This window comes from Delphinapterus leucas, chromosome 5 (assembly GCF_059928025.1).
Source record: "Delphinapterus leucas isolate spDelLeu-1000000601 "Yukka" chromosome 5, BTC_Dleu_Yukka2, whole genome shotgun sequence".
NCBI classification, from domain to species: domain Eukaryota; kingdom Metazoa; phylum Chordata; class Mammalia; order Artiodactyla; family Monodontidae; genus Delphinapterus; species Delphinapterus leucas.
In genome coordinates this window covers 103439018-103511106 of record NC_143133.1, presented here as the reverse complement: position 1 = coordinate 103511106, position 72089 = coordinate 103439018, and the positions used below count along the sequence as shown (strand labels likewise).

Here is a 72089-nt window from a genome sequence, read left to right as displayed (position 1 = left end):
CATTTGGACTCCACTGTCAACCTCACCTGGCCCCATGACCTCTCAGCAATGATCCAAGGTTTGGAAGAATTGTAAGGAAGAAAAACAAGCTTCAGTGATTCCCAAGGTGTGAGGACTCCCTGCCTCAGAATCACCTGGTGTGCTTGTTAGAATGAAGATTCCTAGCTCCACCCCAGACCCACTCACTTGGAAGCTCTTGATGTGGGGCTCAGGAACCTGCTTTGTAAATAGCTCCTAAAGTGATTCTGAGGCATCGAATATAGGAAAAATATTCTCAGTAGAACTGGCCTGAAACAAAATTTTAAAAATTGAATGATCTTTATCCTCCTCTGTATCTCTTTCATATTTCTTTCCACATCATGTACTTAATCAATATCTCAAATTAAAATACATAAGTCATAAAAATAATTTTACTCAATCCAAACTTTAAAAGGCCAGAACTACATAAATTATCCTCATTTCAGCTTCTCTGTAGTTCTACTGTCATACTTTTTTCATTAGTGCTTCACCTAGAATTCATCTACCAAGTAATATATTTTATTTGTAACTGTGTTCCCTTAGTATGTGTTTTTAAAATTTCTTAATTGTCATTATATCAAATAAAATCTTATTTATCCAAATCATTTAAATAGAGGTCACTTTTTAAAAATGTGTGACATGAAAATTAGTAACTATAATAGAATCCTCTAAACATTCAGTACATTTCGGTTTGTTTTGTTCAACAGGGCAAAGCACTTGGACAAATGGTACTGGACTTTCAGATAAAATGTGTTCCAGATTTAAAGTCATTAGTAGATGGATAAAGAGTTTTGGCATTGGGAAACTTATTGTTTCTTAGTACAAATGAAAAATTGAATCCAAGGTAAAAGGATGTAGAAAATACGCATTATAAGTAAACACCCACTTGAGTGGATTGAATACCAGCATTAATAATGTGGTCACTGGAAAGTAGAAGAGAGTAGGTGATTTTTAACACAGAACTATAAACAATAAAGATTTAACATATGAGACAGACAAGAAGACTGATAGATATATTCTCTAGGCATTTGATAAAGGTGTTCTTTTATTCTGTAAAGCATACACTTTAAAACCTTAATAAACTGTGATTTGTTTAATAATATATTCACTTTTAGCATATCTCTCTCTGATACCCAAATCCAAGCTCTGCTAATCTTGTGATTTGTTTAAAGAGTATCTTCCTCTTCCTTGTTGTTTAAACATCTTATTACCTATTCTAAATAATCTTCATTCATAAGTGTACAGATTAAGTTCAGGTTCAAAGAAGCAGTCTATCAATTACTTATACAATTTTAACACATTCGTAGTATCCTTACACTGATTTTGAGAAAATAGAAAATATTTGAATATTTTATCCTTCTCAGTAGGAAAGAGTTTGAAAGTTAATAGTATAGTGACCTAATACTTTGAACTCAAATTAAGTTCAAGGTTGGCCATAAAATTATTTTTGCATTTTAGTCCAGGGGACAAACCACTTTTAACTTAACTATAAATATTTTCTGTTTTGTAGTAAATAGTTTGGTGATAATTTTGAAGCGATTTGACATAATAAAAATGTGTGTAAGAATTTTAATGAATTATCCTGATGATTCTGATTTTCCTTAGTGTCCATCATGACTAGGATTCCCTCATCAGCACCCCACCACACCTCTAATTTAATACTAGAGATTGACATCACTAAGGAAGAGCTTAGTGTTACTTGACAAATTGGGAGAAAAAAGATCAAGTTCCTGGGAACATGCTTGTAAAATTTACTGTAAACAAATGCTCTGAATAGGAATGGAACTCAGAACTCTCTCATTTTTCATTAAGATCTGTGCCATAAGCAAATGGCCTGCTGTCACTGTGTCAGCTTATTATACACCCATCAACTGGCATGAGTTCCCTTGTTGCATCAAATCTTGAGGCATCTATGCAGACTTTGCCAGCGGGCTGGGTTTGGCAGTTTTCTTCTTCAGAGTCTACAGCACAAACTAGAGTGAGTGGGTGAAGGCAATGCCGTCTTTTTGCTTCCACTTCCAGATGTTTCAAAATCTCCGTTTCTTATCTTCTTCCTGCTCTCCTGACTCAGGGGAATAGCAGTCCTTACTCATCACCAGCTCTAAGTCTCCTCCTACCTGGAGCTTTGGTCCCATCGAGTCCCACTTTCTCTGGGACTGACTTCCACCAGCTATACATTTTTCCTCTCCCCTGATTTCCCTTCCTTTTATGTACAGATATCCTCATGTGTTCCCCCTTAAAACAAACAGAAAGAAACAAACAACAAGAAACCTTCCATTTGATCCTTTTTTCCTTTTCTTCACTGCAGAATTTTTGGAAATAATCATCTCCGTTTTTTGCCTGGCCCTCCCCCTTGCCTAGCCCTACTGCCTCCACCCGCAGCTGTCTGGCCCCCTTCCCAGCACTAGGGCCTTCCTTATTGCCTCATCCAAGGGCCCCTTGACCCCCTTGCTAACTTGTCTGCCCTGGACACTTCTGAGCCTGCCCTCCTCCGCGCCTTTCTTCAGCCTCTCCTCCTGCTTCAGGCACCTTGGCGATGCCTCAGTGCCCCTTCCCTTTCTGCAGAGCTCTGTCCTGGCCGCCCCTCCCCCATGCCGAGTGCCTCCCCTGGCAGCTCCCCCTCCTCCAAAGACTTCACCTGCCACCCGCATGCTTCCGACTCCCATAGCTCTTTCTCTTGGCTAGACTCTTCTCCATAGATCTTGCTTCACAATTTATCTGCCTATGAACGTCCCCACTTGAAAAGCTGTAGACTCTGGAAACAACAGACCCCAAGCTGAACTCATTTTCTTCCTCCCACAAACCTATTCCTGCTTCTCCCTTCTTCCTCTCCGTGAAGGGTTTCACGCTTGTCTACTTGCTCCAGCAAGAAACTTCAGAGTCCCCCCGGGTCCCCGTATTCCTCTGAGCACTCTGGCCACCAGCACTACCTCATGGTCACCAAACCTTGTCAGTCTATCTCCACAAATACCTTTCAGCTTTTCCCCTGCCCCTCCATCTCCTTCCCCTTATTCTAGCTCTCTTCCCTGGACTGCTAATGGCCTTCTGATTCCAGCTTCTCTCCCTTCTCCCTCCAACCCAGACCTTCTCTTTCCCCTTTTTGAAAGCCTCTCACAGCTCCCTACTGCCTGCAGAATAAAGTCTGAGCTCCTGGCGTGGTCTAGGGGGCCTCCACAGCCCCCTCAAACCTCCGGGGTGGGGCTCTAGCCTCTGCTCTTAGAGAAGCATACACCTTATATTCTGGTTGAGCTGCATTATTGCTCTTGGTAAAACCTACCAAACACTTTTAAAACATCTTGCCTTTATTCATGTTTCCTTAGCCTGCCTGGCCGTTTGGCATTAACTTACCTCTACTGTGTGTGCCTAACAAACTCCTCACGGTACAACTTCGGTGTTATCCCAGCTCCCACTTTCCCTGCCCCAGTTAGAATGAATTGCTCCTTCATCCATTTCCCAGAACCTGTAGTACATGCTTCCGTTTCAGCACATCACACTGAATTATGTAAGTTTATTTAGGCCTGTCTCCTCCTGGCCAGGTTCTATGTTCCATTAGGGAAGAGACTGCACCTCATTCACTGTTGTATTTCTGAGCCCACATAGAACCTGAGATGAAATATTCAACAAATCCTTATGGAGGTAGGTTAGAGATTAGAATTCTCCCATCCCCATTCACAGAATTTCTTACTACTGTATGGATCTTTGCCGCCTCTTGCAAATTTACATGAGAGCTATGGCTAATCTGCAGATTGCTAAATGTGTTCCAGAATGAAAACTATTATGTAGCCATCATTTCTTGAATAAGAACTAGGTATTGTTCTTAAATTAATAATATATGCATGTTCATTCTTTAATCCTTACAACAACCTTGTGAGGTAGGCATCATATTTATCATCATACTCATTTTAAAGAGCAGGTAACTGAGACCAGAGCAGTTAAGTAAATTACCCAAGGTCACAGAGCTAAGTAAAAGAGTCAGGATTTGAACTCAGGCAACTTGGCTACAGAGTAGACATTCTTAACAACTGCCCCGTACCGTTTCTACTTGTAGTGTGCTGACTCAGCCTACCCCTTGGTTTTTACTTATTTGGGAGGAACAAATGTATGTGACTTCAGGAATATATTCAGATATTATGACTCAGCACATTTCATCTAATCTATTTGGGAATATTTTACTTATATAAATAATTTTTTGATATATAATCTGTAATTTTAAAATAGTTAAATAAAATGTAAATTATGCTACTATTTTATTATCATTATGACTTGCTTTATAAATTTGACATTTGGCTAGCGGGAAAATACTAAAATGTACTACTTTTATTTTTCTGAAAGAAGTGTGGAAGTTTAGAATCAAAGGGACTTTTAAGGTCACTCAAAAAGATGACCCTTTACCCAAGGCAATACAATCTTAAACACAGGAATAATTTTGAAATACTAGCCAATGGATTTAAGATTCTTAACTAATCCAAATATGAGTAATTTATAATTAAAATTTTAAATACAATGGTTAAGATAAAATTGTAAGTAGGAGTTTTTATTGAATGCCCACCATGAACTTGGAAGATTTATGACTACTGTTTTAATCAAGGATGATACATTTCTAGATAATATTGCTGAAATGAATTTTATTTATGTATTTATTTAATTTATTTATTTTTGGCTGTGTTGGGTCTTTGCTGCTGCACGCGGGCTTTCTCTAGTTGCGGTGAGCGGGGACTACTCTTTGTTGCAGTGCGTGGGTTTCTCACTGCAGTGGCTTCTCTCGTTGTGGAGCACAGGCTCTAGGCGCATGGGCTCAGTAGTTGTGGCTCACTGGCTCTAGAGCACAGGCTCAGTAGTTGTGGCACATGGGCTTTGTTGCTCTTCGGCATGTGGGATCTTCCCGGACCAGGGAACGAGATCACGTGTCCTCTGCATTGGCAGGCGGATTCTCAACCGCTGCGCCACCAAGGGAAGGCCCTGAAATGAGTTTTAAAAAGTCACATTTTTGGTCAAGTACATTTATTAAAATAGCTCCTTGGCAATACATCTTTTTTACAATATCAATAATCACTCTTTCTGTAGTTATTCTTCCTTAATTTGTAATTCTGAAAAAAGAATAAACCTCTGCTAGATATTCTACATTGGAGGCCTCACTTTATTTTTTTTTTAAAGGACAAAAATCAGAAATTGTTATTTGAAAAGCAAATGGTATAGCCATAAAAGACATATAAGAAAATCTGCTCCCTTTCAACAAAAGGAAACACAAATGCAGGAGGAACCATAGTCTGAGGAAACAGAGTTTAGATTTGTCATCTTATACTTGACTTGGTGGCGAGGTGTGCAGGACTGTCTAGAGCTATTGCTACATTGAATTCCAGAAAGTTCAGGAGAGTCATCATCGCCAGTCACCGCTTCTGTACATGAGCGGACCAGAGCATGAAAAGTTTAACCAATATACTTAGAATCACAAAGTAAGTTGTGACAATATTCTTGGTGATATAGGACTGAGTGTAGGAAATCTAATACTGATGCTGAGGGTGTCTAAGTCTGGCTAAACCTCTGGGCCCAGCGCCAGGGTCGCTCTCCAGTGGCTTCCCTGTTGCTGAGTCGGGCCTGGCACTGGAGGTTCTTGCCTGGCTGGTTTGGTTACTTACTGTTCTATGGGAGGCAAGTCCCTAGAGGATAAGGCCAGTGATCTAAGGGCCCTGAGCCCACTTTTGTGCTAGCTGCGAGCCTGCATTCCCAGGTTCCAGAACACACTTAGGACCCTGATTTTCTGGATGCCATCTGTCCTCCAGTGGGAATAGTGCCCTTAGAGGATACCACGAAAAAATATCAGAACCATCCCTTCAGGAATTAAATAAGAGAGGTAAAAGAATGAAGATGGGAAGAGAGAAAGTGTGAGACACGTGTTAAAATGTGAAATAATTATGACCAGAGGACGCATATCCTGGTTTATTCTTTTTGAAAGTTAAACCAGTTGAACATTAAAATTACAGTGATTTCTGATTTAAACTCCTATGTGGATGAAAACAATGTCAAAGATTTTTAATTCATCTTTAAGGAAAAAAGTTATTGAATTTATTTTCCATATTAATTCTGTGTGATCCAATTTACATTCTTTACAGGTGAAGTCTGGGTGTAAATAAAATGAAAGTAACTTTATGTAATCCAACATAAAGGCAAGTCGTTTTAGAGGGTAACCAGGGTAAAAATAAGTGAACTTAATTCAAGCACAAAGTTTTGTGCCTACCCTGGAGAGCACAGGCAGCCTGGTTCTTCATGAGAGAGCTGCCCACTTGGAGTTCTGCCAGTTAAGAAGTATGAGACAATTTAAAATCCAGTTTCCCTTTTTTATAACTGCTTGAGCTGTTTAGGTATGAATCAGCTTTAGCTGAACTACATTGGATTTTCTTTTAGCATGGGGTGGGTAAGAGTAAATGTAATTACAAAAATACCAGAATGGTACACTCACTTCCCTTCAAATTAACTTTAGAAATTAAAGACATTCATTTCAACAATCAGTGGTATATACTGCTACAAAATATTGATGAAACAGTGTGTTTACATTATTTAAAATTTCTGTACGATTGAACAGATGTTATCAAAAGAGTCATTGATTTCCAGCATGAACTGCTGCCAAACCCCTGCTCAGTCTCTTTTCTCCTCCTTGTGTAATTACTGCTTCACTGGAGTATGAGTGATTTCTTTCTTAATTTTTTTTTTAATTCAGTTGAGGCATTGCACTTTTTAAAGCAGTTATTGTGAACACTATTTAGATTTTCTAATTAGTAGACAGTGATCTATCTTCTTTTTCTGTTAATTACTCACTGTGAAAATTCACCAAGGACAACAGCTAAGACTCTCTGAAGGGCCTGAGTAATTTGATTTTCATAGGTCCAGGGAGCATTCACACTGTAGGGGTTTAGAGAGCATCTCATTCTAATCCAGCTCAGCACACTTCACAGATGAGGCCTCACGAGTCTCAGTGATCTCACAAACCATCAGATATGAGTAGCAAAAGCTAAGACTGATGTTACGAAAGTTCTGTATTCAGTTACCTGCCATTTGACCCTTAGGGTGTCTATGTATTTAGAAAGGATTTTTGAAATATAAATAATAACATGGCATTCATCACCGCTCCTGGTACTTAGCATTACTGGTAATCGCCAGTGTTATCCTGTTTGAAGCGTAACAGTACCTGATTTCTCTGTACAGTTCCTATATGAATACAGTGGTGTGGTAATTGTCTTTTGAATATGTAGCCAAAGGTTATTAATTGTCACATTTGCTTTTGTTAACAAACCTGGGTCCCCCAATATTCATATTTACTATTGCCTCATAATGGTAAATTAGAATCAAAAGGAAAAAAAGATGAATTTATAAGATAGTTGCTATCTGCTCCAAGTTATTAGGAAGTAACATTGCTTGCCATTTATTATTTGTATTTTAAAGTGAAATGTGCCCTACGTGTCATGGACATCTCAGATATTTTAGTCATTCTTTGGTATTATGTCCATTTCTAAAATGGACCTTTGGGGGTTTTTTGTATCCTGTGAGATGCACTTTCGAACAAATGGCGGGTTTTTATCTTTGTTTTTATGAATTATAGAGGACTTCCTTGGCAGCGAGCAGTGGAGAGAGCAGAGCTCCAAACACTTATGTGCCTACTTTCCGCTCACCCTTGTGGCTCTGTGCTGAGACATCGGAAGGGGTCTGTGAGGAAAAGCACGTCCTTTGTCTACTCTGCATTCTTGGATGACTATGCTGTCCAGGCAGAAAGGGAAAAGTAAGGCCTCTGCCTTACTCTGCTTCACTGGTGAATAATACAGATGATATTAGAGATGGGGTTTCACGGTATGAACCTTCATACAATGCTGCAATATGTGTGGTTCTGCTTAATCCTCAAAACTGCCCTCCTAAATATCACTGCCATTTTAGAGCGATGAAATTGAGGCCTGTGGGTGGCAAACGACTTGTCAGAGTTCACGCGGGTGGAAAGGGTGGCACAGGCCTTAGGCTCGGGGTTTCTGCCCCCTTCCCCACACATCGCAGCCTCCCCCACCTGTGATTACTTCATAGTAAGCTGTGTTCATCTACAGGGGCGTGATTCTCTACAACATCAACTGTCAATTACTTGTGCTTAGTGTTCTTAGTTTATGGTTTCCAAAACAACAACAAAACAACTAAATCCTGTCTGGGTGGAGCTGCTGCCTTTAATCTTTCTAAAGACTCTAGGCAGGATTGAGGCCCTCATAATAAGGTGCTAGCTAGCCAGGAAGGAAGCTGGGGAATCTTCCTCCCAGGAGGTAATGGAATTCTGCCAGAGAACACTCCAGGCAGCCCTGGGTTCTGAGGCTCCGTGAAAAGGTGTCTGCCCTTTTTCCTCTGCCTCCAGAGGGAAGTTCACAAAAGCTTTTATTCTCCCTGTCTCCTTAGAGTTAGCTAGTTAAGGCCTGTTTGTGTCCATGGGGCCAGAGCTAAGCGTATGTAAAGGAACTGAAAGTAGATGGGCAGCTGATTCAGAAGAATAACGTGTTAAGACCATCATTATTTATGTGTCCAATGATGTAATAATCTAAAAAATCTAAGAAAAACAACAAAATAATCCTGAAGGATGATAATTCAAAAACAGGAGGTTTAGAAAGCCAGATTTATCAGGTTTAGGAGAAAGAAGTTCTAAGAGGTAAGAAGTCTGGGACACTGCACTTAGGTTCTGCTCTGACTCTGTGTCCTTGGGCAAGATACCTAACACCTACCCCGCTCCTATTTCTGTTTCTAAGGAGGGCATAGGACTACTGGCCACTCCAGTGCTGGGGCCTGCCTGGTGAGGGTATACTATTAACCAGCAGCGTAACCAGATCTTTCTCTATGGCAATAAAATAACTGACGTTAAAAATTGGAATCTAGCAATTATACTCCAATAAAGATGTTAAAAAGGGCTTCCCTGGTGGCACAGTGGTTGAGAGACCACCTGCCGATGCAGGGGACACGGGTTCGTGCCCCGGTCCAGGAAGATCCCACATGCCGCGGAGCGGGTGGGCCCGTGAGCCATGGCCACTGAGCCTGTGTGTCCGGAGCCTGTGCTCCGCGATGGGAGAGGCCACAGCGGTGAGAGGCCCATGTACCGCAAAAAAAAAAAAAAAAAAAAAATCGGAATCCGTGGCACTAGAGAAGCAGGGAAATGAAGTCCAAATTAAAATGAAAAGCTGTGGAATCTAAGTTTAGGGTTGGGTTTTTCACTGAGTTTCCAGGACTGGGCACAGTGCCAGGCATATGGCAGGCACTCAGTAAATGAATGGATGACAGGTGGATGAAGTGATGGGAGGTCAGACCTTCCCCAGTGGTGGTGGACCTGGGAGCAAAGAACCTGTGGTTCAGTCCTGATCCACACTAACACGGTGACAGAGACTGAGCTATAACCTCAATTTCTTCCTGTGTAAAATGGAGAGGACACCTCATAGGGCTATGAGGACTAAGTGAGAAAATGCTTGTTAGTTCAGTGCCTAGCACATAGGAAGCACATGATACTGTGATCCTATTCTCCACTCCAAAGGCTTCTGAGGAAGAGGGTCTCCAGAGGTAAAAAGTCTTTGGGTAGGAAATCCCTTAGCCTACCTGGCTTCTGCAGGACTCCGCCACCCCTTGTCCCCGAAAACAGGAGCTCTATCTCCTGGGACCTTCAATGGGATCCATGGCAGGAAGGTGAAGCCTGAAAATTAGGTGGGCACTGTGAGCCCTGTTTCCAGTCTCCTCTGTGCAGAAACCCAGTGGAATCTTGGCCTTCACCACTGGGAGACAGGGACCTGGGCCTGAGCAGATGCTGTGGCTGTCTTGCGAGTTTCCGTGGGATGGCAGGAAGGGGTGGTCGAGGAGAGAGTCCACAGTGCATTGATGTCCACGTGTTGACCAGGACGGCCACGGCTCTTTCACAATCCCCCAGCCAGACCCAGCAACCCAGTTGAGTGCATTTAAGGCATTTGCACATCGAAACTTGTTGAATGTCGTACAACTGAGGAACTAGGGGTCTCTCTACCAAGCCAGGTTCTCCCCTCTATGAATAAATGACCCCTTCTGATTTAGGAAGGAGAAAGTTATGATGTTAGATTTCTCTTGGGCTTTTCCTTCTAATAGCAATTGTCTTCCCTTAGTTTGGCTCAAATTGATTCAGGCAGGAAAGTATTAGTGGGAATGTGAGCCTATTAGTGTACATACATATTTTTATGAAGAGTGACTCTAGGGAGCCATCAAAAAGTGTCCGCTCACAGACACACTTATATGCAACTCTGAGAACGTTGAGTAGTTGCAAGGGAAGTTTTCAACGATTGCTGAATAGGAGAGGGCAATCAGTTCAGCCAACAAGAGCTCTTCGGACGCTGCATTTTCCCAGTTGAAAAGCAGCCTAATCCTCACTAACCCCTCCCAGCTTAATAAATCTGAGGAGACTTCAGAAATGGACAAATGAAGACCTTCCACTGTCTCCTTCGGGCTCCTCAAAGCCGAATTTCCCGCAGGCAAGCAAAGAGCGCAGCTTTAGGACAGTTTCAATGAGAAAAATTAATTTATTTAACAGCATAACATTCAGGCAAAATATTCTTCAAGAAAGAAACTATGGGCACTCCCCACCACCATTCATTTCCCAAGACAGCAGAATGCCTACATCTTGAGCAAGGTACTCGGATGCATGCCTCATATTAATCTCATCTCCTTTTTTCTTTAAGTGACTCCCAAAAATTAACCCCACCGGGAAAGAAAGAAAAATGCAAATCAGCTTGGTGCTGCCTGCCTCTCACAAAACGCCGTGGGGATGCGGCCATTGAGGAGGGTCTATAGGTGATTTCTCCTTAATATTTTTTTTGCTCTAAAAGAGCTCTCTGTGGAGCCTTGAGGCAGTTCTCCATGCTTTTGTCTCCCGCAAATTCGCCGGGTGCAGACGGTCGTAGCGTTATAAGCCGGGTTAGTGACCACTAGGGACGGAAATCGCTAATTACCAAGTCCCCTTTGATCTCCCCGGGCCGTTTGGCTCTTGACCCTGGAGGCCCCGGTATCCGTGCTTTCCCAGAACTGGACCAGACCAGCGCGTGCAGCGCCTAAAAGTCGGACGTCTCTTGCTGGAAGGTGAAGCCTGAAACTTTCGTCTGCAGTCCGACGTAACTGCAGTTACGGTGTACAGCAAGGTCTGGATCAGACTTCTAAAAATATCTAGAGACTGCCCAGAGCTCCCGTCCAGCCGCAGAGCTGGTGTGCTGGCCGGACGCTAACAAGCACCTGTGTGCGGGGGAGTTTGATTAGTTTAAGCTACCCACTAATTGCACTTTTCTTTAAATTTTGGGGTAAGACTGGGGAAATGGATGTCTTAAAATTTCTTCATCCACTGCCTCTCCCGCCTTCCTCTTTCGATTCTTTTGTGGGAAATGGAGTTTTCTTCTCTTTGCCAGGACTATAATGTGATTCGAAATCGTTTGTGAAATGAACAAAAGTCACCAGCAAGCGGGACGACTGGCAGATAGGGGGCGGGAGCGAAGGCCGGGTCTCGGAGGATAATGGGGAGCCGGCCTCCTCCCCGTCTGGTCTCCATGGTCCCCTTCATCTTCCAGGTAAGATGAATGTCTCTTCATCCATCACCCGCCGGGAGGCCCCTCCCCCAGGCGAGCGGAGAATCTGCTCGCTGAGGAGACCTATTAGCCCCACACAGGGAGGCTTTGTGGAACAATTCGAGGCTCTCCATTGCGGGCTTTGTCCGAGGAATTCAAGCATTTACTTAATGCGTTAGCACGGAACTCTGCGCTGGGTCTGGACACCGCGTGCCAAGCCTGGCGCGGACTCCGAGACCGCTGCTCCCTAGCCTAAGTGCTCCCCAGTACCACCTCGCCGGTGAGCCTGGGGCCCGCTGCGGGGCAGGACCTCTTCCTTCCTTGGTCAACTCCGGGGGGCTGCGCTTTAAGAGAGCGGCAAAGTTTCGGTGGGTGAACCGAAGCTGGATCCACGTGACCCTGAAGCAGAAGAAATAAACTTGACATGAATTTGGCTTTCCAGGAGGACGTTGGGCGCTTCGCCGTTTTACGTGCTGAGCGTTGGGAGCCGTACGCTCAACGGTCACTGGTGCCTCTGAGCGCGGAGGCGCCGCGGGTTCCGATCATCCGCGGGGTCGCTTCCCACCCGCGCGGTCGCTTCCCACCCGCGCGCCAGCTGAAAGCTAGGGGCATTCCTGGCATTTAAAGGGAAGGAGGGTGCGCGGTGTGCGGGGCCACGCCTCTACGGAGTTTAGGAAGGAGTCTGCAGGCTTTCGAGGCGCGCACAGTTCCCAGAGTATATGCAAATATTTTAGTAAGCCGCGGTCTCCGAGAACCCTTTAGAGGGAGGTGGTTCTGCTCAGAAATCTCGCCCGAGGGCACTTTCCACCGAAAACGACCCAAAGTGCCCAGAACACGCCCCAGTCTAGACAGGGGCAAGATCTTTTGTGCGGTCACGCCTCGGCCACTACTCTCCAAAAACGGCCGCTTAAAGGCGGTAAGTGCTAAGGTATCCAGCTCAAGAGGAAGCCTGCATGTGGAAGGGGTCGCAGGGCGGAACTTAGAAGCCCAGAGACGACCCGCCCCTTCCAAAGAGCCTGCGACCCCGCGCTACACCGCAGAGAGCGGCGTTTGTCGCCGGCGCCCAATCAGCTCTCTTCCTGGGTCTGTGACGGCGTTCGGCCCCGCCCCCTCGAGGGCGATAAAAGGCCACAGAAAAGGCGCAGCTGAGTGCACCGCGCGCGGCCCTGCTTCCCGGCACCGCCTCCAGGTGCGCTTCCCGGCCTGGGGCTCGCGGGGCGGGTCCCGCTGATTCCGTGGCTAGCCGCCGGCAGCTCCTCATCCTCCTCAGTCGCCAGTGCGGTGCGGCCAAGCCGATCTCCTGGCTTCTCCCCCTCCCTTTTTTCTCTCACTGCCTCCTGCGCAGACGGCGTGCCCCGTGGCACTGGGCTGCTGGCCTGCGGGTGAGCAGCGGCGCAGCGCCCCTGTCCGGCCAGCTCACCTTGCCCGGCCCGGCCGTGCCCGAGTGGCGACGGTCCCCCCAAGACACACTTTTCCCTGCAGGATGAAGAACCCAATGCTGGAGGCGGTGTCACTAGTGCTGGAGAAGCTGCTCCTTATCTCCAACTTCAAGCTCTTCAGTTCAGGCGCCCCGGTCGAAGACAAGGCAAGGAACACTTTCTATGAGATCAACTCTTTTCTCCGCGGCGACGTGCTGGAGGTGCCTCGGACCCACCTGACACACTATGGCATCTACCTGGGCGACAACCGTGTCGCCCATATGATGCCCGACATCCTGTTGGCCCTGACTGACGACAAGGAGCTCACGCAGAAGGTGGTCTCCAACAAGCGTCTCATCCTGGGCGTCATTGGCAGGGTGGCCAGCATCCGCGTGGACACAGTGGAGGACTTCGCCTACGGAGCCGACATCCTGGTCAATCATCTGGATAGGTCCCTCAAGAAGAAGGCGCTGCTCAACGAAGAGGTGGCGCGAAGGGCGGAGAAACTGCTGGGCATGACTCCCTATAGCCTCCTGTGGAACAACTGCGAGCACTTCGTCACCTACTGCAGGTTCGGTACCGCGATCAGCCCCCAGGCCGACAAGGTACCACGTGTGACTCCCCGGTGGGCTCGGTGGGGACGCCCCCTCCCATCCCTAACCTTTCCTATCCCCTGCGAGCAGGGATTGAGTTCTAGACTTAGTAACGAACCCTCTGGTGTTCGTCAGGGAAGCCAAATAAATACATAAACGGCGATGTGCCTTGCAGGATATCTCGAAATGCACGGTGAAAGAGTGTGGCAATGCAGTACCGCTGCCAGCGATGCCAGAGAGCTGCCCAGTTATTGCTGCAGACGTCATCAGGGTGTCCATCCAGCGTAGTTGAAGTGACAATGGGCAGGTGACTGGGAGGGTCACAGAAAATCTGTCGCCGTGTGCTTGCAACTTTACCCAAGAATTGCAGTTGGAAGGAAGGTGTCTAGAGTTCATATTTAATCCGTAACACTGTATAGTACAAATTGTTGTGCCTTTAAAACAAGGAAGCATGCTGTTTTCCCCATCTATAAGCTGCAGAGGGTGAATTCCCTTTGCTTAAGATAAACTGCCAAATTTTCCGTTAAGAAGACCTCCCTGGTAGATCCCTTACTCCTGTGGCTGAGCTTCAGAGAAGTCTTTTCCTTGGTATTCTGCATTCCTTCTGTGTTGGCTTTAATTCCCATCTAGACTTCCCCATTGTTAAGCATCCTTTACACACTAGCCCCACAGGTGGGTTACATTGTTTCTGGGTTCCCCAGAGATCAAAACAATTGGCTTTCAAGAAGAGCCATTAAATGTTGGAAGGTAATTTTATGGGTACTATAAAAAGGGGGGAAAAACTGTTAGAATTTAAGATGATTAAATTAGCTACGAACGCAAAGGAAAAGCAATGGATTTTTATTGCCTTTTGAAACCTCTTAACTTGTAAAAATCAAATTTTAAGCAGAGGTATTGTTAGTGCGCACCCTTCACAATGAAAACCTGGGCAATCACATAATGAGCTTCAGATTATACTCTTCATGTTTAGATATTTGGGTACCAAAAGAATCTAAGTCCATATAACCAATTTTTTTATTGCTCCACATCTTAATTTTTTGACCCATATGTGAAAATCTTTCTCTCCTGTCGCAGATCATGAACGTATAGTGCTTGTATACATCTGTGTATAAAACTCCTTACAGATTGTTTATAAAGCCACAACAGTCTCGATCTAGGGATTATTTTCTAAGCAACCTAAAAAAACAGTTAGAGCACTCTGCAGTGATTCAAGAATCACAGCTTCCGTCCATGCCTGTTTAGAAATGAACTTTACCACATTTACAAACACTGGCTCCAAAACTGTTCAAAAGGAAACACGTCAGATTTACTTAGGACCCAAGCAAATCATTTCTCTAAGGAAAAACAGTATTTCCCTCCCATAATTAGGAGTTACCCTTTCATGGAACACATATAGCACTGTATTATATATTTCTCCAAAAAAACAAAAAACACAGTACAAGTGCTTTTTAAAGGTAGTAAAATGTTTAATCAGCATAAATAACTAGTTGGAGTAGTTTTTCCTCTTTGTCAACTGTAAGATTTTATGGACGTAGAGCAGTGCTTTAATTGCTGTTGCTGCATAGCGCCTCTTGTGAAACTTGAGTTTTTGTCTTCACTTTGAATGGTCTAACAAACAATTTGACCACAGAGTAGATTTCCCGGGGAAAAAAAAAATCTCCATCCCAAATTTTCCAATTTTTAAGGACTGTTTTTGAACATGCCCTGAGAGAAGTAGGTCATTAGTACTGAAGGAGGACTGGTTTCTATTTTTTGGAAACATAAGGAATGACAATTCTGGGACTGATGGTTGAGTTCTCCATATATATAACTATTATCAGTATAACATGAGAGTTGCAAAGTTGTCTCTCACTTAAATTTGTTTTTATAAAAGCTCTCAAGAGCACTTTCCCTCAGGAAAACACTACAACTAATGTGAAAGTGAACTGGAAGAGAATCTTTTTTTTTATTTGTAGTGATGCTCTTTACAAGTTTAGAAATCATAAAATTAAACTATTTTATATTACTGTTAACAGTTTCAGTATTTCATAAACTATAAAGCCCTTTAATTAGTAACTGTTACTATTCCTTATGCTTTTTTTTCTTTGCTGATATTGCTTTGCATTGCCAAAATGAATACACATACCCCTTTTAATTTCCGGGGATTCAGTGCTCAAAAGTTCCCCTGTAGGCTTCTTAACAACTAGAACCTAGAGGACATTTCCTACTGTGGAGCAACACCAGGGGTACTTCCTGGACTGATGGCCAAATGAACATGAACAGGACATTAGAAACATGATGCTCCTTGTGCAAGTCTTCTTTTGGGGGAAAGAGAGTCCACAATGATTCTATGTTGGCCTTAATTAAAAAGTATTGGAAAAAGATAAAAGAAGCATGACTGTATCAAGACAACATTCTTATTTACCTAAATGTATATCTCCCCATTATTTGCCAAGCAGCTTTTCTCATTGTCCTGAAAACGTCATTCAGTTTGATCCTCATCATTTTAAGATTGTATATTTGTTACTCAATGTCTTGTTAGTTTAGTAAAAAGAGACAAATCATATGTTTGACATACAAAAAGAATGACATCTGGATAACCAACAGGAAATTTCATATTTGTTGAGATACTGTATGAAAGTACAGACAGAGACAGGCTTGCAGTGAAGGTAGTGTGTTAAAATATATTGGACTTGTGCATTCATTCCATGAAGAATTTGGAAACCCAGTTTTCCAGTACTAAATACGTCACTGTAGGAGACCCTAAAAGCATATACAATGACACGTCTAGAAAAGGAGCTTAAAACCAGTATGAGTAGGAAACTCTTAGCAAAATGGAGCAATTAATTGCTGAATTCTGCCCCGACACTGATGAAGTAGAGATAATTGTCAACAGATCTAGCAGTGATAACAATCGTTGTAATACCTTATATTTATACAGCATGCAGACGAATACAAAGTACTCTTGCAAAAAAATCTCATCTGATCCTCACAACAACCTCAGTATTCCCATGGAGAAGAGGGTAGCCTGGGCATGTTAAATGATTAAAAGGTGATCCAGGACTCAGACATAGGCCATTACTTCTAAGAAAAATGAGTTTTCTAGGGAAAAAAAATTATACATCTTAGAAAAATGCATTCCTCGGGGGGTAAGGATCCTGTTTAATTTATCTTTATTTCTAGCAGTCAATTTTGTGTCACATAATTGATTATGAATTTAATATATTTTGGCGGGGAATAGGATATGACAACAAAATTAGACTTTCTATGCCTTTAGATTTTGAGACTTATCAGAATGTTATCATCAAAAGTATCACCAAATTTTAGAACGGTGAGTTGTAGGAATTGAATTCACCAATAATGATAGGCTAAATTCTATTTGCTTGAGATTAGAGATCGTTTGCTCATTTTACTTTAGAATATGTTATGTTATTGAGAGGCAGTTTAATGTTGTCTTTAACCTTTAATCCTGAATAACTTTTATGTGGTTACATTCTCTGTAGTTTTCTATAGATGTTGTGTATGTACAAAGGCAACTGCCAGTATTAACCTAGTTGCCTAAAGTATCATTTCAGCTACTATGGGATGTAGAATCAAGAAGCTGAACTACTAACATCTTAAATTCTTTCCAAGATCATGAGAAAAATTCTAATTCTTCTGGTAGATAGAAAATAGCTGGGAAAGTTGAGCTCTACTATTCAGTATATGTGATTCTTCCTAGGTTTAGCCACCTTTTCTAATATTCTTAAATTTTATTTTCCAGTTTTGTGAGAATGTGAAGATAATTATTCGTGATCAGAGAAGTGTTCTTGCTTCGGCAGTCTTGGGATTGGCATCTATAGTCTGTCTGGGTTTGGCATCATATACTACCCTTCCTGCAATTTTTATTCCATTCTGCTTATGGATGGCTGGCTAACTTCATACCCTTGTTTCAGTGTGTGTATTCTGTGTGTAGATATGTTTATATTTATAGAGCACAAATCAGTATAAGCATCGTTGAGAAAAATGTGACCTGTAATACTGCGTTCTGGATAAAAATGTGATTAAGAATCACACAAAGTGCTTACCGTGTAAGCCCAAGAGCAAAGCCTTTCTGAATCTTCCCAGGCAGTTCCATTTCAAAGCACTGTGAATCTTGGAAACATGACAGCTTGTGCTAGAATTCTCCATTACAAGAAAATCAGCCCCTAAGATGATGGCCGCAGGAGATTATTTGTGGGTTTTTTTTTTTTTTTTTTTTTCCCTCCTGTAATCATTGTTCTTCTCTGTTAAACCTGAATTAGAAGATTGGAAAATTTACTGAATGAGACCACTAACTTTATTGTAAATTTATATTGTTTCATTGAAAAATTATATTAAACTAAAAAAAATTTCCCTTATTCAAAACATGTTTGATGATTGGCCAAAAAATAAAAATCACAGTTTTTTCACATATTATATATAATTTCCAATAGGTCAAGAATAACTTCATTACTTGAAACAATATTGACAAAGGTAAGGTTTAATGCTAAAGTAACTGACCAGAACTATAGAAATCTGTGTTTTCCTGCAGAAATAGCTACTAATGCTATAGTTTGATTTGATTTGGCTTTACTTAGTAGGAAACCTGGCATTCATTTTTTTTTCCTTTTATTTTTCACTGTAGTTACTGTAAACCACTCTGAGAGGAAAATGAACATAGGATTGAAATAATTCGGGTACTTGGAGTGCGTATGTGCCAGTTAAATACACAGATATCCACATACACTCAGACTGATGAGAGACAAATTAAGTTAGTTCTTGATTGCTTTATTATCATACCAGTGTAGTTAGTATAGAGCATTGGTGGAAGTGAACGTAAAAGCATGTTCAATCCATTTTCTTATGCCCTTGCGTCTGTGGTGTAACTTGCATGTATGTCGTCATCGGATAGTTTAATTTTAAAGCACTTACTAATGCACTGTATAATTTGTAAAAGCCCTAGAGGTTTGTTTCAGTTGTTCCATTTCATTGCTAAGTCAGTATAGTTTACATCCTTAAAAGAATGATGCTTCAGCAATATATAAAACCCAAACAAGTAGGAGCAAAGGAAATAACTATTAGAGATCATTTTTAAGTGTCTTAGTACCACCAGGCATGTAAGTTGATTACACAGAGGCTGTTTTAATATCAGAGTTGAGATGTAGCAGTGTTAAAGCAAGCATGCAAGTACTTTTACAAAATTACCAAATTCTAAAAAGTAAGCTACAAGCTAGACTTGCATTTCAAGTATTAAAATTGCTTGATAAACTGTCAAGAATTACAAAATAATGAGTCACATAATGAGAGGTGTGAGGAGGGTGGGGTTAGTCACTCAAATCAAAACAAATTTAAGAGCAGATTTTAGTACATCACCACTAATTTACCTAAAACAAATTCAGTTGGAGTTTAATAATAATTAAACTAATTATTTAAATGTTTTGAATAATTGAAGCATGAAATGACAAACACCACAGAATAAAGTGTTCTATGGGCCTATTCCAACCACTTAAAGTTATCTTAAGTGTGTATACATAAAAACAACCACTATGAGAACTCCATTGTATTAGTGGTTTTTCACTTACTGTATATTACTCATGTAGCGATTGTTTAAATAAATTCATTTAAAAAATATGGTGTCCTCATAAATAATTAACATCTTCTGCAGACTTTGGTATTGCAGGTAGCAAAAACCACTGTGTGATGTTAAATCTCTGTTCAAAGATAATGATCCCTCCTTAAAAGCCAAGGGAAGTACTTAAGGTTGGAATTAACATATTTAGTCTTGACTCATATCCTTAAAGCAAGATTCAGTTCATCATTCGTGCGCTCATTATGTGCCAGACACTGACCTATTACAATTTCATGGTCTAGAATTATTATTATTTGTTAACTACCTGTATTAGAGTATACACAGTGCTATGAGGGGTAGAAGAAATAAAATCTTCCTGAAGGGTCAGAGAAATCTGTGTGAAGGAGGAAGTGCCAGCATCAGGCAGAGAAATAGTAAGAGGGGGGTCTCCTCCTACTGACGTGTTCCAGTACTTGTGGGAAGAGGGAACCAGAAGGAAGGTTTATATTCCCTAGAATTTGTTGAACTACTAGGAGAAAAGGAGAGTTTTCATTCTGTTGTGCTCAGTTTGATTAGTTGCTTACCAAGGTAGAAAGAGAAGCATATATCCTTGATTGTGGTTATGGAAGAAACCCTGAGCCATTAATGTCTCTAGTGAATTCCTCTGGGCTTCATTAGTTAAGATTCATCCTTATGGTCCTGCAAATTTCTATTCTAACTTGTGAAATGATAATCCAGTAGTGTCTGATACAGCTTTTGGTGGCTTATTTTGTTCTTTGCCATACCTCGCTAAAGGCTGAACAGGACTAGCCAGGGCTAAAATGAAATAATGCAAGTATCAGGTGCTCTGCAGGTGTTGGGGATGAAAAGATGAATGAGACATTGACCTTCTCCTCAAAGCTGATGGTCTCATATACACAGAAGGATGTATTAAGACTTTCTGCAATAGAGCTGATTGAAGGCACAGAAAAAGAAGTGGTTCGTTTTCACTGATAAGGTCAAAATTATAGGAACTGTATTGAGACTTGGAAAATCGGAGTATTTTCCAAAAGGACAGATTTGGGGCAGGACATTCTACATACTGGGGACAGCATGAGCAAATGCACGAGAACTGCCCCCACCGTGCCTGGCACAGAAGAGTGAGGTACTTTCTAATTCAGGGACTGAATGCCTGAAACGGCATGGGGCATTCAGGCAAGTGCAAGTGGTTCAGAGGCTAGAGCAGAGCAGGGCTGATGAGGAGAAATGCCGGGAGAGTGATCAGGTGGCGCAAGTCTTTTTTTTTGGTACGCGGGCCTCTCACTGTTGTGGCCTTTCGCGTTGCGGAGCACAGGCTCCGGAGGCGCAGGCCCAGCGGCCATGGCTCACAGGCCTAGCCGCTCCGCGGCATGTGGGACCTTCCCGGACCAGGGCACGAACCCGTGTCCCCTGCATCGGCAGGCGGACTCAACCACTGCGCCACCAGGGAAGCCCAAGGTGCAAGTCTTGTGTAGACCAAGTTTGGACTTTATGAACGGGCAATGGAGACTTGGGGTTCAGAGAGGTAACTTCCAAAAGCATGTCAGAAGATGGAGGCATGGGGCAAGACAACAAGGGGATCTTAGGAGACTAGCTATGGTCCTCAATCTCTCAAGTAATGGCCTGTAATTGCAAGGGCGGAGAGCAAACATGTCAAGGAAATGTCAGCTGACTTTAGCCAAATCCTTATATTTGACTCATGAGTAACTCCTGGTGGGGTGTCAGGGAGGAGTCACGCATCCTTCTTTCCTGCCAGAAAGTTGGTTCCTGAAAAATAAATGAATGTGGTGACCACGTGTAAATTGGATGTTCCAGATCTTTGTTCTGCTCTATGTTTCTTACCAAGAACAAGCAAATAAGTATAGATTTGTTTTTTAAAAAATATTTTTTTCAGAATATATATTTCATATTTTTCCATTTTATATTTCATACTATTACTTTCAAGTATCAAAAATGTTTTCTGGCAATATCAAAGTTATGCCAATGGCAAAAGTCTTTTGTTATAGATGAGAAGGCTATAAGAAATGATGACTGCTAATATTCTGTTTTATAGGATCTGTTTAGAGAGCTTTACCTAACTAGATCTGTCAGCTCAACTAGTTTTATATTTGGTATACATGCATGTTCAATAAAATCAATTTTATATACTGTCCCTTCTCATCTTTGAATTTGAAATACGTAAAAGTAGATAACAAAACACTTTTTTTGAACATGGTACCCTGAAAGTTTTTGCCTCTCAAAGCTTCCCTTACTGAACATAGTTTTATATATTTGAAATTAAAATTTTTTGTGGATCTGCCTTCGGGTTGATATAATCTATGTTATCTACATCTTGAAGCCTACCTTGATTATGTAGAAAAGGGTTCGGTGTAATATTAAATAACAAATCCCTTCTCCATTCCACAAAATCAAGCAACAACAACAATCAGAGCCATGGGCATGAACTCTATAACCAGATGTGTAATGCTACCGAGGCAGCCTGCAGCTTTACACTGGCCATGGGTGTGGTGCGGATGAGGCATCAACGGGAACAAGTCCCAGGCCAGTCTTGAAATGCATTCACAGCATTGCAAGGACCACAGAAGTTACTGGGCTGAACCCTTAAACCTCTAACCAGATTTTAGAGGTGGAAAATCAGGCACAGAGGTTGAGATACTTTGTGATTATGCAAATAATTAGAGCCAGATCCCAACCTTGACTCCAGCTTTCTTTCCACTGTACCACATCAGTTCCCTGAGGCCTCCCATAAACTGGACAAGCTTTCCTCCAATGAATGTATTAATTTCTTGCAGACCTTCTGTGTACTCCAAGCAGAGCCACACATGAATGAACTAGTTAGAATCTTAGTTCTGTAGCTGCTCAGTATAAGGAGAGAGAATGGCAAGTCAATAGATTTCAAAACGATAAGCTTGTAGAGGTGTCAGAAGAACAGAGAGTTGAGACCGGTCAGTAAAGGAGAGGGATGATGGCAGAGAAGGCTTCACTGACACCTTAACTGAGCTGTAAAGAAAACAAACATTTAACGTGAATGAGAACTCCTTTTCCAGGCCATTGCAGGCACCTGGAGCAGTAAATACAAAGGCACAGTCATGAGACCCCTCCTGCAGCTGAATTGCTGCTAGTCATTAAGAACAATCACCTGTGTTTATGTTGTTGCCTTGAGAAAAAGGTGCCCAGTAGGGTTACAAAGAACTCACTTCCTCTGCTCAGGCGATGCTGGAGACAGGAGGCAAGACCATGGGGGGCTTTACACTGTTAAAGTCCCGAGTACAGAGAAAATGTTTCCTAAACTTTCCAAGTGCCTCGGCTGAATCTAATAAGCGTGCAATTTTGTGAAACACATGATGAATGGGGGTGGAATCAGATTGTGAGGAAAAGAAACATTTTATGGACAGAGGTTTATTTAAGGTAGACGGAGAAGCGGGAAGTACAGGAATCTCCTCAAACAGGTGATGGTTCCCTTCTCCCCAGTCAGCTCACAGCTGCTCCCCTGTCCCAGCAGCGACCCTGGTGCCATCCTTTTCCTGACTCTAGATTCTGTCCCCGACATTTCTTCCCATTGAGCTTTTAACTGCTATTCCCATGGCTGCCTACCTGCTGCTACTAACACTCATGTGTCATTGCTTCTGATGCTTCATGACTTTCCTCAAATCCTTTACTGTTTCTTTCACTTCTGCTTCACTCTACCAGGTCTCTGTCTCTCACTGAAAACTGCCAAAGGATCTAATTAGGCTGACTAGTCATGGTGCAGTATTGGTGCTTCCAATGAACAAAGTTCTTGAGCCAGGCTGCCTCATGGGCCACTGGACACTCTCATATCCTTTAGGTCAGATACCTTCAGATCAGGTGACATCCTTGGGCCAATCAGTTGTTGCCAAGTTGCACAACCATGGGCTCCAAATCATGGTGGAGCTACTCTAAGGAGCTACTTGTAACTGATTTTCCTTTGCAGATGGTTATCAGCCAGGTTAGAGGGAGAGTAGTACCTGATCATCACCTTCGAGAGCTCAGTCTGCAACAACATAGAGGATGGATTGCATGAGGAAACGTAACTCAAAGGACATCCATTCTGTCACCAAGATGTAGGAGAGAAATGATGAAGACTGGATGATGTAAGTCAGTGGCAGTGGGGATGGAGAGGAGAGAAAGGAATGATTCGAGGAGTGTAAAAGGGGGAGGGTGTTTCATACGGTGTCCAACCAAGAACACAAACTTTGCTAAGTATTGTCTGGCAAGATGTGCATGTGTGTGTGTGTGTGTGTGTGTGTGTGTGTGATACCTTGGTTTCTCTCTTCCACTCAGCCTCCAATCTCTTGTGAGGGCCTTACATTGGCCAACAAAGCCAGAAAGCAGCTGACAGGAGAGCCTGGGAGACAGCCTGCTATGAAAGTCAAGAAACATATCTGAGGGCTAACAGGAACAATTGGGCACCCATCAATATAACTGGTCGTATTGTGCCATACTGGGTAATTTAGGGGAGTGGGCCTTGGAAGAAGTAGGAAGAGCCTGGTTTGGTATATACAAAGTTTGAGTAGCCTCGGGCCCCATGGGTGGAAATATAAACAACTGGAAATTGGAATCTCACGCTCAAGACAGAGGTATTGGGAATTATAACAGTGGTAAATGTAGCCCAGGCTATGAATTAGACCATTTTGGGGTGTCTATGAAGAATTAAAATAAAATGTAATGATAGGAGACTAGAGTCACAAACAAGTAAGAGGGAGGAAGAAAGATCAAGAACATTTCCAGAAGGAGACTGAGGAATAATGGTACAAAGTTTAGAGCAGACCAGAAGAGACTGTGAGGAAGCCACGGAGGGGTGAGCTTTAGAAGGAAGTGTATGAATAGCATCAAGAGAGAGAAGAGAGAGAAAGCCTAAAGACTGTTCACATTGGACTTGACAAACAAGGAGACAGAGTGACCTTGTTTGGTAAGCATCCCACTAACGCTAGAGGCAGGGTATTAGGAAGGTTAGGGGAGAAGGCGGATTGTAGGTCGGAATGTAAATGGGAAAGGAGCGTGGGCTTCTTTTTGTAGTAGTTTGGTGGGGAAAGGAAGGAAACAAAGCACAAAGACTCAGAGAACAGTATAATATCTGACATGTCTTTTTTCACTTCAGCCTTGCTTGGAATGAAACATACTATGAACTGCTTTACGCCTCATTTAAGAACATAAATCAGAAGTTAATTTTCATAATTCTTTTCTAAGAGACACCCTATTTGTAATATCATCAGAACAGTACTTTTCTTTCAGAACAGTGATTAGTATCAGAGGGTCAGTCAAATCAATGAACGTTCCCATTTCCACTGACTTCTTTGAAAAGACCACATATTCAGATAGAGATTCTAGCAGGGTCATCTAGAGATTATTATTCTAAGTGAAGTTAGACAGAGAAAGACAAATATTATATGATATCACTTATATGTGGAATCTTAAAAAAATGATACAAATGACCTTATTTACAAAACAGAAATAGACTCACACACAGAAAACAAACTTATGGTCACCAAAGGGGAAAGGTGGGAGAGGGATAAATTTTGAATTTGGGGTTAACAGATACACACTACTATATATAAAATAGAAAAACAACAAGGACCTACTGTATAGCATAGGGAACTATATTCAATATCTTGTAATAACCTATGATGGAAAAGAATCTGAAAAGAATATATATTTACATATATATGTATAACTGGATCACTTTGTTGTATACCTGAAACTTTGTAAATCAACTATATTTCAGTAAAAAAATGAAAATAAAAATAAAAGAAATTCTAGGAGAGTCAGGAGAATGGGGAAGGAGTAGAAATGACTGCACAGGACTCTAGTCTTGGGCTCTTAATTCCAATAACCTGTTGAGGGAAGTCCACTGCCATTTCCTCCCTTTCACAGAATGATGGAGCAGAGATCAAGACATAATACAAGACTCAGATTCAACTGCTTCTGGAAACTTTTTGAGCAGCATGACCTCATAAGTTCTTCAGATTCTCTACAATTAAATCTCCACAAATATTCATGAAAAAAATCATAATGGAAGATTAAACAAATCCAAATGGCTAACATGTCCAACAAAAATTGTACAAAATAATGATTTCTTATCCCTTTGTCTTATGTTGACCCCAATACATGAAGAATTTTGAGACCGTTTTATCTGGCACTTGACTGAGTCACCTATTCTTTGAAGAAGAATGTGTTAGCATTCTTGAGAAAGTCTCCTTGTTTATACTGAGTCAAACAATGAGCTGAACTTCTAAGATTTATCAGATAAACAGCTTTTGTTGGCTAAGCCTGGCTGGGCCTGCAGCTGCCTCCAAGGATCTGCTCAGGCTGAAGAACCTAAGCTCCACATTAGTCCAGACACCTGATCTGACCACGTGTCTCACTGCTGGGCGGAAACCAAAGAGGTAGCAATTGCTACCTACTTGAGGGACATCAAGATTGATTTCCTCTCCAGCCTCCCTTAACACCTGCTCCAAACTCCCACCTCTCCACACAAATCTTTCTCCACTTCACCTCTAGCAAGTCACAGACAAATGACTACCAGGGAATTCAACAACAGTAAATTCTTTTTGTTTTTTGTTTTGTTTTGGGTTTTTTGTTTGTTTGTTTTTTTAATTGAACTATAGTTGATTTACAATGTTGTGTTAATTTCTGCTGTATAGCAAAGTGATTCAGTTATACATATATATACATTCTTTTTTTAATATTCTTTTCCATTATGGTTTATTATAAGATATTGAATATAGTTCCCTGTGCTATACAGTAGGACCTTGTTGTTTATCCATCCTATATATAATAGCTTACATCTGCTAACCCCAACCTCCCACTCCATCCCTCCCCCAACCCCGTCCCCCTTGGCAACCACCAGTCTGTTCTCTACATCAATGATTCTGTTTCTGTTTCATAGATAGGTTCATTTGTGTCAAATTTTAGATTGCATATGTAAGTGATATCATATGGTATTTGTCTTTCTCTTTCTGATTTACTTCACTTAGTATGATAATCTCTAGTTGCATCCATGTTTCTGCAAATGGCATTATTTCAAACAATGGTAAATTCTTTTCATTTCATACCACACCTAATTTTTCCTGTATAAAAAATTAATAAACAGAAACCTCAATTAAATAGAGTTGGGAGACCAGAAGGGGGAGCTCTCATGCCCTGTGAAGATAGGTGACCCCAATAGGAAGAAAGACTCCTCTTCTTTCCGGTGAAGGACTCAGCCACTGAAAAGCCATGGACCCTTGGTTTACTACAGTTCTCCCAACTTCCGTTCCCCTCTATAAAAGAGTCCTTCTCCACTTTTGTAGGGGACTTTCACATGGCTCACCATGGTTGCAGACCTCAAATTGCAATTCTGTGCTGATCCCAAATAAACCCATCTTTGCTGGAGAAATATCCGGGAGTCTATTTGTTTCAGGTCAACACCTGGATGAGGATTGAAAGTGACAATAAAGTGACAAAAACGTTTGTGACAATTATTTTAAAAACTATAAAGGAATTGAAGACATAAGACAAGAAGAGAGAAAATCTGAAAATGAAGAGAAGAAAGGAAGTGGGTTTAGAGCACCACAGCAATCTGTTTGAGGGACAAGCTCCTCTGTAGGTGAACAGCTACACCTATGCTTCCCATTGCTGCCCCTGCAGGGACTGTTACATCTCCTTCTGTAGTTCAGTCAGATTTCTTTACTTTGCTAGTGCGCATTCTCATGACCGCTCTGGAACCAAGTGCTATCCCTTTGATCCCAAAGTTATCTTCCCACCTAGATAGCAAGTCAGACTAGAAAAAAACTAGAAAAGGTCCACTTTTATCTGCTCCCCCCGCCCTCACTGCCACCCCACCCTTGCTTGACTCTTTCCCTGGGCAGGCTCAAGGAACTTTTACTGACGCGCTCCTAAGTTGGCACATTAGAATGTGCTCCTAAGCACACATTTTTTGCCTGGTATGAGGCAGACATGGTGGGGTCCGGGAGGTCTCTCCCAGCAACCCAGAATCTGTGAAAAAAAATTAATAAACAGAAACCTAAATAAGCAGAGTTGGGAGACCAGAAGGGGGAGCTCTCATGCCCTGTGGTTACCAACCACATCTGGCAATTTTACCAACCACTCCACATTTGTACTTTCGGGGTTAGGATACTAAGTACTTCCTGAAGGCAGCCAAGTCATTCCCGCAACAAATGATTCAGATTCTGCTTCATTCCTTCCATGTGGCTCACATGTATTGAGTGTCCATGATATCCTAGGCACTGAACTTGGCAGAGGGGCTTCAGAGGTGGAAGATAAAAGTTTCTGCTCTGAAGGAGCAGGTATGTTGCAACCATAGTATTGGAACTATCTGAGTTGAAAGTGACTTTAGAAAATAAGACATTTTTGCATTTGTTATTTTATAAAGGGCTTTCACATACATTCACTCATTTAATAATTATTACCCTATAATGAAGAAACTGAGCCTATAAATATTGAGCCTATAAATACTTACATATAAATAAAATATTGAGTGGTTTTTAACCACCAAGGTGTTATTCTTGTTTAACTGTCAAGGAATCTGAGGCTAAGCAGGTTAAATGTTCAGGAGCCCATAGTCAGAAATGTAGTATCAGGACTCAAACTACGGTATTTTTACTCTAAATTCTCTATTATTTCACAGTGCCCTGTTTGTGTGCAATCAAGCAAATGAAGTCATCAATTTCTTTCCAAGATCATACTGCTACATCTAGCCGGTGGTCACTCGACATGAGGAGGGGTTTATTTACTTTCCTAGTCCTTACCTGTGCTTTCTGGCCACAGAGATTGAACTTTAGTTCAATATGATGTAATAGTTCTTAAGATTTTAAATCCTCACCCAAGGGAGTGAAACGGAAAGGTAGATTGGCCGCTGCCCCTGGAATCTGAAAGTTTAGCCGACACAGTTGATGTCTGGTTTTAGTTTTGTTAAGGTATCCATGCAAATTGCACCCAGTTACACCAGATGCTATTCAAGCTCAGCCGTCCTCTGATGGAGGTATGAGCGACACAAGGGAACACTCTATATTCCACAGTGATCTGTTTACAAAGCAACCTCCTTTTGTGAAGCAATGCCAAGATGGTATTAAGATGAAACAAAAGCCCATCACAATAATAATAGGTGTGTCTGTCTACCATCTGCTTTTTGGTACACACACAGATGCACAGCAGCTCCCTAAGCTGGGCATCTTGGTGTTTGGGACTTATCCTCTGGGTGTGTGAGGAGTCACTTCTGGGCAATGAAATTAACAATCCAAATCACAGCCCTGGAACTTAACTGGGTGAACACTGCAGAGCTGAGGCGCAGGGGAGGTGACAAGTGGACCATCCTGGCTCTCCACCAACAGGCAACCATGCAAATCCTCAAACAAAACTTGTAGGCCTATTGCAGGTGGTCGAATCACAAACAATAAGGGGCCTGGGTTACAGATCCAAGGATATTATTTACATGTGTGACATATGCAATATTTTTGATTCAGCAGAAATCCATCTTGGCCATTTTCTGAGAACAGACAGGATTGATTATCCTCCTATATATAGTTCTAAACATTTTTCCTCTAGTCTCTATACCACTTGTGAAACAAGCCCTGGAATCCCTGTTGACAGGGGCCACTGAGAAACCAAGACGGAGCTGACGGTGGGGTCTGAAGGGTAAGGCCCTACAGTGGAAATTAGCCTAGGAGATAGGACAGAAGGCAGAGGTGGGAGCAGGCGGGGCAAGGGGCTCAGGATGGCCCTGTCCAAAGGCCAGGGGGTTGGCCTAGTCTCTGACAAGGACAGGCCTCCCAGCTTCATGTGGACCCAGGAGTGCCTGTTAAGTGCCCGACAGAATTTTTGCAGCATTGTGAGGAAACAAAAATGAAGCTCACACCGGAGTGCCCCCTCCTGAGTGGGGGTGAACCACTGGATGCAGGCCCAGCAGCTCCCTTTATCTGTGACCCTAAAATGGGGGCTGGGGCCGAGCAAAATGCTGAGACCCCCTGAAACACCTCACACTGCGGAGATTCTCACCACCAGAGGGCGGCCGAGGGTGGCTCCATGCTGTTTCTCTCCGTCCCCTGCCGGACAGTAGTGATGGTGACATTGTTCAGGCTGTGGTTTGTAAGCCACATGCGTAAACGTGGCACTTATCACTCTGCCTTGTTAATGTCCTTTTTAATCTTTTGCTTATCTCTACCATCGCATCTCATGGTTTAAAATCCTCATTCTTAGGACTTGGCTCTCGTTTGTGATGCAAATGCTTTTTTCGGTCTTCCTAAATTTCTTCTGTTGCCCAGATAAATAACATCAAAAAAAGTTTTGGTATGCACCAATTTGTTTCCAGGGCGTGATCCCCCCAGGCCACCTGGCTGCCGGGCCCACACCCCGCAAGATGTGCTGCCAGAAGTGCAAAGCAACCTGTTCTGTCTTGCAAGTTTTCCTCTTGCCCACCATTGTTTTTTTGTTTTTTTGGTGTTTTTTTTTTTTTGCGGTACGCGGGCCTGTCATTGTTGTGGCCTCTCCTGCTGCGGAGCACAGGCTCCGGACGCGCAGGCTCAGTGGCCACGGCTCACGGGCCCAGCCGCTCCGCGGCATGTGGGATCTTCCCGGACCAGAGCACGAACCCGTGTCCCCTGCATCGGCAGGCGGACTCTCAACCACTGCGCCACCAGGGAAGCCCCATTGTTTGTTTTGTTTTGGTTTTGTTTTATTTATTTTTGGCTACGTTGCACGTGGACTTTCTCTAGTTGCAGCCAGCGGGGTCTACTCTTCGTTGCAGTGTGCGGGCTTCTCATGGCGGTGGCTTCTCTTGTTGCAGACCACGGGCTCTAGGTGCTTGGGCGTCAGTAGTTGTGGCTAGCAGGCTCTGTAGTTGTGGCTTATGGGCTCAGTAGTTGTGGCTCGCTGGCTTAGTTGCTCCATGGCATGTGGGATCATCCCGGACCAGGGCTCGAACCTGTGTCCCCTGCATTGGCAAGTGGATTCTTAACCATTGTGCCACCAGGGAAGCCCCTACCATCTGATTTAATGGGAGACTGTCAAAATCATTTTATTCCTCGATTTAATAGGAATAAAATCTATTTATATATATTGGAAATGTTACTCTTGTTTAATCCTCTAATTTTCTGTTGTTTCATAAACATTATCACATTGATTTGCTGTTGCTTATCATAATTTCACTTTTCCTCTACGCGTCTATTCAGTCTTCATTGGGGAGCCTTTGTGATAAAATGAACACGTCTAGCTTTGAGTCTTGCTCGGGACCAGCTGGAGACCCTGGCAAAGTCTCATGCTTAATCTTCTCAAGTATAAATGAGGGAACATATTACTTACTCTCAAGATTATCATGAAGGTTTTAAAGTATGTTGAGCCCCCCTAGTGGGTTGGCACATAGATATGCTTAATAAATGTTAACCAAGGGGCCATATATTAGTATCACCTCTTGCATACTCTGAGCAGTATTTTTAGGAGGCTTACAGTTCCTTTGGGATCTACACATCAATACCTTCCGTTAACGTTTTAAAAGGGATTCTCCTGTCCTGCTGCTTCTGCACCACAACTTAGCTATCAGTGCTTGGCCCTCCAGCTGACACACGTTGTGGAGCATGGCCAGAGGGGGTCTGGGGCAGCCGCAGGGGGCGTTGATGCTGGTGGAGTGGAGGGCCCAAGGCCCAGTGGTCGTTTAGTCAGTCCACCCATTTGAATGATGTGCCCCAGCTGCTGACCTTTTGGAAATCCTAGTAGCAGCCACACTGGCCTGGCTCACAGCAACTGGGTGTGCTGGCTCTTTTAAAGCAAGGACTTTATGAAGAGAAAGGGCCACGGGCAGTGAAGAACTTTTCATGTAGAAGCTGGGTAACAGGAGGGTTTGTTTGGAAGCAGCCAGGGAAAGGAGGAGGGAGAGAAAATGGAAGTGTGGCCTTAACACAGACGCCAGGAGTAGGAACCAGAGCTTGTATTGTAAATGAACCTCCTTTTCCAAAATTGGAAACTAGGAAATAAGGTAACTGTACAGTTGTAATAGCAATCATATTGATAATAACTATGGGGTTTTACAGCATTCAAGATTCCAACTGAGGGGAAGAGCTAATTGTGATCAATTTGTGTGTGGGGAGGAGTGTGTGTGTGTGTGTGTGCACATGCTCAGTGTTTATCCTAAATATTTGGGAATAATAATCCATATATGGATTAATAATAATATGACAATACCTAGCCAACTAAAGTATTTTATTAATACCCACACCTCATTTTCTAGCATTCTTAATAAATTTTCTTTTCAAGATATACATTTCATTAGCCTTGATTGCCTCCATCAAATGGACTGCTTATTAAACCTTAATACCAGCCAATTATAATTTTCTCTTATTCTGATTTCCTATAGTACTGTTCCTTAATGTGAACTCCATGGGGTCACCTGCATCAGAATCACCCGGGAAACTTGTCAAAGTGGCAGGTTCCTGGGCAACATTCCACATGCAGTGTAGCAGAGATTACTAGTTACAACACCATTGTCTCTTTCCTCTTTAGTAACATGATCCTTATTTAGTTGGGGTTAGCAATACACCTCTTAGAATATTACATTTCCTGACCTTCTTTTCCACATGACAGTATTCTGACCAACGTAATGAAAGCAGAAGTGTTGTCTAGGAATTCCAGGAAGGCACCTTGCAAACTAAGCAGTGCATTTTTTCTTTTCCTATTTCTCTTCTGCCAGCCTGAAAGTGAACACAATGACTAGAGTGCCAGCAGCCATTCTGGAACATGAGATGACTTTGTGGACGGAGCCCAGGTACCCAAGGTGGTGAAGAAGGAAGAAAGAACCTTGGGTCCCTGTGGTAACACCTTATCAGATTTGGGCTGGCTTTCTCCAGAGGAAATAAGCTGCTACTTCACTTAGGCCATTGAGAATGTTCTGTTCTATGCAGCTGACCTAATTCCACTTGCTAAATCTGCTGATTCAAAATCTCTTGAAAAGCTGCATTTAAAAAAAAAATTTTAAGTCAGTTTTAATGAAATTCAATTCACAAACAGTACAATTCACCCATCTTTAGTGTGAAGCTTGGTGAGCTGTGACAAATATAAAGGATAATCACACCCCAATTGAGATAGAAAACCTTTCTATAACTTCAAAAATTAACTCCTGGGTTTCCCTGGTGGCGCAGTGGTTGAGAGTCCGCCTGCCGATGCAGGGGACACGGGTTTGTGCCCCGGTCCGGGAAGATCCCACATGCCGCGGAGCGGCTGGGCCCGTGAGCCATGGCCACTGAGCCTGCGCGTCCGGAGCCTGTGCTCCGCAACGGGAGAGGCCACAGCAGTGAGAGGCCCGCGTACCAAAAAAAAAAAAAAAAAAAAAATTAACTCCTTCAAAAAAAGAGTGGATATATGTATATGTATAACTGGTTCACTTTGCTGTACAGCAGAAACTAACACAACATTATAAATCAACTACACTCCAATAGAAATTAATTAAAAAAAAAAATTTACTCCTGTTCCTTTACAGTCAATCCCTCACCCCCAGGCTCTGGCAGCTACTGATCTCTGTACTTACAGTTTTGCCTTTTTAGAATGTTTTATAAACTACCTGGCTTTTTTCACATACCAAAACACTTCTGAAATTAATCCTGTTATTCATCAGTAGTTCACTCCATTTTATTGCTCAGCTCATATTTCTTTAGATCAATATGTCCCAATTTGTATATCTCTTTATAAACTGGTGGATAGTTCGGTTGTTTCCAGTATGTGGCTATAATGAATGAAGCTGTTATAAACATTCATGTTCAAATCTCTGTGTGGGTATTTTTTACATTTCTGTTGGGTAAATATCTAAGATTATTCAAAGAGACTGTGCCATTGCACCCCATCAACAATGTAGAAGGGATCCAGCTCTGCACACTCAAGCATTTGGTGTTGCCAATTTTTCTTGTTGTTGTTGCTTAATTTTAGCTCTCCTAGTAGCTGTGTAATAGTATCTCATGGGGATTTTAATGTGAATTTTTCTGATGAATACTGATGGAAAGCACCTTTCTATGTGTTTGCTCTCCAAATCATTTCTTTTTGGTAATGCATCTGTTCAAATATTTTAATGAGTATGTTTAAGTTCTTTATGTATTATTGATACAGTCTCCCATCAGATATGTGTTTACAAACATTTTCTTTCCGGTCTGCGGTTTGTCTTTTTATTTTCTTTTCAGTGCCTTTCAAAGAGCAGGGAATTAAATTCAATTACCCAGTTTTTAGGGGTTCTGCTTTTTATATATGTTCTATAAAATCTTTGCCTAACCTAAGATCTCAAAAATTTTCTCCTATGTTTTCCTTTTTTTTAATTTTTAATTTAATTTTATTTATTTTTTAATACAGCAGGTTATTATTAGTCATCAATTTTATACACATCAGTGTATACATGTCAATCCCAATCACTCAATTCATCACACCACCACCGACACCCCACTGCAGTTTTCCCCACTTGGTGTCCATATGTTTGTTCTCTACATCTGTGTCTCAACTTCTGCCCTGCAAACCGGTTCATCTGTACCATTTTTCTAGGTTCCACTTACATGCGTTAATATATGATATTTTTTTCTCTCTTTCTGACTTACTTCACTCTGTATGACAGTCTCTAGATCCATCCACGTCTCAACAAATGACCCAGTTTCGTTCCTTTTTATGTCTGAGTAATATTCCATTGTATATATGTACCGAAACTTCTTTATCCATTCATCTGTCGATGGGCATTTAGGTTGATCCATGACCTGGCTATTGTAAATAGTGCTGCAGTGAACATTGGGGTGCATGTGTCTTTTTGAATTATGGTTTTCTCTGGGTATATGCCCAGTAGTGGGATTGCTGGATCATATGGTAATTCTATTTTTAGCTTTTTAAGGAGCCTCCATACTGTTCTCCATAGTGACTGTATCAGTTTGCATTCCCACCAACAGTGCAAGAGGGTTCCTTTTTCTCCACACCCTCTCCAGCATTTGTTCTTTGTAGGTTTGCTGATGATGCCCATTCTAACTGGTGTGAGATGATACCTCATTGTAGTTTTGATTTGCATTTCTCTAATAATAAGTAAGGTTGAGCAGCTTTTCATGGGCTTCTTGGCCATCTGTATGTCTTCTTTGGATAAATGTCTATTTAGGTGTTCTGCCCATTTTTGGATTGGGTTGTTTGTTTCTTTAATATTGAGCTGCATGAGCTGTTTATATATTTTGGAGATTAATCCTTTGTCCATTGATTCATTTGTAAATATTTTCTCCCATTCTGAGGGTTGTCTTTTCATCTTGTTTATGGTTTCCTTTGCTGTGCAAAAGCTGTGAAGTTTCATTAGGTTCCATTTGTTTATTTTCGTTTTTATTTCCATTACTCTAGGAGGTGGGTCAAAAAAGATCTTGCTGTGATTTATGTCAAAGAGTGTTCTTCCTATGTTTTCCTCTAAGAGTTTTATAGTGTCCAGTCTTACATTTAGGTCTCTAATCCATTTTGAGCTTGTTTTTGTGTATGGTGTTAGGGAGTGTTCCAATTTCATTCTTTTACATGTAGCTGTCCAGTTTTCCCAGCACCACTTATTGAAGAGGCTGTCTTTTCTCCACTGTATATCCTTGCCTCCCTTGTCATAGATTAGTTGACCATAGGTGCGTGGGTTTATCTCTGGGCTTTCTATTTTGTTCCATTGTTCTATGTTTCTGTTTTTGTGCCAGTACCATATTGTCTTGATTACTGTAGCTTTATAGTATAGTCTGAAGTCAGGGAGTCTGATTCCTCCAGCTCCGTTTTTCTCCCTCAAGACTGCTTTGGCTATTCGGGGTCTTTCGTGTCTCTGTACAAATTTTAAGATTTTTTGTTCTAGTTCCGTAAAAAATGCCATTGGTAATTTGATAGGGATTGCATTGAATCTGTAGATGGGAAAAGCTGCATTTTTAACAACTTTCTCAGATAATTCTTGAACACAATCAAATATGAGAACCACCATCATGGTTTTTAAGGTCCATAAGTAGTTTTACAATTATTTCTTAGAGCAACCAAAGACAAGGATGGTACACATTATACCTTTACTTGTATAGGACCATGAAAACAGTAGGCGATGGTCCATCAGAACCCACAGAATAAATAAATGGGTAAGAAAATCTTCTACTAATTTCTTCCCTTAACTACCTGAGAAAATGTTTCTTAACTATGGACAATTTTAAGAAACACTTGGAAGATAAATCTTTTTCTACTGCTCTGAACATCCTAAGTATAGCACTACCTGTCAACACAGTGATCAGCGGCTTTGCAGTGACACTGTAATTTCTCAGTGTGGTGCTTGTTTTGCCTTTGGAATCCCCTCCAGAGTTTGCTACCAGGATAGTCTCAGTCCAGTAGTCCTACTCAGTCCTTCAGTGCTGCTAGCCTCATGAGGAGTAAATCCATTTCTAAACACAAAGCATCTAAATGGTCACTATATCGCTTCAATTATCTATACCTATATTTGTGTGTGTGTCTGTATGTCTGTGTGTGTGTGTAGACAATCTCATCACACATATCATTTTATGAACAAAGTAAACGTCCAAGTTCCTGGTCATTTATATGTCCTCCAACATTATGGCAGTTAACAGCTATGATAATCATATTGTTGAAAATGGCAGTTCCATGAATGAAAAGTTATATTTTTCATTTAGAACTGTGGTGCTCAGAAGTCAAGGATGATGCATGTTAATGATCCACAGGGTTCTCACTAAGAAGTTTGGAAATAATCCACCTGTGTATTTCAAGACATTGATTATCCAACGTTTCTAAAAAGGTATTAAAAAATCCAGCTCTTTACCTGTATTTCCATATCCCCTGTCTCCCATGGAGGCTGTCAGCTTACCCAGGGTATTGTCTTTTCCTTTTTCTCTGTGAGTATTGGCATTTGTTACTGAGAACTTGTGCTAGAGATTCTGTAATTAGTATTATAAGGCAATGCTTGAAGAGAAAGTGATTGCTAAATTCTTATCTATGAACGTCAGCAACAGTGAAGTTAAAAAAGCACAACAACCTAAGCTTTTTTTTTTTAAATTTATTTTATTTATTTATTTTTGGTTGTGCTGGATCTTAGTTGCAGCCAGTGGGCTCCTTAGTTGTGGCACACAAACTCTTAGGTGTGGCATGCACGTGGGATCTAGTTCCCTAATCAGGAATGGAACCTGCATCCCCTGCATTGGGAGGCGAATGCTTAACCACTGTACTACCAGGGAAGTCCCAATCTAATCTTTCTAAGTGTTAATTTTCTTCCCTGCAAAATGGATAAAAAAATAGTACTTTTTGGGGCTTCCCTGGTGGCGCAGTGGTTGAGAGTCCACCTGCCGATGCAGGGGACACGGGTTCGTGCCCCGGTCCGGGAAGATCCCACATGCCATGGAGCAGCTGTGCCCGTGAACCATGGCCGCTGAGCCTGTGCGTCCGGAACCTGTGCTCCACAACGGGAGAGGGCACAGCAGTGAGAGGCCTGCGTACCGCAAAAAAAAAAAAAAAAGTACTTTTTCATCAAGTTGCAGTGAAAAATAAATAAGATAAGGCTTATTTATTTTAAGCCTTATTTATTTATTTAAAGTTCTGAGCATAGTGCCTAAACAAATGTTAGCTGTGATTGGTCAGTTCTCCTGTTAAATGTTTCAGCTTCATTGTGTTTCTGACTGGATGATAAAACATCTGTGAAACTTTATTAAATATATTATTTTAAACCTATTCTCTGAGGGTTTTTTGTGGCAATCTCCAAAATTGGAAAACCAACCCTTCTCCCACCCCCAAGGAAAAGGGAGGTGACTCTTGTCTGAATTTACAGAGGAGTCTGGCTCCTTGGATCTTTCCCAAGGAATTGACTCCTAGACTAGTCTCTCCCTTTCCATTCAAGTGCCTTCTGTTCAGTGAATGGTTCCTCACTGGTGGGAATGTTAATTTGCTATAAATTATTGGGGTAATGTGTTCCACATTACAAAACTATTGGATTGTGTTTTCCTCCTTCCTGTTATTATCGTTATTGGAAAGAGAGTGAATTATCATTGAAACTTTGAGCCAAGGCCACTGACCTAAATTCCATGGATTATCTATGTAGGAGACAATTTTGCTAGTACTTGATAAAAAAGCATAACATACAGAAAGTCTGGATGTGCTTAATTTTTATTCTTTTTGAAATGACTTTTTTAACTATAGATGTAATATGTGCTCATGTAGAAGATCTAGAGACTTCAAAATATATAATGAAATTTAAAATCACCAAAAATCCGTATACCTGGAATTACACCCACTGTTGGGATTTTAGTGTATTTCCATTAGCCTTTCCTAACTCCCTAGCTAGACTGGGCAGAAGGTCAAGGTGTCTCTGCTGTACAGAGGAGCCTAGTAACTGCTAGATTTCCAAAGAATAGACTTGTGAGGTCCCGCTAGGGCTCTCCTCCCAGAGTCAGACCTTGCTTGGACCTTTCTTTCTCCATCTGATGACACAGTGATTGATGTTTGGGCAAGGACTTCACTAGAGGATGCATGTAAGAGATGCCAGCTGAAAACACGGTGAGAAAGGAGTACAGAGAGAAGCAGGACCATTCATGGTACACAAAGGACTCTGTGCAGCCTCCCACTCACAGGGAGCTTCGTTCCTTCTCTAAATGTACTATATACACAACAGACCCAATTTATTGTTTCCCCGTGAATGCTAAGTGCCTGCTTCTCTCAGGATCCTTGTGAAGTGAGGATATCTGCAAGTAACAGAAGGGAAGCCCTGTTTTTATTCCCTTTTTTAATTTATAGGTGGGAGAAAGGCCTCCCACCCCTACTGCATCTAGAAACTTCAGGCCTGTCCTTCCCGCCTTGAACGCCACCTTCTATCCTAGTGACTAATTTGTTTCTCTGGAGCCTAGGTTCCAGCCATAGATGGGACACATTAGCCACTGAAAACAATGTAGCTGCGTGTATTCCTCCCTGAGAGAATAAGGGTTCCTGTCACACCCAGGTACGGCAACAGTCACTTTTTTTTTTAGTCTTGACTTATCTACTTCATTTTAAAAAACTTTTATTGGAGTATAGTTGATTTACAATGTTGTGTTAGTTTCAGGTGTACAGCAGAGTGAATCAGTTATACATATACATATATCCACTCTTTTTTTTTTCTTTTTTGATTCTTTTCCCATATAGGCCACTACAGAGTATTGAGTAGAGTTCCCTGTGCTATACAGCAGGTTCTTATTAGTTATCCATTTTACATATAACAGTGTGTACATGTCATTTCTATCCTGTTCCGTTGATCTATATTTCTGTTTTTGTGCCAGTACCATACTGTTTTGATTACTGTAGCTTTCTAGTATAGTCTGAAGTCAGGGAGCCTGATTCCTCCAGCTCCGCTTTTCTTTCTCAAGATTGCTTTGGCTATTTGTGGTCTCTTGTGTTTCCATACAATTGTAAATTTTTTTGTCTATTTCTGTGAAAAATGCCATTGGTAAATGTCTCATTTCAGCGTTCATCATCATGCTTGTTGTCATGCACTGAAACTTAAACTTATGGTCATCCTCACATGCATTATTGGACACTGAACATTAACCTTATTCCAGCAGTCAGCACCATGCTTAGTCTCACCTGCATGTTGCCTCACTCTAGCAGGCATCTTCTTGGGAGCTGTGTCACACTGAATCTTGATCTATGCCACCAGTAATATTTTAGATTGCTGACACACTCTAAGCCTTAACCTTATTCCAATGACCACATTAATGGTTGTTGTGTCACACTGAACTTTAAGTTTATTCTACCGTTTATCTTCTTGTTTGTATTGACTTAGTGAATCTTGACTTTATTCCAGCAGTCAAGTTCATGGTGTTGCCACTCACTGAACCTTACACTTATTCTGGTGGTCCCATTCATGCTTCTTATTGCAAACTGTATACATTAAATTTTTTTAAAATTCATTTTATTTAAACTAAAAAAATACAAGTCCATCCATTTCTCTGACCTCTCACCTTCTACCTCTGGCAACCAACAATCTGTTCTGTGTATCTATAAACTTCATTTTTTTTTTTTTTAGATTCCACAAATAAGAGAGATCATGTGGTATTTGTCTTTCTCTGTCTGACTTATTTCACTTAGCATAATACCCTCAAAGTCCATCCATGTTGTCACAAATAGCAAGATTTCATATGTTTTCTATGGCTGAATAATATTCCAGTGTGCGTGTGTGTGTGTGTATCACAATTTCTTTCTCTATTCATCCATCAATGGACACTTAGCTTGTTTCCATATCTTGGCCAATGCTGCAATGAACATGGGGGTGCACATATATTTTTGAATCAGTATTTTTGTTTTCTTTGGATAAATACCCAGAAGTGGAATTGCTGGATCATATGGTAGTTCTATTTTTAATTTTTTGAGGAAGCTCCATACTGTTTTCCATACTGTTTGCACCAAATTACATTCCCCCCAACAGTGCACTAGGGTTCCCTTTTCTCCACATCCTTACCAACACTTGTAATTTCTTGTCTTTTTGATAATAGCTATACTAACAAGTATGAGGTGATATCTCATTGTGTTTTTTTAATATTCCAGTTTATGGAGATATAATTGACATATAGTAATATGTAAGTAATAAGATACACAGCACAATTATTTGATTTACATATATCATGAAGTGATTATCAAAATAAATTTCATAAATCCTCTCATCTTGTGTAGGTACAAAACTAAAAAAATACAAAAATCTTTTTCTTGTGATGAGAACTCTTAGGATTTACTCTCTTAACAGTTTTCATATATAATAGACAGCATAGTTAATTGTATTTAACATATTGTACATTATATCCCCAGTACTTAATTATCTTACAACTAGAAGTTTGTACCTTTTGACTGCCCTCATCCATTTCCCCCTCCACCAACCCTCACCCCCACCCATGCCTCTGGCAACCGCAAGTAGGATCTCTTTCTCTGTGAGTTAGCTTGTTTGTTTTTGAAATATAATTGACCTACAACACTATGATAGTGCCTGTTACACAACATAGTGATTCAATATGTCTATACCTTACAGACTGATCTCCACAATAAATCTAGTTATGATAAGTCTAGTTACAATCTGTCACCATACAAAAACATTACAGAGTTATTGACTATATTCCCCACAGTGTACATTTCACATCCATGACTCATTTATTTTGCAAATGGAAGTTTGTACCTATTAATCTCCCACACCTATTTCGTATCTCCCCCTACTTTCCTACCCTCTGGCAAACACCTGTTTGTTCTGTGTGTCTATAACTTTGTTTCTATTACATTTGTTCATTTGTTTTGTTTTGTTTTGTTTTAGATTCCACATATAAGTGAAATCATATGACATTTGTCCTTCTCTGTCTGACTTATTTCACTTACCATAATACTCTCTAGATCCATCATGTTGTCATAAATGGCAAGATTTCATTCTTTTTTTATGGCTGAGTAACATTCCATTTTACACACATACACACACACACACACACACACACAATCTTTTTTATGCATTCATCTACTGATGGGCACTTAGGTTGCCTCCATACCTTGGCTATTGCAATGAACATAAGGGTGCATATATTTTTCCTAATTAGTGTTTTTTTTTCTTCCGATCTCTACCCAGGAGTGGTATTGTTGGATCATGTTCTATTTTGTAGTTCTATTTTTATTTTTTTGAGAAATCTCCATACTGTTTTCTATAGTGGCTGTACCAATTTACATTCCCACCAACAGTGCACAAGGGTTCCCTTTTCTCCACATCCTTGTCAACAGTTGTTATTTGTTATCTTTTTGATAATAGCCATTCTGACAGGTGTGAGGTGGTATTACATGGTGGCATTGATATGTATTTCCCTGTTGATTAGTGATATTGAGCACCTTTTCATGTGCCTGCTAGCCACCAGTATGTCTTCCTTGGAAAATGTCTGTTTAGATCTTCTGCCCATTTTTTAATTGGGTTGTTTAATTGATATTATGTTATATGAGCCGCTGTATATTTTGAATATTAACCCGTTATCTGATATACAATTTGCAAATATCTTCTTCCATTCAGTAGGTGAATTTTTTGTTTTGTTGATAGTTTCCTTTGCTGTGCATAAGCTTTTTAGTTTGATGTAGATCCATTTGTTTATTTTTGCTCTTGTATCCCTTGCCAGAGGAGACATATTCAAAAATATATTATGAAGATGGATGCTAAAGAGTGTACTGCCTATGTTTTCTTCTAGAAATTCTATGGTTTCAGATCTTACATTTAAGTTTTCAATGTACTTTGAATTTATTTTTGTGCATGGTATGAGAGAGTAGTCCAGTTTGATTCTTTTGCATTTAGCTGTGTAGTTTTCCCATCATCATTTGTTAAAGAGGCTGTCTTTTCCCCATTGTATAATCTTGCTTCCTTTGTCATAGATTAATTGCTATATATATGTATGGGTTCATTTCTAGGTTCTCTATTCTGTTCCATTGATCTGTGTGTCTGTTTTTGTGCCAGACGCATACTCTTTTGATTACTATAGCTTTGTAATGTAGTTTGAAATCAGAGAGTGTAATATCTCCAGCTTTGCTCTTTCTTCTCAAGATTGTTTTGGCTATTCAGGGTCTTTTGTGTTTCCATACAAATTTTAAAATTATTTGTTCTAGTTCTGTGAAGAATGCCATTTGTGTCTGGATAGGGATTGGATCTAAAGGTTGCCTTGGCCATTTTAACAATATTAAGTCTTCTACTTCATGAACACAGTATGTCTTTCCATCTGTTTGTGTCATCTTCATTTTCTTTCATCAGTGTCTTATAGTTTTCTGAGTGTAGGTATTTTACCTCCTTAGTTAGATTTATTCGTAGTATTTTATTCTTTTTGATGTGGTGATAAATGGGATTGTTTTCTTAATTTCTCTTTCTGATAGTTTGTTGTTAATGTATAAAATGCAATATATTTATGTATATTACTTTTTATCCTGCAACTTTATTGAATTCACTAAGGAGCTCTAGTACTTTTTTGGTGGCATCTTGAGGATTTTCTAGGTATAGTATCATATCATCTGCAAACAGTGACAGTTTTATTTTTTTCTTCCCAATTTGGATTCTTTTTATTCCTTTTTCTATTCTGATTTCTGTGGCTAGGACTTCCAATACTGTGTTAAATAAAAGCAGTGAGAGTGGGCATCCTTGTTTTGTTCCTGATCTTAGAGGAAATGCTTTCAGTTTTTTACCATTGAGTATGTTGAGTACAATGTTAGCTGTGGGCTTATCATATATAGCCTTTAAAATGTTGAGGTATGTCCCCTCTATACCCACTTTGTTGACAGGTTTTTGTTGTTGTTTTTGTTGACAGGTTTTTTTTTTTTTCTTTTTACGGTACGCGGGCCTCTCACTGTTGTGGCCTCTCCTGTTGCGGAGCACAGGCTCCGGACGCACAGGCTCAGTGGCCATGGTTCACGGGCCCAGCCGCTCTGCGGCATGTGGGATCTTCCTGGACCGGGGCACGAACCCATATCCCCTGAATCGGCAGGCGGACTCTCTCCCACTGCACCACCAGGGAAGCCCTGTTGACAGGTTTTTTAAAAAACCATAAATGGGTATTGAATTTTGTCAAAAGTTTTTCTGATTCTATTGAAATGATTATATGATTTTTATTCTTCAATTTGTTACTATGGTGTATCACATTGATTGATTTGCAGATATTGAACCATCCTTGCATCCCTGGGATAAATCCCATTTAATCATGGTGTATGATCCTTTTCATGTATTGTTGAATTCGGTTTGCTAATATTTAGTTGTAGACTTTTGCATCTATATTAATCAGTGATACTGGCCTGTAATTTTCTTTGTTGTGGTATCTTTGTCTGGTTTTGGTATCAGGGTGAGTGTGGCCTCATAGAATGAGTTCAGAAGTGTTCTTTCCTCTGCAACTTTTTGGATACTTTGAGAAAGATACGTGTTAACTCTTCTCTAAATGTTTAGTAGGATTCACCCATGAGGCCATCTTGTCCTGCATTTCTGTTTACTGGGAGCTCTTTTTTTTTTTATTACTAATGCAAATTCATTACTCGTAACTGGTCTGTTTATATTTTCTATTTCTTCCTTGTTCAATCTTGGGAGATTGTACATTTCTAGGAATTTGTACATTTCTTCTAGGTAGAGCATTTTATTGGTGTATAATTGTTTGAAGTAATCTCTTATGATGTTTTGTATTTCTGTGGTGTCTATCGTAACTTCTCCTTTATCATTTCTGATTTTATTGATTTGGGCTTTCTCCCTATTTTTTTGATGAGTCTGGCTAAAGGTTTACCAATTTTGTTTATCTTTTCAAAGAACCAGCTTTTAGTTTCATTAATCTTTTCTATTGGTTTGTTATTTTAGGCTATATTTCATTTAGTTCTGATCTTTATGATTTTTCTCTCTCTCTACTAACTTTGGGTTTTGTTTGTTCTTCTGTTTCTAGTTCCTTTGGTAGTAAGGTTATGTTTTTTGAGATATTTCTTGTTTACCTAGGTAGGCTTTTATTGCTACAACTTCCCTCTTAGGACTGCTTTTGCTGAATCCCATAGATTATAGATCATTGTGTTTTTGTTTCATTTGTCTCCAGGTAATATTTTTTTTTTATTTCTTCTTGATTTCTTCAGTGATCCATTGTTTTGTAGCATATTGTTTAACCTCCACATATTTGTGTTTTTTGCAGTTTTTTTTTTTTTCTTGTAGTCGATTTCTAGTCTCATAGTGTTTGGTCAGAAAAGATGCTTAGGCCCGGGGGAGGAAGATGGCAGAAGAGTAAGACGCGGAGATCACCTTCCTCCCCACAGATACACCAGAAATACATCTACACGTGGAACTGCTCCTATAAAACACCCACTAAACGCTGGCAGAAGACCTCAGACCTCCCAAAAGGCAAGAAGCTCCCCACGTACCTGGGTAGGGCAAAAGAAAAACACAAAGCAGAGACAAAAGAATAGGGACAGGACCTGCACCAGTGGGAGGGAGCTGTGAAGGAGGAAAGGTTTCCATACACTAGGAAGCCCCTTCGCGGGCGGAGACTGCAGGTGGCGGAGGGGGGAAGCTTCAGAGCCATGAAAGAGAGCGCAGCAACAGGGGTGCAGAGGGCAAAGCAGAGAGATTCCCACACAGAGGATCCATGCCAACTGTCACTCACCAGCCCGAGAGGCTTGTCTGCTCACCCGCTGGGGCAGGCGGGGGCTGGGAGCTGAGGCTCGGGTTTCAGTTGGATCGCAGGGAGAGGACTGGTGTTGGCCGCGTGAACACAGCCTGAAGGGGTTAATGCACCACGGCTAGCCGGGAGGGAGTCCGGGAAAAAGTCTGGACCTGCCGAAGAGACAAGAGACTTTTTCTTCCCTCTTTGTTTCCTGGTGCACGAGGGGAGGGGATTAAGAGTGACACTTAAAGGAGCTCCAGAGACAGGGGTAAGCCGTGGCTATCAGCGTGGAACCCAGAGACGGGCACGAGACGCTAAGGCTGCTGCTGCCACCACCAAGAAGCCTGTGTGCAAGCACAGGTCACTATCCACACCTCCCTTCCCGGGAGCCTGTGCAGCCCGCCAGTGCCAGAGTCCCATGATCCAGGGACAACTTCCCGGGGATAACGCACGGCGCGCCTCAGACTGGTGCAACGTCATGCAGGCCTCTGCCGCTGCAGGCTCGCCCCGCATCTGTACCCCTCCCTCCCCCTGGGCTGAGTGAATCAGAGTCCCTGAATCAGCTGCTCCTTTAACCCCGTCCTGTCTGAGTGAAGAACAGATGCCCTCAGGCGACCTACACGCAGAGGTGGGGCCAAATCCAAACCTGAACCCCAGGAGCTGTGCGAACAAAGAGAAAGGGAAATACCTCCCAGGAGCCTCAGGAGCAGTGGACTAAATCTCCACAATCAACTTGATGTACCCTGCATCTGTGGAATACCTGAATAGACACAGAATCATCACAAATTGAGGAGGTGGACTTTGAGAGCAAGGTATATTATTTTTTCCCCTTTTCCTCTTTTTGTGAGTGTGTATGTGTATGCTTCTGTGTGAGATTTTGTCTGTATAGCTTTGCTTCCACAGTTTGTCCTAGGGTTTTGTCCATCCATTTTGTTTGTTTGTTTTTTACTTTTAAAAAAAAATTTCTAATAATTATTTTTATTTTAATTATTTTATTTTATTTTATCATACTTTATATTATTTTATTTTATCCTCTTTCTTTCTTCCTTTCTTTCTATTTTTTCTCCCTTTTATTCTGAGTTGTGTGGATGAAAGGTTCTTGGTGCTCCAGCCAGGAGTCAGTGCTGTGCCTCTGAGGTGGGAAAGCCAACTTCAGGACACTGGTCCACAAGAGACCTCCCAGCTCCATGTAATATCAAACAGCAAAAATCTCCCAGAGATCTCCATCTCAATTCCAAGACCCAGCTTCATTCAACGACCAGCAAGCTACAGTGCTGGACACCCTATGCCAAACAACTAGCAAGAAAGGAACACACCACCACCCATTAGCAGAGAGGCTGCCTAAAATCATAAGAAGGCCACAGACACCCCAAAACACACCACCAGATGTGGACCTGCCCACCAGAAAGACAAGATCCAGCCTCATCCACCAGAACACAGGCACTAGTCCCCTCTATCAGGAAGCCTACAGAACCCACTGAACCAAACTTAGCCACTGGGGAGAGGCACCAAATATAACGGGAACTACGAACATGCAGCCTGCAAAAAGGAGACCCCAAACACAGTAAGGTAAGCAAAATGAGAAGACAGAGAAACACACAGCAGATGAAAGAGCAAGGTAAAAACCCACCAGCCCTAACAAGTGAAGAGGAAATAGGCAGTCTATCTGGAAAAGAATTCAGAATAATGATAGTAAAGATGATCCAAAATCTTGGAAATAGAATAGAGAAAGTGCAACAAACATTTAACAAGAACCTAGAAGAACTAAAGAGGAAACAAGGAATGATGAACAATACAATAACTGAAATTAAAAATATTCTAGAAGGGATCAATAGCAGAATAACTGAGGCAGAAGAATGGATAAGTGGAAGATAAAATAGTGGAAACAACTACTGCAGAGCAGAATAAAGAAAAAAAATGAAAAGAACTGAGGACAGTCTTAGAGACCTCTGGGACAACATTAAACACACCAACATTAGAATTATAGGGTCCAAGAAGAAGAGAAAAAGACTGAAAAAATATTTGAAGAGATTATAGTTGAAAACTTCCCTAATATGGGAAAGGAAATAATCAAGTCTAGGAAGCACAGAGTCCCATACAGGATAAATCCAAGGAGAAACACACCAAGACACATATTAATCAAACTATCAAAAATTAGATACAAAGAAAACATATTAAAAGCAGCAAGGGAAAAACAACAAAGAACACACAAGGGAATCCCCATAAGGCTAACAGCTGATCTTTCAGCAGAGACTCTGCAAGCCAGAAGGGATTGGCAGGACATAGTTAAAGTGATGAAGGGGAAAACGCTACAACCAATTACTCTACCCAGTAAGGATCTCATTCAGATTTGACAGAGAAATTAAAACCTTTACAGACAAGCAAAAGCTAAAAGAATTTGGCACCACCAAACCAGCTTTACAACAAATGCTAAAGGAACTTCTCTAGGCAGGAAACAGCAGAGAAGTAAAAGACATACAAAAACAAACCCAAAACAATTAAGAAAATGGGGATAGGAACATACATATCGATAATTACCTTAAATGTAAATCGATTAAATGTTCCCACCAAACAACACAAACTGGCCGAATGGATACAAAAACAAGACCCATTTATATGCTGTCTGCAAGAGACGCACTTCAGACCTAGGGACACATACAGACTGAAAGTGAGGGGATGGAAAAAGATATTCCACACAAATGGAAACCAAAATAAACCTGGAGTAGCAATTCTCATATCAGACAAAATAGACTTTAAAATAAAGACTATTACAAGAGACAAAGAAGGACACTACATAACGATCAAGGGATCTATCTAAGAAGAAGATATAACAATTGTAAATATTTATGCACCCAACATAGGAGCACCTTAATACATAAGGCAAATACTAACAGCCATAAAAGGGGAAATCGACAGTAACACAATCATAGAAGGGGACTTTAACACCCCACTTTCACCATTGGACAGATCATCGAAAATGCAAATCAATAAGGAAACACAAGCTTTAAATGATACGTTAAACAAGATGAACTTAATTGATATTTATAGGACATTCCATCCAAAAACAACAGAATACACATTTTTCTGAAGTGCTCATGGAACATTCTCCAGGATAGATCACATCTTGGGTCACAAATCAAGCCTTGGTAAATTTAAGAAAATTGAAATTGTATCAAGTATCTTTTCCAATCACAACGCTATGAGACTAGATATCAATTACAGGAAAAAATCTGTAAAAAATACAAACAGATGGAGGCTAAACAATACACTACTTAATAACGAAGTGATCACTGAAGAAAAAAAAAAACCTAGAAACACATGACAATGGAGACACGGTGGCCCAAAACCTATGGGATGCAGCAAAAGCAGTTCTAAGAGGGAAGTTTACAGCAATACAATCCTAACTTAAGAGACAGGAAACATCTAAAATAAACAACCCAACCTTGCACCTAAAGCAATTAGAGAAAGAAGAACAACAACAAAAAAAACCAACAAAGTTAGCAGAAGGAAAGAAATCATAAAGATTAGATCAGAAATAATTGAAAAAGAAATGAAGGAAATGATAGCAAAGATCAATAAAACTAAAAACTGGTTCTTTGAGAAGATAAACAAAATTGATAAACCATTAGCCAGACTCATCAAGAAAAAAAGGGAGAAGACTCAAATCAATAGAATTAGAAATGAAAGAGGAGAAGTAACAACTGACACTGCAGAAATACAAAGGATCATGAGAGATTATGCAAGCAACTCTATGCCAATAAAATGGACAACCTGGAAGAAATGGACAAATTCTTAGAAATGCACAACCTGCCAAGACTGAATCAGGAAGAAATAGAAAATATGAACAGGCCAATCACAAGCACTGAAATTGAAACTGTGATTAAAAATCTTCTAACAAACAGAAGCCCAGGACCAGATGGCTTCACAGGGAAATTCTATCAAACATTTAGGGAAGAACTAACACATATCCTTCTCAAACTCTTCCAAAATATATCAGAGGGAGAAACACTCCCAAGTTCATTCTATGAGGCCACCATCACCCTGATACCAAAACCAGATAAATATGTCACAAAGAAAGAAAACTAGAGGCCAATATCACTGATGAACATAGATGCAAATATCCTCAACAAAATACTAGCAAACAGAATCCAACAGCACATTAAAAGGATCATACACCATGATCAAGTGGGGTTTATTCCAGGAATGCAAGGATCCTTCAGGATACACAAATCAATCAACGTGATACACCATATTAACAAATTGAAGGAGAAAACCATATGATCATCTCAATAGATGCAGAGAAAGCTTTCAACAAAATTCAACACACATTTATGATAAAAATCCTGCAGAAAGTAGGCATAGAGGGAACTTTCCTTAACATAATAAAGGCCATATAAGACAAACCCACAGCCAACATCGTCCTCAATGGTGAAAAACTGAAACCATTTCCACTAAGATCAGGAACAAAACAAGTTTGCCTACTCTCACCACTATTATTTAACATAGTTTTGGAAGTTTTAGCCACAGCAATCAGAGAAGAAAAAGAAATAAAAGGAATCAAAATCAGAAAAGAAGAAGTAAAGCTCTCACTGTTTGCAGATGACATGATACTATACATAGAGAATCCTAAAGATGCTACCAGAGCTACTAGAGCTAAAAAACTACTAGAGGTAATCAATGAATTTGGTAAAGTAGCAGGATACAAAATTAATGCACAGAAATCTCTGGCATTCCTATACACTAATGATGAAAAATCTGAAAGTGAAATTAAGAAAACACTCCCATTTACCACTGCAAAAAAAAGAATAAAATATCTAGGAATAAACCTACCTAAGGAGACAAAAGACCTGTATGCAGAAAATTATAAGACACTGATGAAAGAAATTAAAGATGATACAAATAGATGGAGAGATATACCATGTTCTTGGATTGGAAGAATCAACAGTGTGTAAATGACTTTACTACCCAAAGCAATCTACAGATTCAATGCAATCCCTATCAAACTAGCACTGGCATTTTTCACAGAACTAGAATAAAAAATTCCACAATTTGTATGGAAACACAAAAGACCCCGAATAGCCAAAGCCATCTTGAGAACGAAAAAATGGAGCTGGAGGAATAAGGCTCCCTGACTTCAGACTATTCTACAAAGCTACAGTACTGAAGACAGTATGGTACTGGCACAAAAACAGAAAGATAGATCAATGGAACAGGATAGAAAGCCCAGAGATAAACCCACGCACATATGGTCACCTTATCTTTGATAAAGGAGGCAAGAATATACAGTGGAGAAAAGACAGCCTCTTCAATATGTAGTGCTGGGAAAACTGGACAGCTACATGTAAAAGAATGAAATTGGAACACTCCCTAACACCATACACAAAAATAAGCTCAAAATGGATTCATGACCTAAATGTACGGCCAGAGAGTATCAAACTCTTAGAAGTAAACATAGGCAGAACACTCTATGGCATAAATCACAGCAGGATCCTTTTTGACCCACCTCCTAGAGAAATGGAAATAAAAACAAAAATAAACAAGTGGGACCTAATGAAACTTCAAAGCTTTTTCACAGAAAATGAAACCATAAACAAGACCAAAAGACAACCCTCAGAATGGGAGAAAATATTTGCTAATGAAGCAACTGACAAAGGATTAATCTCCAAGATTTACAAGCAGCTCTTGCAGCTCAATAACCAAAAAACAAACAACCCAATCCTAAAATGGGCAGAAGATCTAAATATACATTTATCCAAAGAAGATATACAGATTGCCAAGAAACACATGAAAGAATGCTCAACGTCATTAATAAATAGAGAAATGCAAATCAAAACTACAATGAGATATCATCTCACACTGGTCAGAATGGCCATCATCAAAAAATCTAGAAATAATAAATGCTGGAGAGAGTGTGGAGAAAAGAGATCCCTCTTGCACTGTTGGTGGGAATGTAAATTGATACAGCCACTATGGAAAACAGTATGGAGGTTCCTTATAAAACTGAAAATAGAACTACCATGTGACCCAGCAATCCCAGTACTGGGCATACACCCTGAGAAAACCATAATTCAAAAAAAGTCATGTACCAAAATGTTCATTGCAGCTCCATTTACAATAGCCAGGACATGGAAGCAACCTAAGTGTCCATCAACAGATGAATGGATAAAGAAGATGTGGCACATATATACAATTGAATATTACTCAGCCTTAAAAAGGAACGAAATTGAGATATTTGTAGTGAGATGGATGGGCCTAGAGTCTTTCATACAGAGAGAAGTAAGTCAGAAAGAGAAAAACAAATACCATATGCTAACACATATATATGGAATCTAAAAAAAAAGGTCATGAAGAACCTAGGGGTAAGATGGGAATAAAGACACAGACCTAGAGAATGGACTTGAGGATATGGGGAGGGGGAAGGGTAAGCTGGGACAAAGTGAGAGAGTGGCATGGACATATATTCACTACCAAACGTAAAGTAGATAGCTCGTGGGAAGCAGCCGCATAGCACAGGGAGATCAGCTCGGTGCTTTGTGACCACCTAGAGGGGTGGGATAGGGAGGGTGGGAGGGAGGGAGATGCAAGAGGGAAGAGATATGGGAACATATGTATATGTATAACTGATTTGTTTTGTTATAAAGCAGAAACTAACATATTATTGTAAAGCAATTATATTGCAATAAAGATGTTAAGAAAAAAAAAGAAAAGATGCTTGATATGATTTCAGTTTTTTAAAATTTATTGAGACTTGTTTTGTGGCCTAGCATGTGATATCTCCTGGAGAATGTTCCATATGCACTTGAAAAAATATGTATTCTACTGCTTTCAGATGGAATGTTCTATATTTATCTATTAAGTCTATCTGCTCAAATGTGTCATTTAAAGCCAGTGTTTCCTTACTGATTTTTGTATCTGGATGATCTGTCCATTGATATAAGTTGGCTGTTAAGGTCCCCTACTATTATTGTATTACTGTCAACTTCTCCCTTTAGTTCTCTTAATATTTACTTTATGTATTTAGATGCTCCTATGTTGGGTGCATATATATTCTTCTTGGATTGATCCCTTGATCATTATATATTGTCCTTCTTTGTCTCTTGTTACAGCCTTTGTTTTCAAGTCTATTTTGTCTGACATACAGCTTTCTTTTGATTTCCATTTGCATGAAATACCTTTTTCCATCCCCTCACTTTAAGTCCGTGTGTGTGTTCAGATCTGAAGTGAGTCTCTAAGCAGCACATATATGTGTCTTATTTTTGTATCCATTCAGCTACTCTATTTCATTTGGTTGGAGCATTTTGTCCATTTACATTTAAAGTAAATATTGATAGGTATGTACTTATTGCCATTTTGTTCACTGTTTGGGGTTTTTTTTGTAGTTTCTTTTTGTTCCTTTCTTCTTTTATTCTCTTCCCTTGAGGTTTAATGACTGTCTCTAGCATTGTTTACATTCCTTTATCTTTTTGTGTCTATATCAATTATAGATTTTTGGTTTGTGGATACCATGAGGTTTATATATAGCAATCTATATATATTGCTCTATATCTATATCTATAAATATAGCTATGACTATTTTAATTTGCTGATCTTTTAATTTCAAATACATTTTAACCATTCTGCATTTTTACTCTCCTCTCCCCATGTTCACTGTTTTCACATCATATCTTACATCTTTTTTTGTGTGTATCTGCTTATTGTAGATATAGAAAATTTTACTACTTTTCTCTCTTAACCTTCCTACTTGCTTTGTGTGTGGCTTACTACCTTTACTGTATTTTGCCTTTACTAATGATTTTTTTCCTTTTTTAATTTTCATGTTTCAAATTATGCCTTTTCTTTTCCTTAGGGACGTGTCTTTAATCTTTCTTGTAAAGCTGATTTGGTGATGCTGAACTCTTTCTGCTTTGACTTGTCTGTAGAACTTTTGTTCTCACTATCAAATCTGAATGAAATCCTTGCTGGATAGAGTATTCTTGGTTGTAAGTGTTTCTCTTTTACCACTTTAAATATATAATGCTACTCCCTCTCTCCTGCAGATTTCTGCTGAAAAGTCAGCTGACAGCCTTCTGGAGTTCCCTTGTACATAACTTGTTGCTTTTCCCTTGCTGCTTTTAGTATTCTCTATTTTATTATTATTATTATCATTATTATTATTATTGCCATCTTAAGTACAATGTGTCTTGGTGTTATTCTCTTTGGGTTGATCCTGTTTGGAATTCTCTGTTCTTCCTGGACCTGGAGGTCTGTTTCCTTTCCCATGTTAGGGATGTTTTCAGCTATTATATATTCAAATATAGTCTCTGCCCTTTTCTCTCTCTTTTCTCCTTCTAGGACCACTATGATGAAAATGTTGGTATGCTTGATGTTGTCCCAAAGGTCTCTTAAACTGTCCTCACTTCTTTTTATTCTTTTTTCTTTTTCTGTTCAGCTTCAGTGATTTCCACTGCCCTGTCTTCCAGATCACTGACCTGTTTCTCTGTATCATTTAATGTACTGTTGACTCCTTCTAGTGTATTTTCATTTCAGTTATTGTATTCTTCATCTCAGTTTGGTTCTTCTTCATAGTTTTAAACTCTTTGTTAAAAACTTCTAACTTCTCACTCTATTCATCCAACCTTCTCCTGAGTTCTTTGAACATCTTTATGATCATTACCTTGAACTCCCTGTCAGGTATCAGGAGACTGCCTATCTCCACTTAATTTAGCTCTTCTTCTGGGATTTTATCTTGTACCTTTGTTTTGAGCATACTCCTCTGTCACCTCATTTTGCCTAAGTTGGTGTTTTTATTTCCATGTATCTGGTAGGTTGGTTAAGTTTCCCAGTCTTGGAGAAGTGTACTTTTGTAGAAGACATCCTATGTATCCAGCAGTGTACTCCCCTCTGGTCACCAGAGCTATATGCTCTAGTGTTTCCCTCTATGTTGGCTTCATGGGTCCTTCTGTTGTGGTGGGCTCACAGCTGTGGGAAGTCTGGAACGTGTGGCTGGCCCCTGGTCCAGTTGGTTGCCAGGTCCTATTTTATGTGGGGGCTGCTGGCCACTGGTTGGTGAGGCCAGGTCATGAAGCGGCTGGCTCTGTAGACCTGGGGTTTCTTGGGGCCAGTGAAGGCCCACTGGTGGGGGGAGTGAGCTTCTGGGGTAGGTGGTTGTGGGACTGGGGGTCCCAGATCTACTGTTGACCTCCTCCTGGGACAGCTGGCTTATAGGTCTAATGTGTCTTGGAGATAGTGTTGGCCTGCTGGTAAGCAGAGTCAGGACCCAGGGGATCGTGTGGCTAGTGCTTGCTCACTGGTGGGTGGAGCCATGTCTTGGGGTCTCTGATTGCAGTGCCCTGGGGATCCTGAAGCTGGTGTCAGCCCACTGGTAGATGAGTCCAGATCCCAGGGCTGCTGGCTGATGGGTCCAGTGTGTCCCAGAGCTGATATTGGCCTGATATTGGGCCGGGCCAGGGCATGGGGGTCCTGGAACTGGTGCAGGCCTATTGGTTGACTGGCTGAGTCCTAACAAGGCAGGCTGTGAGGTTGCAGTGGTCTAAGGGCTTTTATCTGTCCACTGTTGGGTGGACCTGTGGCCCAGGGGATCCTGGGTCTGGTGCCCGCCCACTGGTGTTTGAAGCCAGGTCCTGGCACTAGTGCTGGACCACTGGCAGGCAGAGCTGTATCCTGGGGTCTCTGGATATAGGACCCAGGGTTCCCAGAGCTTGTGTCAGTCCACTGGTTGGTGGATCCAAGGCCCAAGGGGTCCTAAGGCTAGTGCTGGTTTACTGATGAGTGGTGCCAGGTCCCAAAATCTCTGGTTGCAGTGCCCTGGCTGTTGGCCTGCTGGTGGGCAGAACAGGTTTCTGACACAGCTCACTGTAGGGTCTGGGTTTTCCCAAAGCTTGTTTTTGACCAGCTGGTGAGTGGGCCAGATCCTAAGGTGGCTGGTTGAGGGGCCTAAGGTGTCTTAGAACTGGTATTGGCTTGCTGGTGGGTGGGGCTGGGTCCCGGTGCTAGTAAGCTAGATAGAGGATTCCAAAATGGCACTTGCCAGTAGCAGTGTCTATGTGGTAGAACAAGCTCCCCAAAATGGCTGCCACCAATGTCTGTGTCCCCAGGCTGAGCTCCAGTTGCCTCCTGCCTCTCCAGGAGGCTCTCCAAGATCAGCAGGTGGGTCTGACCTTCTTCTGTGGGTCCTGGAGCATGTGAGATTTTGTGTACACCCTTTAAGAGTGGAGTCTCTATTTCCCTCGGTCCTCTGGGTCTCCCAAAAGTAAGCCCTGCTGGCCTTCAAGGCCAAATACTCTGGGGGTTTGTCTCCCCGATGGAGGACTTCTGGTCTGGGGAGCCCAACATGGGGCTCGAACCTCTCACTTCTTTGGGAGAACCTCTGAAACTGTAATTGCGGTAGCCCCCTGCCCCACCCAGGGGCACTATATCACAACACTGTCCCTTCTACCTGTCTCTCAGTTCCTTCTTTATATCTTTAGTTGTAGAAGAAGATATTTTCTGATAGATTTCAGTCTTTTCATAGACAGTTGTTCTGTAAACAATTGTAAATTTGGTGTGCTCATAGAGGAAGTGAGCTCAGGGTCTTCCAACTCTGCCACCTTGACCACTCCCCACTCGTGGTTTTGATTTGCATTTCTCTGATGACTAATGACATTCAGCATCTTTTCATGTACCTGTTGGTCGTCTGTATGTCTTCTTTGGAAAAATGTCTATTCAGATCATCAGCAAATTGGATTTTTTTTCTTTGCTATTTAGTTTATGAGTTCTTCATATATTTTGGGTATTAGCCCCTTATCAGATATATGATTTTGCCATCTTTTGCAGATATCTTCATTTTGCATCATTTTGCAGATATCTTCTCCCATTCAATAGGTTGCCTTTTCATTTTGTTGATGGTTTCTTTCGCTGTGCAGATGTTTTTAGTTTGATATAGTCCCATTTGTGGGTTTGTGTTTTTTTTGCTTTTGTTGTTTTTGCTTTTGCTGCTTATGAATTTTTTAATAAAGGGGGAAAACAGAATCATTTCCCTCAAATTTAGTCATTTTCCACATCCTGCTTCTAACGTCTTCAAAATTAATAACAAAATGGCAACCTAATATAGCCTATGTTTGTCAGGTCAGTTTGTTGGGGCTAGGATCACAAGCCCAAATTCACGGCCAGACAACTATAGCTGCTGTGACCATTGCAATGAACATGAAGTTCCAAAGACTTTCTTTTTTAAATTTTTACAATTTTTTTAACATCTTTATTGAAGTATAATTGCTTTACAATGGTGTGTTAGATTCTGCTTTATAACAAAGTGAATCAGCTATACATATACATATATCCCCATATCTCCTCCCTCTTGCATCTCCCTCCCACCCTCCCTATCCCACCCCTCTAGGTGGTCACAAAGCACCAAGCTGATCCCCCTGTGCTAAAAGTTCCAAAGACTTTCTTAACACAGAGGTAACCATAGACAGTTGCACACTCGTTATTACAAACCAGACTTTATCCCCAGTCTCCTATCTTGTGTTTAAAGTAGGTGAGCAGGTAAATCTCATACTCCTGTCATTCTAGCTGAAATCCTGGATTCCTGGACTAGTAGTCAGGCCAGAACTGGCAGCTCCATGCCTTTTATCACTTGGAACCCCACCATGTCAACTGCCTGGTCCTCCAGGATATCCCAGTTACATAACTGGGGAAAGAGAATTCAAAGAAAGAGTAACAGAAATGGCTACAGGAGCTCAGCTCCATTTATAAACCATTTACTTTAATCATTAAACTTCCTCAAAAGGGATGGAGCCATGAAGAAGGAAGCCTTGGGATCTTCCTATAGGCTGGTATATACCATGAACAATAAATTACAAAATAAACTTATTTGATTAAATAAATTTGAAGGGTAATCTTCATTGACATAATGGAATCTGAGTATTTCTATTATATAGAGAACATTTATTTTCCTTTTTCTGTTTTTAATTGATGACTTAATTCAGGCCTTCTGATTCCTCATAAGATGGTTAACTTGATTGGCTGCAGGCACTTTCCCAGGACCAAACCCTGGAAATGTCATCATAGCAAAAGAGAGGATCTATAAAAATAAAAATGTGAGAAACCCTGGAAAGACAGAAACTGTTTTGGGAAAAAAAAAAAAACAGCAACCCAGATGCAGCATACTTGAAGTCTTGGGAAGAGTATGTTTGATATCATTTCATTTCCTCAAATGCTATTGGGTGGAAGAGTACCTTCTGCTTTGATACTGTGAGGCAGCAAAATGGCAGGACCACCAGGGCAGTGAGTGGGAGGGTCACACCAGGATGGTGCTGGTGGTGGTGAAGAGTAGATAACAGCAGGTCCTGGAGTTATCCCTTCTTCCTCCTTCACTCAGAGAGCACTGGGTGTGTATAACCAAAACATTAGGAGACTCTGGTCTATGCCCAGCTCTCAACTCCTTAAACTCACCAGGAAGGGTACAATACAGGGACTGGGCTCTCCCCTCCAACCCAAGTTCATATTACTAATGAAGACTGTGAATGTGACTGTGAGCTTACGGGGAACGCTAGATAACTGAGGAGCCCAACAGCTACAAAACAACTAAACAAGATATAGTGGATAACGTTTGATCTTATTTCATTAAGAAATAGATTACAAATTTAAGATAAGCATAATACATGTTCTCTAAGAAAGAAGAAAGCTAGTGGTAACATGAAATAAGAACTAGTAGTTATAAAGGAAAATAAAGAAGAAAAAGCTGAGTATGAAATACATGATTTAAAATAAATAGCAGAATAGAAACAACCAATAAATTAACAAGGAGGTGAAAAAACAGGTCAAAGAACTCCACCAGCAACACCAGGAATAAATAAAGGGAAATCATGTGACAAGTGTGGCTCAAATCTTAGCTCTGCCACTTACCAGCTGAATGACTCTAAGCAAGTCACTTAACTTAAGCGACTTAACTCCCGGCAACCATTTTACCATCTGTAAAATGGATATATTAATAGTACCTACTCTATACATTTATAGTGAGGATTAAATGAGCTAATATATGCAAAGTGCACAGAAGAGTCTTTGGTACCTAGCCAATACTATATACAATAAGCTATTATCATCATTAAGATATAGGATATATAAAAGAACAATTTGTAGGAGATGTAGGAGAGAAGCACACATGTCATCATTCAACTAATAGGAGTCCTGGGAGAGAAAAACAATTGAGTGGAAAGAAGGTAATGTTTTGTTTTTTGTTTTTTTTCAGTACGCGGGCCTCTCACTGTTGTGGCCTCTCCCGTTGCGGAGCACAGGCTCCGGACACGCAGGCTCAGCGGCCATGGCTCACAGGCCCAGCCGCTCTGCGGCATGTGGGATCTTCCCGGACCGGGGCACGAACCCGTGTCCCCGGCATCGGCAGGCGGACTCTCAACCACTGCGCCACCAGGGAAGCCTGAAGGTAATATTTGAAGAAAAGATTGCAAATATTCCAGAATGAAAGAAAGGTGAAACATCTCTGATTGAAGGAGCTCACAGAGGGCTAAACAAAATGGATGAGAAAAAATCTATAGCTAGGCACATTATGATAAAGCTTAAGATCGGAGAGTGAGAGAAATTATAAATGATTCCAGAAAGAAAAAATAGAAAACCTTCAAAAGAACAATATTTGATTGACCTCAGACTTCTCCACAATAACATTGGATGCAAGAAGATAATGAAGTAATGTTTCAAGGTGTTGGAGTAAAACAAGTAAAAGAATTGGAAAAGTAGAACTTTGTATCCAGCAAAACTATTATTTAAATATGATGGAGCAAGAATGATGGTGTCGGGCATTCAAGGCTCAGAGGGTTTGTATCCAAAAGCCAACTTTGAAAAGACTATTAGAGGGAATATTCTAAGAAAAATGGAAATACATTTAGGCAGTCACAATGAGATATATGGAAATAAGAGCTGAGTAAAGAACTTATTAAGTAATTTATAAGAATAATATGCCTGTGTGTGTGTGTGTGTGTGTGTGTGATGTATGTGTGTGTGTATGGTGATGCGGAACTAAAATTGCATGTAACTGCAACCAAGAATGTGTGTGCAGTTTGGTTGCAGGAGCAGGTGAATGAAAGAGGGAGCTGAGAGAGTTCTAAAGTCCTTGTCTTAGAGAGAAAATACAAATGTTGGTAAGTATAGGTCTTCGTAAGTTAGACATATAGAATATATAATTTTCACATCAGCAGAAAAATAATCTATCATAGAGGTGGGAAAGGGAAAAAATAAAAGAACCCCATCTTTTAGCTTCTCCCATGGTGTTAAATCCCTACTTCCTTTATTCTTAATTTTGTCCTACACAGGTTGAGTTAACAATTGGCCACACACTCATTTGGCTTATTCCATTGTCACTATTAGAGACAGATTATATACTAGCTATAAATTATATACCAATATATCTAAAACCTCATTAATTCATAAGTAATTTGCTAAAAAATTAACTTAATAAGTTATATTCTGTGACACGGCTGACAGAGATGGGTTGAGACTTAATTCCACAACAATTTAAGAAAATTAGGAGTGCACCAAGATTACAAGAGAGAATATTTAAATTACTCGAGACAACATTGTAAGGATCCCAAATATTTCCAAAGCAGCCATTTACTCACATCATTTACTTGCAAATATGCTCAGCTAAATCACTCATGTATTTATTCAATCTGTTCTCAATTCTTTCAGTCAGTATTTTGTCACTCAATTTTCTGTTTAGAATAAATATTTATTATCAATTTGGACATATAAAACATTTGAATTTTTCTTAAATTAAGACAAAAGCTTTCCTCCTTTTGATCTGAAGGAGTGGGGTAAGTTTCTACTGTAAGGAGAAATCTAGTATTAAATCTTTACTAAGTGCAACACAACACTCGGGCCAACGTCACGTCAACCTTGGGTGGCAGTGTACACCCTCTAGGTAGGAAGCTGACCCATCCATGGGGATTCCAGTTTTCACAGTAAGCAGTATCGAAATTTTTTGTTGTTGTTGTTGACTTTTGGTTTTTGTTTTTTGTTTTTGGGGTACGCGGGCCTCTCACTGTTGTGGCCTCTCCCATTGCGGAGCACAGGCTCCAGATGCGCAGGCTCAGCGGCCATGGCTCACGGGCCCAGCCGCTCCGTGGCATGTGGAATCTTCCCGGACCGGGGCACGAACCCGTGTCCCCTGCATCGGCAGGCAGACTCTCAACCACTGTGCCACCAGGGAAGGCCGAAATTTTTTTTTAAAAAAACTTTACACTTACATATACCATGCTGGTGCGTTCAGACAAGATAACTGGTGCATAACCAAGTAACACATTCCTGGTTAAAACTACAACACATGTTTCTTTGGCTTATTACTATTATCTATCTTTTTTTTTTTTTTTTAATGGCAGAGAAGACTTGTTTTACTGAGTGGCTGGTCTTCACAACTGCTGAGGCCAAGGAGAGGAAGGGGGGAAGCTTTATTTCGTGGTCTCTGCCTCCTGGCCGGCCTCCAGGAGCTTGGCCTTGGCCGGGAGCAGCTCCCCAGGGCGCTGACTTGCTTCCCGTGTTCGCCCTGAGCTCTCGGCCCTGTCAGCCAGGATCCCTGCGGGCGTTGTCCGTCTGCAGCTCTGATGTGTTCCGTGAGAATCCGCCCTCTCTGGGACACGCTCTCCTTTGCTTGCAGGTACCCGCTGTGATGCAGGCAGTGGTCGCTCGTCTTAGACCCGCGGTGTTCTCTGAGTAGTGGGCAAAGAGTTCTCATCCCCTTCGTCCAGGTTGCCTTCTTGGACATTCGAACGCCCTGTGCTTACCTGTACCCGTGTGCCTGCCCTTTTCCGGCATCCAGCCCGGGAGAGGACAGTCACAAGCTTGCGGCTTGTGATCGGCTCTGGATCTGCCAACGGGAGCCGGCAGTGGCTATTTCATTAGTCTTCTCAGAGTCCAGCCAGGCCTTCTCGACACAGCGGAGGACGCTGGAGGCGAGCCTCTTTTGAGGCCTGACATTCTCACGGCTGCGGTCCAAGCGCCAAAGAAAAGTTAAGTTATCGGATTTTTTTTTCTCATAAAAAATGTATTATCTTTTTACAAAATAATTATATTACAAATTCACTGTTACAAAAACAATATCATCTGTAATCCTTTTGTTAATATTACATAGGAATATTTTACTTTTAATAAAAACAGGACTCTCCTTTTGCCATCAAAATCATAGTAAGGAGTGTTTCCCATGCCATGAATAATCTTCTGTAACAGAATTTTTAATGGTTCCAAAGTACTCCACGGTATGGATGCTTTACAATTTATTTAATCAAGCCTGGAATGTTAAATATTTTTCTAGCTGTGCAACCTCTCTTTTCTGCATCTGTAAAATGAGGCCAGTACTCATGCCAGCTTTAAGGGTTGTTATGAGAATTAAATGAATTAACACATGCAAAGTCTTAGAACAGCACTGATTGATATTCCCTGTCTAAACTATGACCTCCATCAAGGCAAGGACCGTGTCTGCCTTGTTCAATATGGTATCTCTAGGATCTAACATCAACTTGGCACAGAGGAGGTGTTCAATAAATAGGAATCGTAGTGTTGGTTTTAACAGTACTGCTGGTAGAATTAAACTCTCAAGAAATATTTGTTGAATAAAGTAATTAACATTCTTTTACTTATATATTGATAGATAACTATTTTAAAACAACTAACTATACTAGGACACTCTGTAATAAATTCCAGGGTAAGTAACATTCCAGAGTAGCAAACATTTTGTTTTTAAATGCTAAGACCCTTTTCGTTGCCAGCTGGAAATTCAGTGCAGTCTTAAATTCATTGGAGCAACATTTTCCAGGAAGTATTCGATGGGTGTTCCACAAGTAATTAATAGCTATTCTATGAATCTTTTGGGTGATTAAATAAGTTTGTTAAACTTTGGGTTAAACAGAATTAAACAGTTATCTTTGCCACATCTCTGAACTTTTTTTTTTTTTTTGCGTACGCGGGCCTCTCACTGTTGTGGCCTCTCCTGTTGCAGAGCACAGGCTCCAGACACGCAGGCTCAGCGGCCATGGCTCACAAGCCCAGCGGCTCCGCGGCATGTGGGATCTTCCTGGACTGGGGCACGAACCTGTGTCCCCTGCATCGGCAGGCACACTCTCAACCACTACGCCACCAGGGAAGCCCATCTCTGAACTTTTATAAAGCTACTGTGCACTGAGAATTTCTGAAAGGGATGTAGTATGTGGTGTTTCTCAAATTAATTTTATCACATAACTTTTTTTTCATGGAGCATTTTCTGGTTTAAGTATTGTACTGAGCACAGTTTGGGAATTCAAGGATAATGTTTCTGAGATATAGATCTTTCCATTTTATAAACAAGAACGCATATGGGGAGTAGGCTAGAGAGAGGAAAGGGATGAATGTGAAGTGGATGCTATGCTAGACACTTTACATGGAATGTCTGTGGTCATCACTGATGTTGCTTAGTAAACATGCAGGTGCCCACATTTTGGGTGCCGGTAGCATGATACCTCCTAGACCCCTTTGTTGGTGGCGACCTCCTAGACACTTTTGTTGGTGTCACCATGTGACCAGTCCCAGCTAACGAACTGTGATTGGAAAGAACGTGTGGCAATTTGGAACTTAGCATGTAATTGCCCATGTGAGATAACCCAGAGCTCTCCTGTCCCTCTGCCATGGCCACCTACAATGTGACAGGTGGCAGTGCTCCATCAGTCTGTGCTCCTGAGTAAAGGGAGGAGGAATGGCTGCATGGGAGCAGACCCACAGCTACTGTAGCTCAAGAGAAAAATAAACCTTTGTTATTTTAAGCTGAGATTTGTGGGACTGTTTATTATTGCAGCCTAACCTGGTCTGCCCTGACTGATACAGTATCTTATTTAATCTAGACAACCAACATACAAGACAGACAATATTGTAAGTGTAAGTGATGTGAAAGTGGAGACTTTGGGAGCCTAAGTAATTTGTGTCTAAAGTTACACTGCCAGTATTTGAACTGTCTTATTCCAAAGCCCATTTCATTTCCATCTTATCACTCTGCCTCAAAAAATGTGTTGAAATACAACTCTTAGATTTACTAAAGTACTTAGAAATAAGTAGGAGCTAGACAATTTTTATTGAACAATGTTGCTTATGCCCTTGAATTATTCTTTCACTGGGGTTAGTGAAAGGATGGAGTCCTGTGCAACGGTCCCCAACCTTTTTGGCACCAGAGACTGGTTTTTTGGAAGACAGTTTTTCCATGGATGTGGGGGGTGGGTGGGATGGTTCAGGCGGTAATGCAGGCGATGGGGGGGATGCAAGCAATGTTTTAGGTGGTAAGGCGCGCGATAAGGAATGATGGGCAGCGACAGATGAAGCTTTCCTTGCTCGCCCGCCACTCACCTCCTGCTGTGCGGCCCGGCTCCTAACAGGCCTCAGACCAGTACTGGCTGGAGACCCCTGCTGTACTGTGCCAACTAAGTACATTTCCAGAGGCTAAAGTGAAGGCTGGATGTAAAATTTCCTCTGGGGTCAGCAGAAATTTGATTCACCATAATTTCAAATCAAGGGATAAATCAACAGAGCAGCATAAATTGTCCAAAAGCTAATTTTGGAGTAATTTTCATCAGTTTCAAAATATGTTAGTTATAAGTTATCTAACCTTGGCATTATGAAAGCTATTCCATGCATATTTCGAAAATAAGTATTCTACTTTTTCTATAGAAGCTGGAAGATGGGGATGATATCTTTTTATGTATCAGCAATTTTGAAAATCACATAAATTACACTTTTCTTTCATTAAGTCACTTCAATCATTAAACTTTGAGAGGAAAATAAGCTGCTCTAATTTTTAATCTCTTATTCATTGATTGGACAAATAATTTTTGAGGGCACTGTGCTAGGCACTGAAGGTAGAGCAATGAATAAAGCAGACCAAAATCTCTGCAGTCTTGGATGCCATATTTTAGTAGGGGAAACAGATAATAACAAGATAATAAAATACAGTGTTAGATGGTGAGAAGCACTATGGAGAAAAATAAAGCAGAGATAGATATAGTTTATATGTATGATATGCAAGAAGAACGTAATTCACACAATATGGCCTTGGAAGGTCTTACTGAGAAAGTGAAATTTCAAAAAAGCCCTAAAGAAGATAAAATGGCCATCTACCTGGCTTTGTGGAGGGTGCACATTCCAGGATTATGGAATAGCCAGAATAAGGGCTGTGATGCAGAATTTTGCCTGGTATGGTCAAGAAGGCTGAAAGTCACTGTAGCTGGAGTAAAGGGAAGATTTTTTTAGTCTGGTTCATCATGAATACTGACCCTGGCAACTAGCACTGTACCTAGCACATAGTAGGCACTCCATAAATGTGTGTTGAATAAATAAATCAACAGATGGGCAAAGGGTGTAAATGGGATTAGCACTGGTGGCCAGAGGGATTCTAATTTTATCATATGTGTGCATGTATATATACTTTTTTTTTTAATAAAAAAGGATTAAAGTAAATATGATCAGATCTTAATTAACCCAGTAGTCAATTCTGGGTTGTGAGAAAGTATAATGTAAGAGAAAGTACTCTTTAAATGTCTATTCAAAATTTCTAAATTTATAATAAACAACAAACAAACCATGGCAAACAATTCAAGAGATAATACCAAAAAATCACAAATCCCAAAGTGTCCAGTACAGGGCTTAGTGTTTTCACTTGCTATGTCATGTTATTCTATACACCTGTGAGAAACTTGGTATTATGTCCATTTTACAACTGTGAAAACTAAAGCTCAGAGAGGTTATGTGAGTTATATGAGTTGACCAAGCCTATGTACAACTGGGAAAGAGAAGAGCTGAAATTTTCATATAGGTTTTTATAATTCCAGTGCTTTTTTTTGAACACCATTCTGCATATAAAATATATGAAAATATCTTATATGCAGACATAAAAATATATCTATCTGTGTATAAAAATAGGCTTTCTACAAGTATAGACTATAAGATATACTTAACCATTTGTCACATCTAGTAAAAATAAGTAGTAAGAAAAACAAATGTATAAAATTTTAATAAGATTTCCTGCTATTAATATTTGTTCATAAAGCAGTCATTCTGATTTTGCATCCTGTAGTCATTCTACTGACTACTCCCCTTCTTTCCTCTTACACCTCCAACTAATTGACATAGACACTACTCACCCACTTCCTAGAACTTAAACACATACTTCAGACTTACTCTATTTCCTAGTTATTCATAGAACTGAAGCCCTGTCTCCAGGTTACAGGGGGCTACTGGACTTAACCAGAGAAGTGGTTCTAATTCAGTCTGGTTAGCCTGCCCCATATTCACAGGACAGAATGAAAATCAGAATTACAGATTGCAGTTGTTTCAATTACAGATTGTATTTCTTTCAAGTTTCCATTTAAATACATTATTCCTACAGAAAAAGATTCCAGTGGTGCTAAGACACAGGTTGAGATGGAAATGTATCTCATTTATTAAGAATGAGAATTGGAATGGAATGACTAAAAGCTGGCAAAACATAAAAGGTCAGTGATTTCAGGGATGCCTTAGAGATTGTACATATAAGCGGATCAATGCAAATTAGAACAGATATAATAATTGCCTAGAAAGATCTGATGCTTTAATTTAAAATGCAAACCATTTCCTTAATTTCATTTTCTGATATTTCTTTGTTAGTGTATAGAAATGCAACATATTTCTGTGTATTAATCTTGTATCCTGCAACTTTAGCGAATTCATTAATGACCTCTAGTAGTTTTCTGGTAGTGTCTGTAGGATTTTCTATGTATACTATCATGTCATCTGCAAACAGTGACAGTTTTACTTCTTCCTTCTCAATTTGGACACCATTTATTTCTTTTTCTTCTCTGATTGCTGTAGCTAGGACTTCCAAAACTATGTTGAATGAAAGTGGCAAGAGTGGGCATCCTTGTCTTGTTCCTGATCTTAGAGGAAATGCTTTCAACTTTTCACCATTGAGAGTGATGTTAGCTGTGGGTTTGCCATATATGGGCTTTATTTTGCTGAGGTATGTCCCCTCTCGGCCCACTTTCTAGAGAGTTTTTTTTTTTAATCATAAATTGATGTCAAATTTTATCAGAACCTTTTTCTGCATCTATTGAGATAATCATATGAGTTTTATTCTTCAATTTGTTAATGTAGTGTATCACATTGATTGATTTGCAGATACTGAAAAATGCTTGCATCCCTTGGATAAATCCCACTTGATTGTGGTGTGTGATCTTTTTAATGTATTGCTGAATTTGGTTTGTGAGTATTTTGTTGAGGATTTTTGTATCTATGTTCATCAGTGATATTGGGCTGCAATTTTTCTTTATTGTGATATCTGGTTTTGGTATCAGGGTGATGGTGGTCTCATAGAATGAGTTTGGAAGTGTTCCATCCTCTGCAATTTTTTGGAATAGTTACAGAATGTTAGGTGTTAACTTTTCTCTAAATGTTTGGTAGAATTCACCTGTGAAGCCATCTGGTCCTGGACTTTTATTTTGGCGAGTTTTTTTTTTTTTTTTTTACTGATTCAATTTTGTTACTGGTAATTGGTCTGTTCATATTTTCTATTTCTTCCTGGCTCAGTCTTGGGAAATTGTACCTTTCTAAGAATTTGTTCATTTCTTCTAGGTTGTCCATTTTATTGGCATATACTTGCTTGTAGTAGTCTTTTATGATCCTTTCTATTTCAGTGGTGTCTGTTGTAGCTTCCTTTTTCATTTCTGATTTTATTGATTTGGGCCCTCTCCCTGTTTTTTTGATGAGTCTGGCTAAAGGTTTATCAATTTTCTTTATCTTTTCAAAGAACCAGCTTCTAGTTTCATTGATCTTTCCTATGATTTTTTTAGTCTCTATTTTATTTCTTCTCTGATCTTTATGATTTCTTTCCTTGTACTAACTTTGGGTTTTGTTTGTTCTTCTTTTTCTAGTTACTTTTGTAAGGCTAGGTTGTTTATTTGAGATTTTTCTTGTTTCCTGATGAGCTTGAATCACTATAAACTTCCCTCTTATAACTGCTTTTGCTGCATCCCATAGGTTTTGGATTGTTGCGTTTTCATTTTCATTTGTCTCTAGGTATTTTTTGATTTCTCATTTGATTTCTTCAGTGATCCATTGGTTGTTTAGTAGCATATTGTTTAGCCTCCATGTGTTGGTGTTTTTTGCAGTTTTTGTCTTTTTGATTTGTAGCCTTATAGCACTGTGGTTGGAAAAGACACTTGATATGATTTCAATTTTCTTTAACTTACTGAGGCTTGCTTTGTGGCCCAGCATGTGATCTATCCTGCAGAATATTCCTTGAGCACTTGAAAAGAATGTGTATTCTGCTGCTTTTGGAAGGAATGCTCTTTAGCTATCAATTAAGTCCATATGGTCTAATGTGGTTTTATTTTAATTTAATTTTATTTTTATTTTATACAGCAGGTTCTTATTAGTTACCTATTTTATACATATTAGTGTATATATGTCAATTTCAATCTCCCAATTCACCCCACCACCAACCTCCCTCCACCCACTTTCCTCCCTTGGTGTCCATATGTTTGTTCTCTACATCTGTGTCTCTATCCTGCCTTGCAAACTGATTCATTTATACCACTTGTCTAGGTTCCACATATATGTGTTGATATATGATATTTGTTTTTCTCTTTCTGACTTATTTCACTCTGTATGACAGTCTCAAGGTCCATCCACATATCTACAAATGACCCAATTTCGTTCCCTTTTAAGGCTGAGTAATATTCCATTGTATATATGTGCCACATCTTCTTTATCCATTTGTCTGTCAGTGGGCATTTAGGTTGCTTCCGTGACCTGGTGATTGTAAATAGCGCTGCAATGAACATTGGGGTGCATGTGTCTTTTTGAATTATGGCTTTCTCTGGGTATATGCCCAGTAGTGGGATTGCTGGGTCATGTGGTAATTCTATTTTTAGTTTTTTAAGGAATCTCCATACTGTTCTCCATAGTGGCTTCATCAATTTACATTCCCACTAACAGTGCAAGAGTATTCCCTTTTGTCCACACCCTCACCAGCATTTGTTGTTTGTAGATTTTCTGATGATGCTCATTCTAACTGGTGTGAGGTGATACCTCATTGTAGTTTTGGTTTGCATTTCTCTAATAATTAATGATGTTGAGCAGCTTTTCATACGTTGGTTGGCCATCTGTATGTCTTCTTTGAAAAAATGTCTATACAAGTTTTCTGCCCATATTTTGATTGTTTTTTTTTTAATATTGAGCTGCATGAGCTGTTTATATATTTTGGAGATTAATCCTTTGTCTGTTGATTCGTTTACAAATATTTTCTCCCATTCTGAGGGTTGTCTTTTCATCTTGTTTATATTTCCCTTTGCTGTGCAAAAGCTTTGAAGTTTCATTAGGTCCCATTTGTTTATTTTTGTTTTTATTTTCATTACTCTAGGAGGTGGGTCAAAAAAAATCTTGCCGTGATTTATGTCAAAGAGTGCTCTTCCTATGTTTTCCTATAAGAGTTTTATAGTGTCCGGTTTTACATTTAGATCTTTAATCCATTTTGAGTTTATTTTTGTGTATGGTGTTAGGGAGTGTCCTAATTCCATTCTTTTACATGTAGCTGTCTAGTTTTCCCAGCATCACTTACTGAAGAGACTGTCTTTACTCCATTGTATATCCTTGCCCCCTTTGTCATAGATTAGTTGACCATAGTTGCATGGGTTTATCTCTGGGTTTTCTATCCAGTTCCATTGATCTATATTTCTGGTTTTTGCCAGTACCATATTGTCTTGATTACTGTAGCTTCGTAGTATAGTCTGAAGTCAGGGACTGTGATTCCTTGAGCTCCATTTTTTTCCCTCAAGATTGCTTTGGCTACTTGGGGTCTTTTTTGTCTCCATACAAATTTTAAGATTTTTTGTTCTAGTTCTGTAAAAGATGCCATTGGTAATTTGATAGGGATTGCATTGAATCTAGATTGCTTCGGGTAATATAGTCATTTTTACAATATTGATTCTTCCAATCCAAGAACATGGTATATCTCTCCACCTGTTGGTATCATCTTTAATTTCTTTCATCAGTGTCTTATAGTTTTCTGCATACAGATCTTTCTCTCCCTAGGTAGGTTTATTCCTAGGTATTTTATTCTAATTGCTGCAGTGGTGAATGGGATTGTTTCCTTAATTTCTCTTTCTTATTTTTCATTGTTAGTGTATAGGAATGCAAGAGATCTCTGTGCATTAATTTTGTATTCTGCAACTTTACCAAATTCATTGATTAGCACTAGTAGTTTTCCGGTGGCATCTTTAGGATTCTCTATGTATAGTATCATGTCATCTGCAAACATGACAGTTTTACTTCTTCTTTTCCAATTTGAATTCTTTTTATTTCTTTCTCTTCTCTAATTGCCGTGGCTAGGACTTCCAAAATTATGTTGAATCACAGTGGCAAGAGTGGACATCCTTGTCTTGTTCCTGATCTTAGAGGAAATGCTTTCAGTGTTTCACCATTGAGAATGATGCTTGCTATGGGTTTGTCATATATGGCCTTTATAATGTTGAGGTAGGTTCCCTCTATGCCCACTTTCTGGAGAGTTTTTATCATAAATGGGTGTTGAATTTAGTCAAAATCTTTTTCTGCATCTATTGAAATGATTATATGGTTTTTATTCTTCAATTTGTTAATGTGGTGTATCATATTGATTGATTTGCGTATATTGAAGAATCCTTGCATCCCTGGGAAAAATCCTACTTAATCATGGTGTATGATCCTTTTAATGTGCTGTTAGATTCTGTTTGCTAGTATTTTGTTGAGGATTTTTGCATCTATATTCATCAGTGATATTGGTCTGTAATTTTCTTTTTCTGTAGTATCTTTGTCTGGTTTTGGTATCAGGGTGATGTTGGCCTCGTTAATGAGTTTGGGAGTGTCCCTTCCCCTGCAATTTTTTGGGAGAGTTTGAGAAGGATTGGTGTTAGCTCTGCTCTAAATGTTTGATAGAATTCACCTGTGAAGTCATCTGGTCCTGGACTTTTGTTTGTTGGAAGATTTTTAATCACAGTTTCAATTTCATTACTTGTGATCGGTCTGTTCATATTTTCTATTTCTTCGTGGTTCAGTCTTGGAAGATTTCACCATTCTAAGAATTTGTCCACTTCTTCCAGGTTGTCCATTTTATTGGCATAGAGTTTTTTGTAGTAGTCTCTTAGGATGCTTTGTATTTCTGCCGTGTCAGTTTTTACTTCTCCTTTTTCATTTCTAATTCTGTTGATTTGTGTCTTCTCCCTTTTATTCTTGATGAGTCTGGCTAATGGTTTATCAATTTTGTTTATCTTCTCAAAGAAACAGCTTTTAGTTTTATTGATCTTTGTTACTGTTTTCTTTGTTTCTATTTCATTTATTTCTGCTCTGATCTCTATGATTTCTTTCCTTCTGCTAACTTTGAGTTTTGTTTGTTCTTCTTTCTCTAGTTCCTTTAGGTGTAAGGTTAGATTGTTTATTTGAGATATTTCTTGTTTCTTGAGGTAGGCTTGTATTGCTATAAACTTCCCACTTAGAATTGCTTTTGCTACATCCCATAGGTTTTGGATCATCATGTTTTCATTGTAATTTGTCTTTAGGTGTTTTTTGATTTCCTCTTTGATTTCTTCAGTGATCTCTTGGTTATTCAGTAACATATTGTTTAGCCTCCATGTGTTCATGTTTTTTATGTCTTCTTCTCTGTAATTTATTTCTAATCTCATAGTGTTGTGGTCAAAAAGGATGCTTGATATGATTTCAGTTTTCTTAAATTTACCAAGGTTTGATTTGTGACCCAAGATGTGATCTATACCGGAGACTGTTTTGTGTGCACTTGAGAAGAAAGTGTAATCTGCCGTTTTTGGATGGAATGTCCTATAAATATCAATTAAATCTATCTGGTCTATTGTCATTTAAAACTTGTGTTTCCTTACTAATTTTCTGTCTGGATGATCTGTCCATTGATATAATGAGGTGTTAAAGCCCCTACTATTTTTGTGTTACTGTCAATTTCTCCTTTTATGTCTGTTCAAAGTTGCCTTATATATTGAGGTGCTCCTGTGTTGGGTGCATATATATTTACAATTGTTATATCTTCTTGTATTGATCCCTTGATTATTATGTAGTGTCCTGCTTTGTCTCTTATAACAGTTTTTATTTTAAAGTCTTTTTTGTCTGATATAAGTATTGCCACTCCAGCTTTCTTTTGATTTCCATTTGTTTGGAATGGGAATCCCCTCACTTTCAGTCTGTACGGAAACAATTCCATTTGCCATCATATCAAAAAGAATAAGATACATAGGAATAAACCTACCTGAGGAGGCAAAAGACCTGTAATTCAAAAACTACAAGATGCTAATGAAAGAAATTGAGGATGACACAAACAGATGTAAAGAAATACCACGTTCTTGGATTGGAAGAATCAATATTGTTAAAATGACTATACTATCCAAGGCAATCTACATATTCAGTGCAATCCCTATCCAATTACCAATGGCATTTTTCACAGAACTAGAACAAAAAATTTTTAAATTCATATGGAGACACAAAAAACCCGAATAGCCAAAATAACCTTGGGAAAGAAAAACAGTGCTGGCGGTATCACACTCCCTGATTTCAGACTATACTACAATGCTATAGTAATCAAAACAGTATGGGTCTGGCACAAAAGCAGACACATACATCAATGGAATAGGGTAGAAAGCCCGGAAATAAACTTGCACACTTATGGCAATTAATCTACAATAAAGGAGGTAAGAATATACAATGGAGGAAAGGCAGTCTCTTCAATAAGTGGTGCTGGGAAAACTAGACAGCTACATGTAAAAGAATGAAATTAGAACACTTTCTAACACCATACACAAAAATAAACTCAAAATGGATTAAAGACCTAAATGGAAGGCCAGACACTATAAAACTGTTAGAAGAAAACATAGACAGAACACTCTTTGACATAAATCACAGCAAGATCTTTTTTGACCCATGTCCTAGAGTAGTGAGAATAAAAACAAAAATAAACAAATGGGACCGAATTAAACTTAAAAGCTTTTGCACAGCAAAGGAAACCATAAACAGGACAAAAAGACAACCCTCAGAATGGGAGAAAATATTTGCAAATGAAGCAATTGACAAAGGATTAATCTGCAAAATTTACAAGCAGCTCATGAAGGTCAATATTAAAGAAACAAACAACCCAATCAAAAAATGCGCAGAATATCTAAGTAGACATTTCTCCAAAGAAGACATACAGATGGCTAATAAACATAGGAAAAGCTGCTCAACATCACTAATTACTAGAGAAATGCAAATCAAACCATAGTGGGGTATTACCTCACCAGTCAGAATGGTCATCATAAAAAAATCTACAAGCAATAAATGCTGGAGAGGGTGTGGAGAAAAGGAAACCTTCTTGCACTGTTGGTGGGAATATAAATTGATACAGCCACTATGGAGAACAATATGGAGGTTCCTTAAGAAACTAAAAATAGAAGTACCATGGGACCCAGCAATCCCACTACTGGGCATATAGCCAGAGAAAATCATAATTCAGAAAGACACATGCACCACAATATTCATTGCAGCACTATTTACAGCAGCCAGCACATGGAAACAACCTAAATGTCCATCAACAGAGGAATGGATAAAGAAGATGTGGTACATATATACAATGGAATATTAGTCAGACATAAAAAGGAACAAAATTGGGTCATTTGTAGAGACATGATCGATCTAGAGACTGTCATACAGAGTGAAGTTAGTCTGAAAGAGAAAAACAAATATCATATTTTAACGCATATATGTGGAATCTGAAAAAATTGGTATAGATGATCTTATTTACAAAGCAGAAATAGAGGTCCAGA

General features: G+C 40.2%; 1 protein-coding gene across 9 annotated transcripts; it reads left to right on the top strand.

The window, feature by feature from the left end:
- Positions 1-12709: 12709 nt before the first annotated feature.
- LRAT (lecithin retinol acyltransferase) lies at positions 12710-62477 on the top strand. Of its 9 annotated transcripts, XM_089912296.1 has the most exons (4): positions 12710-12783; positions 13077-13617; positions 57494-57685; positions 59909-62477. In XM_089912296.1, exons 2-4 carry the CDS (start codon positions 13078-13080, stop codon positions 59966-59968), a joined length of 792 nt encoding a protein of 263 aa, XP_089768422.1. In that variant the 5' UTR covers positions 12710-12783; position 13077; the 3' UTR covers positions 59969-62477. The 9 variants fall into 9 exon arrangements, 6 of the variants coding, with proteins under 6 accessions (XP_089768422.1, XP_022455350.1, XP_089768424.1 ...); XR_002648248.3 differs by lacking the exons at positions 57494-57685; positions 59909-62477 and adding exons at positions 23124-23283; positions 31869-37490 and having other exon boundaries at positions 12727-13617; XR_016393361.1 differs by lacking the exons at positions 57494-57685; positions 59909-62477 and adding exons at positions 23124-23283; positions 35809-37474 and having other exon boundaries at positions 12727-13617.
- The last annotated feature ends 9612 nt before the right edge of the window (positions 62478-72089 follow it).

Excerpts from the sequence above, each read along its gene's own strand:
- LRAT (XM_089912296.1), top strand. The coding sequence starts at position 13,078 with ATGAAGAACCCAATGCTGGAGGCGGTGTCACTAGTGCTGGAGAAGCTG. Across the intron at positions 13,618-57,493 it reads TCAGCCCCCAGGCCGACAAG|TACGCGGGCCTCTCACTGTT; the intron begins GTACCACGTGTG and ends GTTTTTTTTCAG. Across the intron at positions 57,686-59,908 it reads GCCACCAGGGAAGCCTGAAG|GTACCCGCTGTGATGCAGGC; the intron begins GTAATATTTGAA and ends CTTTGCTTGCAG.